General features: G+C 38.8%; 3 protein-coding genes across 3 annotated transcripts in view; 1 reads left to right on the top strand and 2 right to left on the bottom strand.

Moving 5' to 3' along the window:
• The window catches only part of ttc3 (tetratricopeptide repeat domain 3), a 41,635-nt gene extending 26,780 nt beyond the window's left edge, over positions 1-14,855 (bottom strand). Inside the window, exons 1-10 of the mRNA XM_037687829.1 lie at positions 14,735-14,855; positions 11,554-11,627; positions 11,428-11,455; positions 7,402-7,558; positions 5,802-5,883; positions 3,585-3,635; positions 3,282-3,414; positions 3,075-3,160; positions 2,232-2,326; positions 1,727-1,789 (exon numbers count right to left, since the gene is read on the bottom strand). Of these exons, the coding sequence (XP_037543757.1) occupies positions 1,727-1,789; positions 2,232-2,326; positions 3,075-3,160; positions 3,282-3,414; positions 3,585-3,635; positions 5,802-5,883; positions 7,402-7,558; positions 11,428-11,455; positions 11,554-11,616 (758 nt within the window). The 5' untranslated portion in view covers positions 11,617-11,627; positions 14,735-14,855. The remainder of the gene's footprint in view (positions 1-1,726; positions 1,790-2,231; positions 2,327-3,074; positions 3,161-3,281; positions 3,415-3,584; positions 3,636-5,801; positions 5,884-7,401; positions 7,559-11,427; positions 11,456-11,553; positions 11,628-14,734) is intronic.
• Positions 14,856-23,065: 8,210 nt separating this feature from the next.
• On the top strand, positions 23,066-32,692 carry rabgef1 (RAB guanine nucleotide exchange factor (GEF) 1). Its single transcript, XM_037687865.1, has 9 exons — positions 23,066-23,141; positions 26,306-26,497; positions 26,610-26,803; positions 28,699-28,865; positions 28,956-29,037; positions 29,154-29,286; positions 29,608-29,699; positions 31,814-32,070; positions 32,266-32,692. The coding sequence occupies exons 2-9, from the start codon at positions 26,319-26,321 to the stop codon at positions 32,683-32,685; spliced, it is 1,524 nt and encodes a 507-aa protein (XP_037543793.1). The 5' UTR covers positions 23,066-23,141; positions 26,306-26,318; the 3' UTR covers positions 32,686-32,692.
• A 6,306-nt stretch (positions 32,693-38,998) lies between these two features.
• kcnj6 (potassium inwardly rectifying channel subfamily J member 6) lies at positions 38,999-62,948 on the bottom strand. Its single transcript, XM_037687842.1, has 3 exons — positions 62,811-62,948; positions 48,682-49,602; positions 38,999-39,527 (listed from the first exon to the last, which is right to left on the bottom strand). Exons 2-3 carry the CDS (start codon positions 49,577-49,579, stop codon positions 39,175-39,177), a joined length of 1,251 nt encoding a protein of 416 aa, XP_037543770.1. The 5' UTR covers positions 49,580-49,602; positions 62,811-62,948; the 3' UTR covers positions 38,999-39,174.
• Between the last annotated feature and the right edge of the window lie 9,141 nt (positions 62,949-72,089).

Genomic DNA, 72,089 nt, shown 5'->3' with positions numbered 1-72,089 from the left:
AGATTTGAACAGTGAATGTTTGTAGTTTTTAAGACCAGTGTATTTCTGGACTCGATTTGAACTGGGAATGTGAATAAAACTCGAGTTAGAAGTGCGTAGAAGTAGTGAGGTTTCTTTTCTTCTTATTATTATTATTATTTACTCGAGGTGGCGCAGAGTGATGGAGCCTGACGAGTGGAAGAAGCAATTTCCTCTTCTACCAGGTGCAATGGCGGAGCCAGGGGGTGGACAATGGTGGCCTCAAGCCACCATAAATTAATTTTCAGCCACCCCAATCATTTGAAAATTGAACTGCCACATCAAAATCCAAAATGGCTAATGCAATCAATTTTCAAAAGAAACCTCGCTTCCATCTAGACCAGGGGTCTGCAACCTGTGGCTCTGGGGCCACAAGCGGCTCTTTGGTCCCTCTGCAGCGGCTCCTTGAAGCTTTGACCAAAACTTCACATGAAACTGAATTTATTGGTTTTTATACCCACAACAGAAGAAACTAGTTTTACCAATTTTCCTGCAAACTTTCTACAAATGTGTGAATAAAGCTACCAATACAAGAAAACGTGGATTAGATTTAGTCACTTCATTTATCCAACGTCCAGCTTTATGGTGGGATCTTTGGAATACCTTTAAGACCGATTGCTTCGAACAAATACGGTACATTTGATAACTGTCAAAATATTTTAAAAAGTCAAACTAAATAAAAGCATTTATCAATTAAAAGGTTCAATAAATCACAATTATACGGAAGCGGATTAGGGCCACAGTTTACTATTTTAATTGAAATGTTCAGAATTATGACTAACTTTAAATTCTGAGAAAAGTAAAGTCAGAATTCAGGAGATTTTTTTTTATTGAACTGTGGACATAATCCTCTTCCAAACTCATGTTAACGTTATGCTTTATTACTCCTAGTGAGATAATTATTTTCCCACAAATAAAAGGTGGGCTCATCACGGCCCGCAGAGTTCAACGTTTCAATTTGCTATCAAAATTTGGTTAAACTATTATTTTATTTTCCTTCTTTGCATAAATACTGTATTTTCTTTTGTCCTAAAATGTAAAAATATAAAATAAAACTCCTCATATACTTTTAATTTTATAATGTCACCCCCACAAGCTGGAACCCCTACTCCAACAATCTCGAAGTGGCCCATGGGCCATCAGTTGATAATCCCAGATGTAGTCGGTTTCACGGCTTCACATTTTATTTCCTGAGTCAAGGAGCAGAAATGGCTCTTTTGATTGAACAGGTTGCAGACCCCAATCTAGATGCACACAAACCCAAACCCACAAACCAAAAAGGAAGTCTGGACTTCACTTTTTTTTTTGCGCTCACAACATTCACGGATGTACGGAGAGCATCTCATATTCCCCCTTTCTGCTCCGAGGAGGCGGACAATAAGACCCTGCAGTTTCCATGACCTCTATAAAATACTGTTTACATGCAGAAGTGTTTTGAGGGGAATTTTCTGTTTTCTTGTAAAAATGGTACATCATGTTGAAACATGCCCGTGCAAACTGTCCTTTAAAAATGTAAATATAAAATATACATCGTTGGTATAATGTGATGAGAACAACAATAAAGAAACCTTGACCTCGACTTTCTACACATTGGTAAGAAAGAAAATAAAAATGTTAAATTAAAGGATTTTAGTCATGTGACAAGTTGATCGGCTTCTTTGATTCTTCAAACTTTCATATTTAGAAGTGAGAAACAGAAAATACTTACAGATACTCCTTAATCTTGATGTAGCACAGGGCTCTGTTTCCATAAAGAATGTGGTTGTCAGGACTAGGAAAGAAAAATGAGTTGTGTAAATTATATAAACAACTTTACCATAGCACGCCCTTTTGGGGAGCATGTCAAACATGTTTGCGTTGCCTTTCTAATTTTTCTTCTCCTCAAATGAACTGATTTAAAATACAGTCAACAAACAATAATAATACAACTTCAATAAAAGGTATGTAAATGACTTGTTAACAAAACCATAAGTTTACGTAAAGATATTTTTGGACAGTAGTCGTCAAAGTTCGGGCAAATAAGTTCTTAAGATACCTAGACATCAACTAGTGGGTAAAACAAGATTACTTAAAGCCCATTTTATTGTTTCAAAGAATAAAAACAGTAGTCATGAAATAAATATAAACAGGTACTGTGGATGTTAAATAGTTAGTCTCGTCATGTCAAATCTAAAAAACTTTAGTTACACAAGTAATATTAAAAGAGTACTTACTAAAACTGGATGGCTTTGGAATAATATTTTACAGCTTGTTCATAAAGTTGTTTCTTAAAATATTCATTTCCTATCTTCTTCATGCTTTCACTTTGCTGAAAGAAGAATAAACACATTAAAATGGGCATCCAAATCTTTTGCACGTCACAAATATACTAAAAAGCATTAAATATCAACAGTCTGTTTATTGTGCAAATTCAACCTCGTAATAAAAATATTTCATGCAACAACCAACACATTCCCTCTCAAACTTTTCTTTATAGAAAAAACAACTGTAATTGCCGGTATACAAGCAGCTTTTTTCACATACTTTGGACACCGTGGCTCATACAATATAATGTTTTCTTTATTTTTATGTTTACTGCATTTTATTTTTCCTCCACAGGCTAACGAGCTTACTGCTGCCAAAAACGTTTACGGGTAGGTTCGTCGCACCTGGGCGCTTCCGTAGCTGCTCAACACGCGCCTCTCTTGGAAGAAACGTTTCTACATTTTTGTTGTTGTTTTGCTTTTTGAATGTCTAGAGGACCAGATTTAACTTTTTTAGATAATTCAATTAGGTTTTAAACTCATAAGGTGTTTAAACAAAACTTAAACATGTAATCTTTTTTTTTTTTTAAGCCACATAAAAAAGTGCACCTATAAAGGATTTTAGGCTAACGTACAAATGCTGAGCTAGAAAATCAATTTTAAGTAAATTAATATTTTCTCCACAAAGAATAAATGCTTTAAAAAAAGTCATATTTGCATTTCTATTTAAACTTATGAAACGTTACCATTAACCAAAGAAAAATGAAATATTTACGGGCCCAAAGCTCTGAGGATCGTGTTGTCGAGTCTTACCCCTAAAGAAAGTTCATCGGGTTCAACCATCAGATCCGCCAGCGTTTTCTTCACGTTGTGGCTCATTTCCTGAATAAACCTGGCAACTGAAAAATAAATTAAATGGTTACATTAATTACTTGAAGAAACATTTGTGCTTTTAACAACCAGAAAACTGCACAAATCCTGTTGTGCAGTGAAAGGAACCAGAGCTCCATGGTGTCTTACACTCAGAGAAGATGAAGTTGAGGGTCAAGAGGGAGTTGGGAATGCCGAGGATCGCCAGGTGATGGCGTATAAAAGGATCCTTCGATTTCTCCAAAACTTTCAACGCTTTCTTTAAAGTATTCGAACAAAACTGCTGTGGGAGAGAATCACCGTAGAGTTTACACTCGACCGACGACAAATTTAATCCTCCGTTAAGTGTTCGTTCAAATGTTTCTACTTTATTTTTTCATCGGTTATTTTAACACAAAATTAATCTGTAAAGCAGCGTGTGATCGGTTTTCTTTCATTTCCTCCAAGACTTACCATATTCATCTGGTCACAGTAGAAAAGCACTTTGGGAACGTCCTTCTCCAGCTGAAACAGAACAAGACTAATCAAAATCAATGTTTTAAAAAAGGTTAAACATTAAAATTGCAAATGTTAAGCCTATATTTTTGATTTATTGTATTGTTTCATGAATGTTTACCGATAGGGCTGGGCGATATGGACCAAAATTAGTAGATATTTTTAAGATGAATATCGCCATTCATCTTAAAAATGTCTACTAATTTTGGTACGATAATTTAATTAGAGATAAATTAAATTTGGTACAATACGATATAAATGTTTTTTTTTCTTTCCATAAATTAATAACAAACAAACAAAAATATATTTGATTCAAAGATTAGTCCCAACTGTCACGCAGGCACCTTTATTAACAAAGAGCTGTAACTGTACAAAAATGTAAAAAAAAAAAAAAAAAAAAAAAACAGTTTTTTAATGCATAAAACAAAAAACAGCTTAAAATTTAAACAGAAAAAACACACAGAGCAAAAGGAATGAAAGGGTGAATCGCTCTTTAAAAAGTCTGATTCTAAGGAGGTAAATTAATTTTATTTAACAACAATAAATAATAATAATAAATAAATTTATTAACACATCTGTTAGAAAGCCCACATTGTTGTGTAGGTGGCTTGTTTACTGAGCTTGGTTCTGTTTGGTTATGGCTGCTTTCTGAATTTCATGGTTCCTATGCTCTTGAATGCACCGTGGCTGCTCCGACGCTACTGAATGCAGCACCGCTCTGTGTAAAGTGCTGCGCATTAGATATTTTTCTCTTTTGACACAGACGGAGCTTTGCTGTTTGAGCATCTGTTTGTGTTAAGACCAGAAGAAACAAGAAAGAAGGTATTTGTGTGTAAATACCAGAACAAACAGAAAATAAATCACCCCAACTAAGCTGGATATATGTCCGTGTTTGGTGCTCTAACAGTTAATTTCCTGGAGAACACCCAGTCATGTTCACACCAATCAGGAATTTACATCCATGTCACCAGTCTTGACTGTGAGTCAACAAACACCTATTGTGATGACTGATAATCTGCATACGCATCTAATCTAGCTTGGAGCTGCAGCAGTTTTACACAGCAGGTGGCGGCCGGGGGGGGGCTGGGTGTGTATTAAGTGAGGGAGAGGAGGAGGGGTCACGTGAAGACAGACTGGGAGAATGACAAGATTTTCAAAGTTAATTACAGCTACGTAGAGTAGGACAGTTTTTAATCGAGTCTTAGACCCTGTACACACGTAGCCGGATATCAGGAAAACCGAATAGTTTATCATGCGGTGTGGCCTTTCATCCACACGTGAACTCCGGTTGATGCAACTATAAACGAATAATAACAAAAACTCCGACCAAAGTGGAGATTTGAGAAATCTCCTCTTTCGGGTTTGCGTGTGGACTTTCGGAACCGGAGATATGCGCATTATGTCTGCGACAGATGGTGCAGCGCGGCGCTGACGTCACATGTGCGACAATTGTTTTTGTTTGCCCATTCATTCAAAAAGCGCTAAAATATCAACATACTTGTTCTGACAGGATTCCCAGCCTGAGTTTTATTAACTTTGTACTCCAACACGGTATTTAATAGTAGTTCAACCTCGCGGTCTGTCCACACAAACGAACCTCCAGGCGCCATGATTCAATACTAACAGGAAGTTGTGGTTGCTTTGAAGGGTTGTGATTGGCTGATATACGTTTCACCTTTGCACTACACTGCCTCCTATGGGTTGGGCATATTCTTTACAACGCTCTGTGGTGAACATCACCGGGTTCATGTAGACGATCATTTTCTCTATCCGAACATGTATGTACGGCGATATTTTTTTGCGCAGATATTCGTTTTTTCAAACACCAGGCTACGTGTGTACAGGGTCTCATTTTATATCGCATATGAAATTATATCGATATTTTAAAAATATTGAGATATCGCCAAGCCCAATTAAACTAAACATGGATATTTTTGCTGCAGAGGTCTTGCTTCAATTTCTTAAGAAGCTCAAAATTAATTTTTAAACTCTCAGTACTGAACAGGAGAGCCAAAATAAAATCATCACAGTAACTTATTACTCCTTAACTTGTTAAAAAAAAAAAATAATAATAATAATAATGTTAATCTAATAAAGATGCTCATGAACCAGTGATGTTGCACTTTCACACACACGGGAACAAAAAATCGTGAGGTTAAAACTAGACAAACTTACCGTTACTTTCTCCACGTCACACAAGAGTGATTCCACAATCTGTATCTTGATTATGTTCAACAGGGTCAGCTCGTCCCTGTCCCTGAGAGATCAGAAACGATGAAACAATCTAAACCCAACGGTCAGATAGAAAGTGTTTTAAAGCAAACATGAAATGGGAAGAGCGTCAAAAAAATTGAGCTTGTTCTTAGATGAGATTAAAAAGAACTACGGTAATCTGGTCTCTGGTTTTCTGTGGCCACCATGAGCGTGTAAGGTCATCGGTGCTAAACAAAGATCTGAACGTCAGGATCTACAGCGTGAAGACATGATTCAATCTGCAGCCTCTGGAAACGTTAAGTGGTTTTTCCCAATGTTTATTTGGGGGCAATAAACAACAAGAAACAAGAGGGTAAGACGTATTTAATTTATCTGGCAACCCTCATCGTGTATGCAGCGTCTGCATAGTTACGTCCAAACTGATGAATATATCAACCTCTCTTTGTAACAAAAAAAAAGGGGGTCAAGATGGTGTAGGGGCGGGGCAGGAGACTTGGGACCCGAAAGTCCCGGGTTCGATCCCCGGTCATTGCACATCTTGTGGTGTCTCTGAGCAGGACACCACATCCCCAGTTGATCCCCGGGCGCCCTCTACAACTGCCCACTGCTCCACCTGGTGGTGGATGGGTTAAATGCAGAAAGCCAATTTTGTATGTATGGAAACATACGATGACAACACATAACACATTATTATTATTATTATTATTAACACTCTGCCATTTACTAAAACTGTTAGTGCAGACAAACTTTGGGACTGCAACTGCCCTTAGTGCGCATGTGCGACTTCACGCTTGCAGAGCATTTCACACCTCCGTGGGGGGTTCCCCCCCCAAAAAAATCTCCACTCTGGAGCTTTCAGAGAGAATGAGTGCCGTTATGTAAATGAAGAGCCGAACTGCAGCAGAAAGGCCGTTTGTCGACGGGGCCAGACTGGCTACCTTGTAGAAAAAGCAAGTAACAAATTTCATAGTCTATTTTTTTAATGCCATGTGATCTACCCGAGCTACCTTTGTGACCGACTGGCAGATCGCGATTGACGTTATTGGGCACCCCTGTTATAGTCTTCACTCACTTCAGGTTTGTTCTGGCATAGTTGAATAACCTAATTACGGTAACTGACGTTATATACATGTGAATGTCTCTGTGCAGTGCCCTGAAACGACTTCTGTTGTGACTTGGAGCTATAAAAAACAAACTGAACTGAAAATAATTCAATTGTAACCTCGCTCTTTGAGCTACAGTGTTCGATCATAGCTGGCCGTGGCGCTGATGTCATCAACCAAGGACGGTAACTCATCACACAGTCGTATCGTTTGTTTAAATACAACACTAAAAACAAGTCTTTTTTAAAAATAATTTAACCTTCATTTATACAGGTTAGTCTCGTTGAGCCTCGAGGACTCGTTTACAAGAGACACCTGTAAAATATTAAATCAGAGAAATGGACCCCTGGAATGTTTCACCAAAGTGTTTTAAAGAGAAAAACATGAAAACTCGTTTTTATTTCGACCTTTAAAATGAAGCGTCAACAACAAGTGTTGGCCATCGTAGCTGTTCTTACTTTGAGTTGATTAAACCTATATCCAGAGCCCAATCATAAGTCCTGGAGTTGTCCGGCTGCAGCACGATGGGGAGCCAAAAAACACAAACTTTCATTCGCTGCGAAGCTTCCCTTCTAGTTTTAACAGGGATGGTGTTCCATCGAGCTAAAATGTGTTCTACAGAAATAAAAAAGAAGAAGTAGAAAATTAAAGCGGCAAGGACACAATTCAAAAACAAAATTTACTTCATAAACTAAAACCGCTCCCGCAGACCTGCTGCAGATTTTTGTTCCATGTCTAAAATATAGAATCAGCTGCTTGGTGGATTAACAATCTCATATTTGTGTCTTACTTCGAGTTTAAGTGCCACATTTTTATTTAAGATCCTTTTCAGAAGGTACATTTGCTCCAAATGAAAACATTTCTCATAGATTATAATAAAATAAAACGTGTTTTAGACATGTAAACATATTTCCTACATTTTAATGGTCTGTATAGATAAGCAGGGCAAGAAAAGTGTCTTGAAAACAACTACAGGATTTTTCAGCCTATATATCCTGTTTGATGTATTTTGTTGAGACTAAGCAGATAACTTCAGGTAAATTTCACCAGCTTCAGGTTAGAGATAAAAGTTTACTTCTAAAGAACTGATGAGCCAACAGCTAGTTGGAGCGCAACCCATCTCAAATGGACTGGTTTTTGTGCATGCTAAATTGAATTCTTGAGCCAATTAATTCAATTAATGTAAAGTATATTAATATTTTAAATTAAGGAAGTGAGGTTAAGGAATGAAAACCGTGTCATCGCTTGAAATATTTCAGGGACTTTCATTACGCAAAGCCTGCCATAGCACATCGACATAGGGCTGGACGATATGGACCTAAATTAATATCTCAATGTTTTTTTAGATGAATATATACAATACATATCTTGATAGGTTTTCTTTCCATAAAGTTATAACAAAAACACATTTCTGAGTTAAAAAAAAAGGTTAAATCATTTAATATGGACCAGTTTGTTTAAGGGAGAGGAGAAACGTTTCGTCTTCCATCCAGAAGACTGTGGCCTGCCAACCAGATCAGTCCCTTAGCCTTCATTGCTGTGTTTCAAGCCAACCTCCTGTTCGAAGCTTTTAACACATGCAACAAAAGGACCCATCTGTCCAAAACAATCAATCATCATGCATAACAATCAAATGTTTTACACCAGATGGTCGACTTGCTACTCACAGAAGCAGCCTGAGGACACCAAGACCAAAATGGTTCAGAAAAAAAGGTTTGTAGGCTCAATCAGAGGCAGATTAACAAAACACAGACTGATGAAGTCTTCTGGATGGAAGACGGAACATTTCTCCCTTAAAGAAACTGGTCCAGATGAAATGGTTTAACCTTTGTTTGTTATCCCTTCAAACCATATTTCTGAGTCAAAGCTTTGTCCCAGTTGTCACACACTCATCTATTAAACAGCTATAACTACAAAATTAATGTCTCAAAAATAAAATAAAGTTCTTTTCCTGCACATCAAAACCAAAAACACAGCTGTGCACTTAACATTTACAGTACACAGAGAACATACAGAACAAAATGAAAGGCTGACTTGCTCTTTAAAGTCAGATTCTGATTAAGTATACAATGCATCTTTAGGTCCGACACCCAGACATTTTCACACATTTCAGGAATTTCATCCATGTCACAGAAGTGGCTCCTATGTGGTTCAGACAACAAAGACCCTAACAAACCCCAACTGTGAGGTTTTGATAGGTCAACCTGCATATGTATATAGCTCATCTTGGCTATGAGCTATGCTAGGTACATACAAAGCTGAGCCTCAGCTTTATAATTCGACCCCCCACACTCTGTTGTATGAACTGAGAAAGCTCCTCTCGCATCAGAAGCGAAACGACTTCTGTTACAACTTTGTTTTAAATGGTGAAAAAGATTCACAGTGCTTGAACCTTTTGTCGGGACTTGTTTTCTGCATTGTTTAAATTTTCTGCTGCTCATCTGATGATTTGAATCCAAACCATCTCCATATAACTGAGTCATTGTCTTTCTGCTCACCAGCTTTCCCGTGTTTTCATCAACCCCCTTGTGCTGCTGTTCTGCGTATTGTTTTGATGCTACTAGTGCTTACTGTATTTTTAGTTGATGTTTTTCTTAGTTCATATTAGGAATGTGCGATATGGCATAAAATTCATATCACGATATGTATTGTGAAGGGTGGCGATAACGATGTGTCCTTTTGCCATCATATATTTTGAATTAAGAAAATTCCACTACTAGGTCCAGAGAGTTTTTAAATAATAAACAAATCAAGTATTAGGCTTCTTTCTTGTGGTGCAAAAGATACCAAATGTAGTTTTAGCCATATGTTTTAAACAAAAGAAAATGTTAACTCTCAACAGTTTCCAGTCTTCTCACTTAATGAACAGCAACAGAGCAGCATTTTACACTGAAACACTTCACCCTCCAAACCTCTAGTGGGCGACTCCTTCCGCTTTAATGAAGAGCTGACACAAAATGACTCTGTGGCTTTGACCAGAGGGTCTCGGAGTAAAATCACACAACACAGCGTTCTTTTCACAGATCAGAGAGCAGGTTTCTCTGAAGCTGACCAACAATTACTTTAACTTTCGACAGAAAAAAAAAAAAAACTTTCGACGGAACAGCGTTTTGCGCATGCGTCCGAATATGGCAAGCCGGCCTTAGTTAGCTTGTAGCTTCGCTACGTAGCTCTAAAAAAAAAAGACTAACGCCACTTGCGCACAGTTTTCAACAAAAAACAAAAGGAACGATTAAACTGACAGCTCTGATTTTACTTCAGACACAGCATTACTGCGGTTAGCCGGTAGAAGACAGACTTCTGTCGTAGGCTAAATTTCTATCGTTTCTACCGTGTACCATATACATCGCACATTCCTAGTTCATATCTTCGATCTTATTACCGTTTTTCTTTTACATTTTACTGTTGGATGTAACTGGGACCCCGAGTACACAATCTCGTTCCACCACATGTACCACACGTGGTGGAACGACAAATAAAGAAACTCGGACTCCATTTTGTGACCAACTGTGTCTGATAACATTCCACCCCACCTGTGCTGGTTAATGCTTTCCATTTTCACCATTTATTCTTGTATTTCAGCCAATATAACAGCCTGAGATATTGCTTATATCAATATAATCTCATCGTATACCGTGTAGAAAATTATCTCAATATTTTTAAAATATTGAGATATCGTCCAGCCCTACATTGAACTGCACAAAGCTGTGTGCAACTAGACCAAAGCATTTGTCACGACATTCAGTTTTACACGACCGGCTCAGACGCTCAAATTATACAAGAAAAAGTCAAGTTTTCCACAAACTGGTGGCCACGATGAACAAAGTCCACCATCTTTGATTTTCAGATAAACACCACAATTTATGAAAGTGTAGGAATTATTCATGCCATGTTTGGTGCTTGTATGACAAAATATTTGTGTGATATTGACAATCTGCAGTGCTAAAACTCCAGTGTTTATAACTTTATAAAAAGGTTTGTAGAAACAATAACCATTTAAATCTTAAGAACCCCATTAAAAAAAAACTGAAAGACTGTTTTAAAGTTTCTCAGTTCTAAGATCAGCTGACTCGAATGTCAGATGTTTCTGCAAACGTCTTTCTTTTAAATTGGTAAACTACTAGCTGCCAAAATATTTTCTTAATTGATTCAGTTTAAAGATAAATCAGCTGTTGTTTTGAGCTTTCAATGGTTTTCTCTCACTGCAGGAGGATACTGTACGTTCCATTTGATAAAATGTCTTAACGGTGTGTTCAGGAGCAGTTTCTAACAGATATAGGTGCCCTGTAGTCGTTTCATCATCACTAACCTTTATTGTTGGATTTAGTGTTACAAAGATCTCAGGTAAATCAGTCCGCTTTTAGCAGAAATATTTTTTGTATTATCTACCCACAGACTTCTAGAGTTTATCAAGTTGAAATTAGAACATAATTTTAATAAATCTTGTAGCCCTGAATGTTGGAAATGACCTTAATATTTCTTACCTCCTGAAAAAGTACCAAACTCTTCTCCCTGAGTGACCAAAATAATAATAATACATATTTAGTGTGAGATAAAAGAAGAAAAGGAATCATTTAATGTTGATTTACCGGCTCACACACAGAACTCACCTTAAATTTCACATAGCTGCACTGCTCCCACTCGCTATCAGAGTCCGAATCTGAATCTGACATTTTGGCAAACTCTGCAAACACATTTGGTCAAACTGTCAGTACATTCTGAAGTAAAACAAGTTTTAAAAGAGAAAATATTTCACATCTAAAAGCTCTAGCAGCTACAATCAGTCCGTTTATCTCAGCTACTAGACAGTTTTTAGATATTTAGTTAGCTTTAGGTCGTTTTCACACTAACAGACTCGCTTCGATCAGGGTCCAAAACTGGGAACATCCGTTTACATTTTCAGCTGCTGTAGTTCACATTCACACTGCACTGTCAGTCGAGTCAACCTGTTCCCCCCCTCGCCTGTGGTGTCGCTGCACCAAAAACTACTGAAGGAAACAACACAAAAACCTCTGAAGAGGCTTCTGCTGGAAATAAAAACAAAAATGGAGTGGCGTCAAATTTCAGCGGTTTTAAGATTTCTGTTTAGTCATAGAAGTTTAGAGGCAGAAGACCACGGAGAGTGTTGTTTTTCCACACAAGATGGTTGAGACGGTCCTGAAAATTAGTGTTGGCGACAACCTCCTGATCTTGACTGGTGGTTTTTGATGAGAAAACAGCTCTCTGTTGTAACTGTCAAGTCATCGAGGAAATCTACAAAACACACTAATAAACAGAAAAAGGAGAACAGCAGACGTAAAAACATTGTCATCCCTTATGTTGCTGGAGTATCAGAGAAATTCAGAAGGATTTTCAACAAACATCCCAGTACATTTCAAACCCAACAGGACTCTCAGACAGAGGTTGGTCCACCCTAAAGACAAAACACCCATACACAAACAGAGTGGTGTAGTGTATGCGGTCCAGTGCAGCGAGGACTGTCCAGACCTCTACATTGGAGAAACTAAACAGCCTCTTCACAGGCGCATGGCTCAACACAGGAGAGCCACCTCTTCAGGACTAGATTCAGCAGTTCACCTCCACCTCACAGATAAGGGACACTCTCTTGAGGACCAAAATGTGCACATTTTGGACCGAGAACCAGATGGTTTGAGAGGAGGGTGAAGGAAGCAATTTATGTAAAAAGAGAAAAGCCGTCTCTTAACAGAGGAGGTGGTCTCAGATTTCAACTTTCAAAAACATATAATGCAACTTTAAAACAGATTCCCAGCCGGTTTTCACACCTGATGGGAACAGAGGGGCCTCGTCTGTGAATTAGAGGAACAAAGACCTACTGTTAAGGTGTGAATTGCCAATCTACATATGCATGTGTGTCTTATCTCACTCAGCCTTATAACCTCTTTGAATTGAGAAAGCTCCTCGGATGAGGAGCGAAACGTCTTCTGTTACAAATAAAGTCCAGTTGTTTTTGTATTGAACATTTTTGAATTCCTAGATATGTCACTTCAGTATTCAAAAAGCGTTCAAAACAAAAACAACTGGACTTTATTTGTAACAGAAGACGTTTCGCTCCTCATCCAAGGAGCTTTCTCAATTCAAAGAGCAGAGACTGAGTTGTTCAGGTTATAAGTCTGAGTGAGATAAGACACACACATATGTAGATTGGCAATTCACACCTAAACACCTTAACAGTAGGGGTTTCTTAAGGTCTTTGTTACTCTAATTCACAAATGAGGCCCCTCTGTTCCCCATCAGGTGTGAAAATGGGCTGGTAATGTCTTAAAGTTGCATTATATGTGAGCGAAACGTCTTCTGTTACAAATAAAGTCCAGTTGTTTTTGTATTGAACGTTTTTTTAAATTCATCATGTCCTGGATGACTGAGAATCTTCACCAGCATGTCATTTCAGTATATTAAAAAAAACTATACTGAATTAAAAGGAACCAATTTTAGGTCAACCAAATGCTATAATCAAAATCATTTTCTCCTGAAACCATTTTTTCCTATGGTTGTTTGAGCGGTACAGAAATATGAGAGCGGTGGTTGAAGAAGAGAGATGAACAAGACTCTGAATATTTCAGCGCATGCACATTTTCTGATTTTGTCCCTATGCCAACTTTTAGTAGCCCGTACAATCTCTGACGAAGTTGCGAGACCAAAATGACAATTTTATCTTCCTTGCAGCTCCGAGAGCCCGTTCACGATAAGATCTAGGCTGAACCTTTTTTCCCCCTCGTGGGGTTTGAGTGATTGGCCATAAATGTGAAGAGTTTGATTAACGCAACCATGCACTGGCTGCAGTCAGTGGGAGCTGACATTAACATTTGAGGTCCAGGATTCACAGTATGACCACAAATCTCTCTTGAACAGATGATATGATGTGTGTGGGTGTTGCTGAACAGCAGCAGGACAAGACTTGCCAAAATAGCCACTGACATCCTGAAAAAAAAAAAGAGGTCATCCTCCAGCTGCGGAAAAGCATTCATCTCTTTGATTGACATTGTCCAACAACACGAATCAATGCATTTCAGAACTATATTTTGGAAAACTACTGGAGTAAACTACTTCAAACTGCACTACTTTTTAACAGTTCAGGATAACCCTTTGCAATGAGTAGCCCTAAGCAACACACACACGTGGGTGTCTCTTAAACTCCAGCCAACTCTTGCAACACTTTTTTAAAATAATAATTAATAATATAAACATGAAGACTAAAACTGTTCTGAAATATCATCCTCCTGAAACGGTCTGACACCACATTGTTAGGACGTGTGGGTGTGGTTCGGAAAAAACTAGTTCTGCTTCGTGATTCACGCTGGAAGCTGAGAACTCAGAAAAACAACTGGAAATGTACTGGAAGCCATTGTGCAAATAAGAAAAAAAAAATACTGCCACAGAAATCAACTACTGTACACCGAACAATTATTTGGAAAATAAAAAAATGTGGATTCTGAATGTGTTATTTGGCTGAATTCAGGGTAAAATGAAATACAAGTATTTTTCAGATCAAAGCAAAAAAACCGAAGCACTGTTAGCATCTTAGCTAACAGGACCGAGTTAATCAAACGGGAACAAAAAAGGCTTATTGCATCATAACGCAAGTGATAACGTTAGCCTTAGAACATAATATTTTCTAATATTTTGGTAATATTTATTAGCTGTACATCGTGTGTCGATACTTTTTCTTGCTTTTTTTAGTCGCGACCTACGAACCATGTTTACAGATAAATTGCATTTAATAAAAAACGAGTTTCATAAAATACCGACAAGTAAAAGTGAAAAATCACCAACCTTCAGATATCAGCTTTCAACTTAATATAGAAGCTCTCACGTCCTTTTTACAGCACAACGTGCAGAAGTTTCAGACGTCGTGAACACACACAAGCACGTAGACGTTAACTCTTCTTCTACTGTCTGTTTTTGAATTTGTTTTTCTTCTTCTTCTTTGGTGGATCGCTGGAGTCAATGAGTCTCAACAGCGCCCCCCGCTGTCGGATACTGACACTACAGAAACAAATCCAGACCCCACACATTCAATTTCAGGATAAATGCATAAACTGAAATCTTTTTTGTGCTGAGGAGGAATATACATGTGCTAGAGCTCAGAGAATGTGTTGAGGATGACTCTCAGCTACAACCACACACAGTTTAGTTCATTATTTGTAAAAATGCTGAGTTACAGCCATTTTTGTGCCAGTTAATGTTGATTACCGGTACCTGTTGTTGTCATCTTGAATTGGGGTGGCTCCAAAACTCACGTGTAGATGTACATCCAGCGATCATGTTTTTATAGTTTCATTAAAATCCATCCAGTGATTTGTGAGATATTTCACTAACAGACAAAGTTTTAATCAAAAATAACTACAGTGTGTACAACGTGGGTATTTGGGATAATGCTCAGCCACTACCACACCAAAATTGTTGCTTGATATCCTTAAAACCAGCTGAGTTACAAACATTTTTTTTTGCCTTTTCTAAAATCGCTTAGCTGTGGCCACCATCTTGAATGTGCTTGACTTCAAAAAATAATCAGGTGTAGATACAACCAATTTCCTGCGGCTTTCATTTATACCAGTTCACTGGTTCATGAGATATTTTTCTAAAAGACACAGGCAAACATATTATTGTTCATCATTGCCAATAATAACTGGTGAGCTGGTACTTATGAAGAGATAACATCGTTGTTTGAGTGGTTTTAATGGGGGGAAAAAGCCAAAGCTTGTTTTCAGTCTAGCTTGTCTTCAGCTCAAAGTCATCTCTCTGCCTGATTAGGCTTTGAAGAACCGTCTGGGGAAAAAGGAAAAAGTTTCTGTTGTGCTCCAGGTCCTGAGCTTTCATAATGCGGGTCACCAGAGCTTGTTGGATGGCTGCCGACTCACAGGGGTGATGCTGGATGTTGTGACTCACTTTTCTTCGAGGCTCGATGACTAACAGGCCAAGCTCGATGTCTTCCACCTCCCTGCTATACCCAGCAGAGGTGTTTCTGTTTGTATCGCCCTCAACGGTGTTATTGCTTCCTTTCAGCTCACTGAGTCCAAAGTCTTCACTGGACCCATCTGCTTTACAGCTTCTGTCAGATACAGTTACATTGGGTGTGGTGGAACCATTCACTTTATCAGCTGGGCTAACCAGGCTGCCGTTCAGAAGGTGACTACTGGAGCAGGTCACGTTCCTGACCGCAGAGTTCAGAAACCCAATGGCTGGTCCAGGTTTGGGTTTTGATGGTTCCGGAGCTCCGGTCTCCAAGATGTTTCTGCGTAAATACGCTGCGTAGCCTTTCACCAGGTGCTTCAGTCCAGTTTTATAGGACAATCGCAGCGACTCAGCTGATCCTAAAGGAATGGAGTGCAGGCGAACCTGATGGAAGAAGAATAAAACGCTCTAAGTGCAGAACACAATCTGATTACAAGACGCATGTATTATTCATGGTGCCAATACATAAGCTCCGAAACATCCTACTGTTTTGTTAGAAAATATAAAGTAAAATGTGCAAATTACACATCAAATGCACAGCTTGTTCAGGAATATTGTGACCTCTGATAAGAGGCACAGCATTTATAAAGTTTGCATAATAAATGCACAAAACAATGGCATTTATGCCAGCGTTTATCTGTGCCAAAATCCCATTTATCAATGGGATTTTATTAATGGGATTTTGGCATAGATGAGAAAACTCGGCCCTTTTTTTAAGCTCTTTATCTCAGACTTCATGGGAGAAACATTCAAAGTTAAACAGGCTGGACTTTATATGTCTGAACTGATATTTTGATATCGTTTATGGTTTTTACACAGTCGTCCACTTTTTATGATTTTAACTGATTGTTCCACTAACAGCTGATGACATCACTCACTTTTAATGTTTGACTTTGCAAACAAGCTCTTCTTCCTCCACAACTTTTTGTGGTGAAGAAACAAGTCATACGTCAAAATGTCAACAATTTAGTTTCCTTTTCCCGTTTTGTTTCTCACTTCTATTTATTGTTTGCTCTTAAATCACCTTCCAGGAAACAGAGACGTGTTATAATTTATCTCAAAATATTCTCCTTAAAACTAGAAGGGTCTTTTAATTTGTCACGCCATGAAACTCTATATAAAAATTATATATCAGAGTCTTTTGCTGCTGTTTGAGAATACTTTTGATGAGCGACTGGATTTATTTAGGTGATTTGCGAATATGAGACGTTCGTGTTTACTTTTGGTTTTATGGGTTTTTAATCACGTAGTTCGATGTGTCAAAGCGTGACGTCACACATTTGACAGATAAAACATTTTGCGCAGGCAATGAGGAGTTTTTACATCGAGTTATTATTTTAAAGTTCTTCTTCTGACAAGCTTCAACAGGATACGTTGTGTGGTTTTGTTTACAAGAGCGCACTTGATTTTATTTGTCTCGTGATCTGTTCTTTTTTTTTTTGTTCAATAGAAATTAGAAGGGTTGTGATGCAATGGATGAATTTTGAAGAAATACCTGTTAGAAATTTTGATTTAACAGGAGATTAGGAAGATTATGTGTTGTTTTAGTTACCTACATCTCTAGATTTTGTCTTTATGGACTAAGTTTGATGTAAAAATTAAAACTTTATTTTATTTTGCACTGCTGCCGGTCCTCATTTTGCCACCACGGTTCACGTATAGTCCAACTTCTCCTCCTCTCTGCCACCTTGACGTCTATCTAAATAAATTTGAACAAATTTAAGAAAGAGTTTTTAGATCTCTTTGGCTTCATTGCGTTTTACCTTTACGATCTAAATTCAGGTAATTTTAGGAAAAAATTTTAGCCAAGAGGATGAAAACACGAGTCCCTGGAATGAAATTCCACCAAATATCCTCTTCTCAGAGCTGCTCGTTGCAGGATATACTTAAGACGTTTTATTTCTAGAACTTCAGTGGGACGGAGAGCTTGTAGCGTGTCGGTCCTGACCTGATGGATCCTCATGTGCAGATGGAACGCAGCTCCTGCCAGCCACTGTTGCATGGCCTCTGTACTCATCCTCTTCTTCGTGGTCATCCTCTCGAAATGGTCGAGCAGCTCCAGCGTCAGCCAGTTGTCGTAGACCTCGGTGGTCTCAGCCATCGCCTCCTCGTCGTTGGCAACGCCGGGGACGAGGCTCAGGTAGGTGTGGATGATCCGGCCTATTCTTGACGATGCACTGATACCAAAAACCCTCTTGGCTTTGGATCTCTGAGCTCCTGGGTCCTGGGTTGAACCTTGTCCTCGGACCTGATGGGACACAGAATGTAAAACGTTACAGTTGTGGTTTTGAGTCATATTTTGTGTCTGGACACAAAGACACTGGTGTAACTTACTTGTTGGGCAACGTGGTCAAAAAGCATAGACAGTGCCAGAGCAACGACCCCCACCCCTCCATGTGTGACCCTGCAGCAGCCCAGCTCTGCAGTGAGGTTCTGGTTGAACGCTGTCTGCTGCTCCTGGTTCATGCTCCGCTGCAGGAAGTCGTACCGGTGCTGCAAGGCCGCAGGGGAGTCCAGAGAGAGGAAAGAGGTGAGGACGGGGTCCAAGGAGATATCTGGGATGATGTTGGCATCTCGGGCCACAGAGAACAGCTCCTGGACCGTGGCTGGAGAGGGAAGACACGGAGTTGGACCTGTCAGGATCATGGCTGCACCTGTCTGATCAGCACGAGCCACAGGTTGTTTACCTCAGTCAGAACAAGCCCAGTTCACCCAGTTCAACAGAGCTCAGAGAGGAACATGCACAACTCCTGGCAGTCAGATTGGCATTCAGACAAATTCTTTGAACATTAACCAGAATGTAAATAAACCCACAGTAGACTCGTTCTGGTTTGAATCTAAACTCCGTTATCCACGACTTTGCTGGAAACTTGAATAAAACGTTTGAACCCAAAATATAAAAAGAAAGACTTTAAAATCCTCCCCTGATCGATGAGCACCCAGCATCTATTCTCTAAGATTATTTTTAACTTCTTTTTGTCCATCAGCACACCCTGCCTCCAAAACTTCTGCATCTGTCGAGACGTTCACCCTTCACTGCATTTTATTTACAGCACAAGAACTCCTGTAGGAATTTGTAAGTGTACGGGCTTATAACTGCTCCACGCGGACTTATTTTTAATTAAAAAATCAGTCAAATTAAAAAAAAAGGTTGCACAGTGACTACTGGATACCAGTGATCACTGCGACATGAAAAGGAAGAAGCAGGTCCAGATGATGATGGAGGTTCTAACACGTACTATAAGGTTAATTCAGCAAAGTTCATGCTCAATAATCCAGCTAAAGAAATCCAACAAAGTTCAGTCAGGTCATCTGGACAATTTCTTTTTTTGTTTGTTGTTGAGAAGTTTCGTCCTTCATCCAGAGGACTTCATCAGTCCGAGGAGCTACAACAAACTCAGTCCCACAAACAGCACACTGGGGCCCACCCTCTCCCCTGTCGACTCCTCCGAGGCAGCCATAGCTGAAGTGGTTCAAAGTGTCAAAGTTCATGTTCAATAATTCAGGTAAACTGATCCAGGGACTGAATTTGTTCTGGCTCTTCAGACTGATGAAGTCCTTTGGATGAAGGATGAAACGTCTCAACAAAAAAGTAAAAGAAAAAAGAAACCGTCCAGATGACCTGACTTAACTTTGTTGGGTTTAATTCAGCTAGTTTTAGGACCTCTTAAAAGACAGTTTATGCTTGAATGTGTTCACTGCAGCAGCAAATTATAATCTCTGTATTATGTGAAAACTGAGTCAGCATTTTTTTATTTTTCTGTTCATTTTTTTTTTATTCTTACTTTTTTTTTGATCGTGTTACTTTTTATACCGTATAACAAAATGTTCAGCTCATTCTAAAAATAGATGAAATAAGTTGTGGTTTTATTTATTAGTTTATTAGTTGTTATTGTTGTTGTTTTGCAACATCCTTATTTACAAAAACAAAAAAATTTCTCCATATATATATATATGTAGGTAATTTATGTTCCACTGACTTTATCTTGCTTGTTCTTAAATTTAGATACATTTTTTATTAATATTATTATAATTACAGCATTCACAATTAGTTCAAACCTTTTCGTACCAATTCGATGGATTCCATCCATCACATGATTCTCGCCTGCCTTTAAATCACATAATTACCAAATCTTTTTAAAGATTTGTGTGGATCTTTACAGAATGAGCATGTGTTTTATTAAACATACACAAATATACTTACGGAGTTAAGGCTGAATATAAGTGTAGAACACCCACAGACATACGCATTGTTTGTACATACGTATATGAGAACGCACCGTTGATAAAAATCAACTCAGATAAAATATCAAACTCGACAATAATTTCTAATAATTTTTTGTCGGATAAGGAAGCTATAGTGACTAACAAATATACATAAACAACAAATTAAATTTGCTTTCGAATAAATGCAAGTAAATATGAATATATATGGAATATCTTTCAAAAAGATCGGAAGCTCTTGACCTCTCTAAGTGGCTTCTGTTAAGTTCCTGGAAAAAAAAAAAACCCCAATGCAGGCATGTTCCTGTTTTTAGTTTTCTACATCGCATTACAGCTTAGCTGTTTTCTTTTTCTGTTAAATTTTTTTAAATACCAATTTATTTTCACGTGTTATTCTCAATTTGTATGCATAATCAGGTCTCTCGTAACTGAGTCCCCGAGTCTCAATGGGATTAACTGTATAAATAAAGGTTGAATGAATTTATGAATATATCTTTACCACAATCCATTGCAAAGTACAAACTTTGATAAATCACATCTACCCAACAAATTACTTTATCAGATCTAGATTTAAGTTTGATACTGCTGGTTGAACATTTTGTGATAATGAAGAGGAGGATTTAGATCAGGGGTGCCCAAAGTTGGCCCGCCAAGCTGTCCTCATTACTATATTAAAAGTTCCTTTAAAGAATCAACGTGTTTACACTCATTGACTTTATTGTTAGTCGGCCTGACTACCATAATTTAACTACATGGATTACACAGTAGAGTAGATAATTCATCTATTTTTATACAATTTTAATAATTTATATTTTTATATTTTAATTTGACAGACTTTCTACCATCCCTCGGCAGCTTCCTACCACTGAATAACATTTGCCTTAGACAGAAAACGCTTATAAATCACAAAGTGTTTAAAAGTAAATTATAAATATGAACTGGTTTCAGTGGTGATTTTAGCCTCTTTACATTTAAACTCAGCACCCCTGAAGAAAACAAACCATCATTAGGATTGTGTAAGGAAACAATTCTCAAACCTTAGAATCACCAAAATATTGAATAAATATGGAATAAATCCCACCACCTGTCAATCAATCCAGTAGGCGCATCAGCTACTGACCAATCAGAACCTCTTTTTGTCCTGAAGTGAACACCTCTTACCTGCAGAGCTGCAGCCGTGTTGCATGAACACTTGCAGTCAGATTTCAATAATAACAGAGTTTACATCTTTTGTTTCTTGTTAATCTACTGTAATAAACATTTGTAAAATACACCAATACATTTGAAATAAATATGGAATAAATTATGAGTCAGTTATTGCTGGATGTAACTGGGACCCTATAATTTAATTCCACCCCACGTACCACATGGGGTGCAAATGATAAATAAAGAATATTGAATCCTTAAATCCTTGAAATCGCATCTACTTTAATCAAAATTCTCTGGGGGAGGACCCCCGCCCCCACCACCAACACAGTCTATTCTGTAATGTTCTTTATACATAATGGAAGGTTAAATAACTGTAAAATAAATAAATGGACTTTACTTAAAGATTGTATTGTTGCATTTTGGCCCACAGCCCTTTGATAGATTTTAAATTTGGCCCTTTCAGGGAAAAAGTTTGTGCACCCCTGATTTAGATCATCTTTTTTTCAACTGTAGTGTCACTCAGGACTTTTGGAGCAGGATGTGGCTTCAGGCCCACGGAACTGAATTGCCAGATCTGACCTCAACAATAATAAAAGTTGGTGTTTATTTTCAAAATTCTAAAATAGATTTTTTTAATTAATAACCTAATATTACTAGGAACGTTTTTTTGTTCATAAATGTAGATTTTTTTTAAAGGTGAATCCAAATTTATGCCATTGGGAAAATGACCTGAAATCGTTTTGTGAGTCTCTTAAGTTGGTTGAAAGTAAATCTGCTCAATAGCTTTATACTTTGATTAATAACTTTAATTTGATATAAACCTCCACATTTGTTCCTTGTTTATCAGAGTCAGAGGTTCTTTATTGTCATTCGCACCTCATGTGGTACATGTGGTGGAGCGAAATTATGTACACAAGGTCCCAGTTACATCCAACAATAAAATGTCTAAGAAAAACAGTAATAACATCTAAGATATGAACTAAGAAAAGCATCAACTAAATATACACTAAGCACTCATAACATAAAAACATTGAACATCAGCACAAACATGAACATGAGTCTGTGAGCAGATGTTCACGCATGAACACATCAACATTGAAAGAGATCAGCAGCAACATGAAACAGATCAGCAGCAACATGATGTGGTTTTTCACAGTGATTATTCTGGTTAGAGATTCGTGAGTCTAACAGCCTCAGGGTAGAAGCTGTTCCTCAGTCTAGTGGTTCTACACTTAATGCTCCTCAACCTCCTTCCTGAGGGGAGTGGGGCAAAAAGTGTGTGTGCTGGGTGAGTGAGGTCCTTCATGATGCAGGTAGCCCTCTTCCTGCATCTAGAGGTGTAGATGTCTGTGATGGTGGGGAGACTGACTCCAACAGTCTTCTGTGTAGCCTTCACCACTCTCTGCAAAGCTTTTCTTTCTGAATATGTAATTATGTAATTATTATTGGGTTTTTGTGTGTGTATATTTTTTAATGTATATAACTCAACCTGTGAAAGTTAACTGATGCTTTGTATTATTATTTTTTTTGCCTTGGTTTGTTTGTAAATTGTTCATAATGTATAAATACAGACTTTGCGCATGCGCATTAGTGCCCGTAAAAAGTGCCACGCTGAAGCAAGCGCGCAGATTTTATTTTATTTTTTAACCGGCAGAATAAACATGAGTAAAATATTTTGAAGCGGCTTTGACACGTAAACAAACTAAAAAAACTATTTTTCGGCGCAGACGCGGAATGCTGCCATATTTCCCCTTGCGTGATGACGTCACCGACTCTCCCTGGACGTACGTCGGCAGAGAGAGACGCAGAGGAGGTGGAGGTTCGTTCCTGCTAATCGGTGAAAACAGAGCAGGTGAGTACCGAAGCGGCGCTGTGTCTTCATATCAATGTTACAAATATAAAACAGAAAGGATCAGGTTCGAGGGAAAGTAATCCCGGCTACGTTATTTCTCCGCGAAAAGCTCTTGAAAGCAAAGCTACGTTCCGTTAGCTGCTTGACCTCCAGCGTGAATGAAGACTATAAAATAACCTAACAGTAAATTATTGTAGACATACTCATCATTTTAAAGACTATAGTGTCTCCACAAAGAACAGGAGAGCAGCCGTTTGGACTCAGTGTGTATAAAAACGGAATAAATCTCACAAAGTGGCCTTTACAGCCTCCAGATCGCATTTAAACTCCACCTGTGGGAGTTTATTCTAACGGTCTCCAAAAGTCATTTGTCCAGGAATGTGGTCACCTCTCTGTATGAAGTGCCAGCTGACACTTCTGGAGCTGTGTGACCAACCTGGAGGTAATCACATTTTTATAAAACCATCCTTTACCGTCTACATAAAGCAGGTTTTAAATGTGACGCTCTCTGTAAGGACTTTAGAGTTAATTTGACCAAATCAGTAAACTCAGACTGATTATTTGAAAAGTACATTAAATATGGAGATTCAGCTTGTTTGGTTTGAGCGGAAACCGTTGCTTAAATGCATTATAATACAATTTAATCAATTCAGTTTATTTGTACAGCACCAATTCACAATAGTCATTTCAGGGCGCTACAGAAACATTCACATACGTTTTTAAAATACCAATTAGTAACAACGATCTTTCTATAGAAGCCAGCCGATAACGCTGAATCTTCACTCCGTAGTCATCTCCCATTATGAGAAGCTCATGGCGACAGTGGAAAGAAACATCTCCGTTTTAGCAGGAAGAAACCTCCAGCAGAACCAGGCTCAGGATGGGATTAGAGAGGACAGGAAAGAGACAGAATGACAGGTCCACGAGTGGTTTCTATGGAGACAAAGAAAAAGGAAAACATGCTGGTGATAGTCATGATTGGAAATACAAACATGAACAGTAGAGCAAGTAAACACAGCTGCAGAGTGAGCAAATGTGGCCAAATTGTGTCCAGCAGTATAAGGGACAGCTCAGGAAACCCATGCCAACCCTAACTATAGGATTTATCAAAAAGTAAAGTCTTAATCCCAGTCTTAAAACTGGACAATGTGTCAGCCTCACGGACAGAAACTGGAAGTTGGTTCCACAAGAGATGAGCCTGATAACTGGAAGATCGTCCTCCCATTCCGCTTTTGGAAACTCTAGGAACAACAAGTAAACCTGCAGTCTTAGGATGAAGTGCTCTGTTAGGAAAATATGGAACAATAAGATCTGTAATATAAGATGGAGCTAGGTTGTTGATGGCTTTGTATGTTAGAATTAAGATTTTGAATTCTGAATTTGAGAGGGAGCCAGTGGAGAGAAGCTAAAACTGGAGAGATATGATCTTCACTTCTGACACATCAGAACTCTGGCAGCAGCATTTTGGATCAACCGTTGTATAATGTTACTGTTATTCAGCCTAACAGGTTTAAACCAGTCCAAATAGTCTTTTCCACGTTTGAATGTTTAAAACTACCGTAGGTTCATGTTTGAGCCCGCTCTTCACACGAGCCGTTAGTTAGGAATGTTCCAGAGGTTAACCTGGAATCTCTTAAAGACAAAGTGATGATTTTACTGCTCACACAATCTAAGCTCAGGACAGAGTGTGTCCAAACACCTGTTACATACAGGTACCTATGACACATGTTTAACTTGTGAAATAGAAACTAAAAGGTCAGGATTTAAAAGGATTTAACAGATTAGTAGAGTCACATTGAAAACAGATTGAAAAGGTGAGCTGATGGATTTAATTAATTCAGATTACACAACAGAGAGCTGTCGTTTACAAGCTGTAATCTGGTTTATGGTGAAATTAGGCAACAAACATTCAAAAAATGCATGTGTAAGTTAGTATGCATATAATCTTTGGAGGGATGTTTGTGCTCACCTGCTGATTACAAGTTAAATATTCTGTTTCAGGCAAATGCGGGTGATACTGTTTTTGCTTATATCTGCGTGTGTGTTACCAAAAACAGCTCAGAACAACTGGTCAGATTTTACTAAAACTTGCAGGAAGTAAACATCTACAACTGATTGGGTCGGCAGATTCAAGATGGCCGCCTCAGTCAATTAAAATCACCTAAAACTTGGTGTGGTAGTAGCTGACAGTCATCACCAACACATGTTGTAAGTGCTAACAAACCACGCAAGATCTTTGTTTCACGTTTTGCCACTAACTATTAGTTGTGGCTCGTCTGTTAGCAAAATATTTCATGAACCACTGGATGTGTTTATTCAAACATTCAGGAAATAATCACTTTACAACAGATTATATTTTGACGCCAGTCATGAACATGTTGTTGGTCTTACCGGCTCAGTTTTAGCATGGTTCAAGTTATTTAGCTGACAGGCCCTGTTCTGTTTCCATGGAGGAATACTCATCTTCCTCAGCACCTATTCATTGTGGTGTACCTCAAGGGTCTATTTTGGGCCCTATGTTATTCTGTTTATACTTGCTGCCTTGATCAGTATTTAGAAAGCACAACATTTATTTTAATTGCTACGCAGATGACATCCAAATATTTTTCCTTTTAAAATCATAAGTCTCTGCCCCACTGCGGCCTCTGTTTAAAAGATGTTAAAGACTTTACTGGTTAAATCAGAACTGTCTGACCCTGAACGAAAACAAGACTGAAGTTGTTTTATTTGGAAATCAGTCTCCAGTGTGTGCTGACATTCATTGTTCCTCCGTAGTCAAGAATCTCGGAGTGTTTTTAGACAGTTCTTTTAAACTTTATAAGCAAATATACTTCTCAGTTGTCAAACCAGTTTTTATCAGTTGCATCAAATAGCTAAAGCAAAATCTTACATTCCTTTTAAGACCTCAAAACTCTCATCCATGCCTTCATCACCACCAGACTGGATTTCTGCAACTCGTTATACGTCAGTTTGGAACAATCATCTCTCCATCGCCTGTAGTTAGTCCAGAACGCTGTGCGTCTTTTACCAGGAACCAGAAGGCTTGATGACATCACTCGTGTTTAAGCTGGTTTGCACTGACAGCCTTTTCATTTGTGTGTTGATTTTAGAGTTCTTAAATGGCTTGACACGCACTTATTGAATGGATGAATCTTTCCTTCCAGGTCGTCCAGCATCATGAGTCAGCGGACGGAGCGGCGGGGTATACATGTGGACCAGTCGGACCTGCTGTGCAAAAAGGGATGCGGTTACTATGGAAACGCAGCATGGCAGGGCCTGTGCTCCAAGTGCTGGAGGGAGGAGTACCAGCGGGTGCGGCAGAAGCAGATCCAGGACGACTGGGCCTTGGCAGAGAAGTGAGACTTTAGAAAAAATAAATAAATAAATTAAACATCTTCAACATGTCCGACGTCTGTGCAGATATTAAAACGACCGAGTCATTTTGTGTCAACTTTCTCTTGGGTGCAGGCTGCAACGAGAGGAGGAGGCGGCGTACGCCAGCAGCCACGGAGCGCACCCATCCACGGCCCAGCAGCACCCTGGACACGCCTCTCTCGGACCCTTCTCCAAGTTTGAGGAGAAGAAAACCAACGAGAAGACGCGCAAAGTCACCACCGTCAAGAAGTTCTTCAGCCCTTCGTCACGAACCGCCTCCAAGAAAGGTGCCGCGAACAACTCTGAGCGCTCGCGATGATGTGAGATTTAATGTCCAGCTCAGATCAGGAGTCGGTGTTAGATTCTGTCTCACCATTAACAACGTGGCCCTCATCATGATAGGACTTAACTAACACGCTTAGTTTTTGATTGTTGTACAAATGTTTGAAATCACCCTGATGTCTTTACATTGTGTTTCCAGAGTTCAACGTCCTTGTAATCTTTCAAAGTGACCCTCATCAACATTTCTTCAGTTTCTTTAGACTTCGGCTACCTAGAAGCTAAAATTGGTTAAACCGCAAGTCAAAGCTAAAATAACAAAACCAAAGTTAAAAGCTCGAACTAACAAAACACTAACTGAAAACATAACTGTAGCTTAAAGCTAAAACTGGTTAAAAGCTATATTTTGCTAAGCCATAACTAAAAGCAAAAATAATAAAACTTGAGCTGAAAGTAAGAATTTGTAAAACAGTAGCTAAAAGCAAATTTAGAAAAATTTAACAACTCAAATAAAAGCCATAGCTGAAAACCAAAACTTTCAAAGCAGTAAATGGAAGCTCAAATAAAAAAATGTGGCTAAAAGCAAAAATTTGTAGAACTATAGTTAAATGCAACAATAGGAAAACTAGCTAAAACCAAAACATGTCAGAAACCGTTGATAAAAGTTAAATATAGAAAAACTGCAGCTGAAAACAAAAATTAACAAAACAATAGCTAAAAGCAACAAAAAAGCAGCAAATTTGAAAAACAATGGCTAAAAGCAAAACTAGGAAATCAGTAGCTAAAACCAAAGCTTTGCAAAACCATAGCTAAAAGGACATTTTTGAAAAACAGCAGCTAAAATGATCAAAATGTAGTCAAAACCAAAATTTAGCAAAATCATAACGAAAAAGCAAAAACTAGATAAAAAAAGCAGCTGAAATGATCAAAATGTAGCTACAACCAAAACCAAAGCTAAAATGAAAAATGAGGAAAAACAGCAGCTAAAATGATCAAATTGTAGCTAAAATCCTAACTTAGCTAAACCAAAGCTAAAAAGCAAAAACAGGCAAACAGTAACTGTAAGCAAAAATGACCAAAACTGCTCCTAAAGGTAAAATAAGCAAAACCATAGCTAAAAGCTAAAACTAACTAAGACCGCAGCTCAAAACTGAAATGACCCAAACCATAACTAAAAGCTAAATAATGAATTCGGAGATTAAAAAAGTTAAATTGTAAAGTTTCAGCGAACAATGTTTTCTCATTTCTGTGGGACAAATTTTTATAAAAAAATTTACCGGTAAATATTTTGAAAAGTCTAAAAGTTACAAACACAAATGTCACGGCTCACAATGCTGATCAAACTGAACATTTTGATATAAGAAGGGTTAAAATCGCACGACAAATGTAGTAGTTAGATTACCAAAAAATAAATTAAATTAAATCCCTGAAAAATAAAATCAGGAACACAGAAGTGAAAGTTGTGAATCTTCGTTCAGTTGAATCAGTTAAAAGCAGAACCAGAGCCTGACGATGACGAACTAAACAAGCTTTTACAAACACTAACATCACCCAGAGACGTTGTCTGAACTACGCTAAACGTTTTGGGCACCAGAATCCAAAAGTCCTCAGTTTCTCTGAGATCTGTAAAAATAATAATTTACAAATATGAAACATTACAAACATAAAATCTTCAAATCAGCAACGAATGATAAATGTTTTGTAGAGTTTCTGATGATGCAACACACAAAAGTAATACTCAGCTGTTCAGGCTTTTAAACAAACTCGCCTGTTCGAGAGCAAATTTACAGAATAATGCTAAAAAGTTTGCTCTAAAAGTTTCAAACGGGGAACATCCCCTAGTTCTTACGACTCGGATGAGGTTAGAAGTTAGAATTGTTTGATTTAATATGTCTGTTTTCAGAAGCCCAGGACGGAAAGACGACCAGTCCGTCCATTAGCTGCCATGCTAGCTTTGATACAGACCAGGCGTCAAAAGACTTTGTGGACTTCTTGAAGAACCTCCACAAGCCCGGCCGGGACATCCATAAGCAGTGCAGAGCCTTCCTTATGAACATGTCAAGTAAGAAGGTATTCGAGAGGTTTATTTTTACACTTTATTGTCAAAATAACAAATGTTTTGAGTCATCTGTGTAATCTTTCCACTGTTTGTTTTGGCAGGACCTGGGCGCCGATGAGCTGTCCGAGTGCGTTCAGGATTTTTACCAGAGCATGGCTGACCGCTTGATGAGTCACTTCAAAGGTTAGCTGTGAAAAGTTTTCCACATTCGTGCTCCAACAAAGTTTCAAAAGAGTCAGCAGCGTGTGCTGAGAACCACAAGATGGCAGCACCGACAGCTTCTCCTTTCTGTTTGTCAGGCTCTTCAGAGTCTGTGGAGCAGGTGATGGACCAAGTGGAAAAGTACATCATGACTCGTTTGTATAAGAGCGTTTTCTGTCCGGAAACAACCGACGACGAGAAGAAGGACTTAGCTACACAAGACAGGATAAGGTGGGCCCTCTCCCCCCGTCAGGATTCAGCCCAGCCCTGATGGTAACACGTGCTCTGCAGCTCTCAGAAAGCCTCGCTGTGCTCCTCTTTAATCTGCTCCCTCCTGTGAAAACCTCCAAGTTGCAGCTGATTACACAACAGCCATTTTTAGCCGAGTTCTCCGTGTTTTTTCCTACATGTGAACGCACAGCGGCAGCTGCAGAACGCACGTGTCCCACGAGGGAAACGACTGTCACAAATTTCAGACGTCATACGCAGACACAAAACGAACCCCTCGGGCTGCCGTCGTCATGAACCCAGTGTTGATCACTTGTGTTGCAGGGCTTTGCACTGGGTGACCATCCAGATGCTCTGCGTGTCCATGGAGGAAGAAATCCCTGAAGTGTCTGAGAACGTGGTCAAAGCAATAACAGGTGGGAAAACGACCAAACCTACCTCCTAATCAGATTAAATTCCACTGCTGTTAATATTTTACACCATAAATTCAATGATGATGCAATAACTGTCTGTGTAGGGACATAGCTAAACAAAATCTGTAGTTGCGGCGCGGTGATCGGCTCACTGCTCCACTGCTGGAGTACAAGTCCACGGTTTTTGACCACTCACAAGAACAATGTGTCACACCTTTGTGCATTCAACTCTTTTCTGCTGCTCCATATTAATTAAATTAACACATTTTTGAAGGATTAAAGCCTAGATTAAAATACTACCTGCCTGCTCTGTATCTTTAAAACATGTTAGCGTACTTCTTGTGCAAAGAGGCTTGTTTTTTGCAGTCTTCTCAGAGAGAATGGGATGGGAGTGATCATAATGAATATTTTAACCCTTGGAAAGTCTAATGAGGAAAAATCCACCAGGCATGATTTTATATCATGGTTTTATTTATTTATGTATTTATTTTTGATGCTGTCAATCAACACACCTGTTGCTGACAAAGCCTAAAAATCCTTCTACTTTTCTTATACTTTGTCAGAATTGTTTCATGTACTTCAATAACATTTCTGCCCTCTAATGTTCTTTATGGGAAGAGAACAACTCTATTGAAATCCATTATAAATGCATGATTTGATCCCACATTTATCACATCATATAATAATGCATTTCTTTCTTTACCTCTATTTGTATACTTTGGATTTTTACATTAGTTCAATAGGAGATGAACCTCGTTGACATTTGAGGGACACAGTGAAAATTGCAGACAGGCCAATAGCTTATCGCAGCTGGACGTTGCTGTGGCGTTCCATCTCGTCTTGCGTGACAAAATGGTTTTAGTTTGCATCTAAAGAGCAAAAACACTCTTGCATGGTGCACAAGTAAAGTATTTAGTCCAAAAAGCTGTTCCACATGCACGCAGACTGAAGAATCAGCCATTATGGGCGATACTCAAAGCCAGCATGTTGCTAAGCATTGTGGTCTAGAAAGGTTTTGTCATGAATGGAGGTTTTAGAGCAGAACCCAATGGTGCAGGCAGGACTCTGAGACAAGGTGGTGAAATAAAAAAGCACTTTAATAATACAAAATAAATGAGCTGACGTGGCAGCTGTACTCATGTAAATACTAGGAACACAGGAGGATAAACCAGACGATGCCCAGACAATAATAACTCAAAGACACAGACATAAATACAAACACTGACGACGAGGACTAAACATAAAACACCTGTCAGGCTCACAGGTGTGGGAAAGGGGAAATCATACAAAAGGAAACAGGACAGAGACACACCACTAGAGGCACAATCACCACAGGTTTAAGGCTACATCTGGTTCTTAACGTCTACTCAAATTCTATTTTTTTAGTGATTGCATATAATCATTACTATCACTGCCTATGGCATATATATATACATATATATATACACACACACACACCATATTTTCTACCGTACACGTCGCATCGCCGTATAAGTCGTAAACCGTAAACATTTTGCCAGATTTTATACTGGATTGTGGACTTGTTTAAAAACTGAAAATCTCTTAAGGAGTTAAAATATAAAAATCTCTTAAATTTAATATTTTTATTATTTTGGGCTGAGATTGTTTTGAAAGATTGATTAGTTTTGTGAACCAAAATATTTAAAAAAGTAGTATTTTTAGTAAGATAAAAAATTTCCACCTAAGGAACACCCAGAAAGTCATAAAGTTAAAAGACCTGAGGGTTAACATAAGCTAATTATGTTTAAAAATGTCTAAAATTGTTTATCTTTTGTTTGAAATCATCATGGAAAGTGAACTTAAGGTATCCATTAGCTGACGACTGAAGTCTCCAGTCATATTTTATAAAACACTGCAGAAAATATCCTGATGTATGCTCGATATAAACTGCAAAATATTTGTTTTGTGTCTCGACACGACAGTTTTTCTGTAGTACCATGCAGTACATACGACTTCCTGGTAACTTGCTGCCATGGCTGAAAACAGCAATGTTTCCATCTTTGCATCATGGAGAAGATAAAAAAACAGTGTTAAAAACCCCTTTTAGCTCGTGTTACATGGCTTCTACATGACCTTTGTGTCTTTGCCTTGTCCAGATGTCATTGAGATGGACTCAAAGAGGGTTCCTCGGGACAAACTCGCCTGCGTCACACGCTGCAGTAAACACATATTCAGTGCCATCCGTATCACCAAGAAGGAGCCGGCCTCCGCTGACGACTTTCTTCCTGCGCTCATTTACATCGTGCTCAAGGCTAACCCTCCGCGACTTCAGTCCAACATCCAGTACATCACCAGATTCTGTAATCCCAGCAGGCTGATGACCGGAGAGGACGGATACTACTTCACCAACCTGGTCTGTGTTTTTATTTCTTGTCCTGATGCGGTTCTCAACCAAGTCTAGGGCTTTAATGACTTGTGGAAAGTTGTGAAAAAAAAAAAGAAAGTTTGGTAAAACGAGGGACAAATCCAACTCTATAGCTCACACATATTTCCTAGAATCATCATTCAAAGTTAATTTTGTCTTAACACAGTATTGTTTTTCTTTCAGTGCTGTGCTGTGGCCTTCATCGAAAAATTAGATGCTCAGTCTCTCAACCTTTCCCCGGAGGAATTCGAGCGCTACATGTCAGGTCAAGCTTCGCCACGATTCAGCAGCTCAGACGGCGAGTGGCCCCACGCCGGTCCGGGAGTCGGCAGTTCTGCCACCAACCCCGTCCTGGCCCAGCTCAACCACAACCTGGAACTGCTGTCAGGCCTCTGCAGCCGGCAGGAGGCCCTGATGGAGGCTGCTCAGAGTCTCCAGGCTGACCTCCTCTCCTGGTCTGAAAGTGTGCAGCAGGAAGTGCATGACATCTTGGAGAAATATCCCCTGGAGATTATGTCCTCCAAAGTTTCTGCCATCGATGCCAACAATACAGACAACGAGAACCTGCCGTCGCCCATCAAACCTCAGGTGTTCGCTGGGTAAAGGAGTTGACCAAAGCAAGAATAGCATTTCTTTATGGTACACTTTCTTAGCTCATACCAGCTCATAATAGGAAAACAAATGTGTTGAATTAATATTTCCTCTCGTCTGCACCTTAGATGCCTGCTAACACCAACAACTAACTTGTAACGTTTCACTTTAAACTTGTAGGTTTAGTCAGTTGGTTAGAATAGTAGCATAATAAATTTAAATATTTTATAATCACTATAATATATCAGTTTTTAGTGAAATCGTGTTTAATATTAGCAATGTTGAAAGTCAGGATCTTTATATCCGAAAGTTAGCGAGTACGAAAAGAAAGAAGCTTTAATAATGAGCTATGGAACATCATGTTTTTGACATTTTATTTTATTTTTTTAATCGCACACACTCACACATTGACGCACATAATATATATCATTTTTCATTTTTAGAAGTTTAAGGAAAAACACTGTACAAATTCATATAAACATTGACTAAATTTTAGGGTTGTGTAGCAATCAAGCTAAAAATATTTCAATATAATACATTGTAATACTTGTGAATTTGCAAGATAAAAGCTTATAGATGGGTAAAACTAAAACTAACACTGAAAGGTATTTTTTGTTCTTACATCAGTCCTATTCAACAAAAGGTTGATTGATGTATTTGTCTTCAATTGTTTATTAGCTATCCTTAACTGTTGTCTAGCTTGATTAATACACAGAAACAAACTGACAGGCTAGTATTGCTTTTTTCAATATAGCTAACATACAATTTTAAAAACAAAAAACTGAAGCTAAAACTTTATGCCCACTTTACGTCATTACATTTCACTTTTGGCAATATTTAAAGCACTGAACTGTACATTAGCATTGGTGGCTAATGACTTTTTTTCCTATAATTTACTGATATTTAGAATAGTTGTTCAGATTTAAAGTAATATTTGCAAAATGTCTTTGTTCTTTAGTAATCAAGCTAAAAAGTCTAATTAGTGTAATATTTAGTGAATTTGCTATTTAGCCATCAAGATAAGAAGCTGAACTGATGGCTAACATTAACCGTTAGCATCATTTGCAGACAAAAAACAACAGCTTTTTTTTTGTCTAAATAAGACTGAAGCTAAAACTATCTGCCCACGTCCATTACATTTCACATTTTATACCATTTTCAAATTTCATTTAATTTGAATGAAAAACAGCCATTTTTAGAAGGAGTTGAAACAGTTCATTTCTTAAAAATATACGTTAGCATCTTTGGCCAAAAGTGAGAAACACTTTACCTCAGCAGCTACTGGTACTTCAAAACTTTTAGCTAAAATAAAAGTTTTACATATTGTAAATAATATTTACAGAATCCTGACATTTCTTTAGTGACCCTGCTGAAAAACACAATTGGATATATTAGGGTTAAATTAAGTGAATTTGCCTTTTATCGAACAAGATAAAAGTTGAACTGATAACATTAACCGTTAGCATCATTAGCAGACAAAAACCAACAGACTTCTATTTCTTATGATTTTTTTTTTTAATTTTACAAAATGCAGAAGCTAAAACTATCTGCCCACTTTATAGGCCATTACATTTTATATTTAAGCTTCTTTTTTTAATTTTTTTTTTTTACTTTAAGTCATGTTTTTAATCTTATCCTAATGTATGGGGTTGAAGCACTGATCCAGTCCTAAGACTGTAAGTTAGCATTTGCAGCTAATACCCGCTGTTTTTATTTCATTTAAATTTTTATCTTAGTATTAAAGTGTTATCCCCTCAACAGAAACACAGCTGCAACAAATTAAAGAGGTGTTGTACTGTATTGTTTTCAGAATATGCTGTATTTTTGAGACCTGCTGCAAACTGACCTCGACAATGAATCAACAAATGCATGTGGTTAAAAAAACATAATGATTGCTAAATGTTGAATTTTTTTATGTTAAAAGAGGCTAGTTCGTCCTGTCTGATTTATTTTAACCTATTGCTAGGTATTGTTTGTTTATTGTTGTGTTGCGTTTAAACAAGATTATTTGTATTTTTATGACGGTAATTTATTATTTTAACTCAACTGCAGAAATCAGTAGTTAGAAACCATAGTTACACAAAAAGTATAGATTACCAATAATAATAATATCAAAACTATCAATTCATTGTAAAATTAAATATAAAAATGGTTGTTTTCTCACTTGCTTTATTTATTTGCTATAAAAACTGCTGCTCTTTCACTCATCGTCCTAATCATTCTCATCATTTAAAAGTAAATGTTTGTGAAAACAAAAACTGTTTTAGAGGATTGCTGTTTAACCATAATACATTGATTTTTTAAAATCTTTTGAGCTTTTTTATTTCTTAAGATTTTGCTCTAGAGATGGATGTTTTGAATATCTGATGAATGTGAAAAATGCTTAAACTTTTTTTATATTGACTGTAATGGGCTTTTTTTCCCCTTAGTCCTAAACTAAAAATGTGTCCTCTAAATGTAATGCAAGCAATTATGATTTTTTATTTAAAAAAATTAAATAAAGTTAAACATGAGCTAAATCGAAATTGTATTGCACTAAAAACAGAAATAGTACTAGTATTTAGATTGGTTTTGGAGGTTGACTGTTTTAAGTTTAAGCATGACTGAAAAAAAAAAATCTTTCGACGTACCGAAACAAAATTAATTTGAGGTCATCATTTTCGCCTCTTTTCTCTCCATTGTGTGCTCCTTGTGAACGTCACGGTCGAGTAAAACCCAATATCTGCTTATGTCTTGTGAATTTTAAATCACGTGTTTTTAATAAAATCAAAAATCGTTTTGACTCGAGTTTCTGGAGTTTTGCAGCCCATCAAAGCCTCGTGTCTTCCACTGTTGTGCTGCAGTCAAGTCCTCAGTGAACAAGCCCAGGTGTGACAGCTTGTTATTTTTTCATTTTACTTCACAGGAGAAAAAACCTTTTAGTTGTCCGATGCACCTGTGGATGTTTAAAAGTCCATCAGTGGTGTCTATTGTTCTCCGAATGCTCCCGTCGCACTGAGTCACGGTAAAACAAAAACAAGGACCTTTTTTATGGGTTGTGGTGACTCAACCCTCCTTAAAAAAACCCAAATAAGTCCATGCTTAATAATCCAGGTATACACTCCAACAATTTTTAGTCAGGTCATCTGGACAGTTTCTTTTTTTTTTTTGCTGAAATGTTTCACCTTCTATCCGGAAGGCTTCATCAGTCAAAGAAACACACAACACAAAACTGATTCTTCCCCCAAACAGCTTACTCCAAAGTGGAACAAACCAGTTATGTTGGTGCTAAGATGGTGTCTTTGGCACACCCCCTCCTCTCGTGCCAGCCCTCTTCCTCGTCGACAGTCATGTCAAACTGGTTCAAAAAACCCTCAACCCTCCTTAGCAACAATAACCCAAATAAATGTTTCTAGTATTATTTATCCATTTACCTACAGAGGCTGGTCCACCCTAAGGACAAAACACCCATACACAAACAGAGTGGTGTAGTGTATGCGGTCCAGTGCAGCGAAGACTGTCCAGACCCCTACATTGGAGAAACTAAACAGCCTCTTCACAGACGCATGGCTCAACACAGGAGAGCCACCTCCTCAGGACTAGACTCAGCTGTTCACCTCCACCTCACAGATAAGTGACACTCTCTTGAGGACCAAAATGTGCACATTTTGGATCGAGAACACAGATGGTTTGAGAGGAGGGTGAAGGAAGCAATTTATGTAAAAAGAGAAAAACCATCTCTTAACAGAGGAGGCCTCCGATTTCCACTTTCAAAAACATATAACGCAACGTTAAGACTGATTCCCAGCCAGTTTTCACACGTGATGGGAACAGAGGGGCCTTATCTGTGAATTAGAGTAACAAAGACCTTAAGAAACCCTTATTGTTAAGGTGTTGAAGTGTGAATTGTCAATCTACATATGTATGTATATCTTATCTCACTCAGCCTTATAACCTGAACCACTCACTCACTGCTCTTTGAATTGAAAAAGCTCCTTGGACGAGGAGCGAAACAAAACAAAACAAAAAAAACTTTATTAATCCCAGAGGGAAATTATTTGTTGTTGTAACTTGTTATCCTAATTTCATTAAGAGATGTTATAGATGATGGCTGTAGGCAGGAAGGATCTCTTGTAAGGGTCCATCCCACAGTGGATCCTAAGAAACTGGCTGCAGATGCCATCCAATTCGCCCACCCAGACTCTGCTGACCTCTCAGTTCCCCCGGGCTGTAGAACCGCCCGAATGCAGGGCAGAACTCCTCCCAGAGCGATGGCCACTCCTCCCAGCAGTCTGCCGAGCTCCTCGTCGCTGCGGACAGCCAACTGTAGGTGCCGAGGGACGATCCTGTCCTTCCGCTGTTATGAGCCGTGTTTCCTGCTAGTTCCAGGATATCAGTGGTCAGGCGCTCGAGCACAGCTGGCAGGTAGATGAGAATGCATCCACAGAACATTCTTTCAACTCATTTGAGATTTGGGGCTGTAGTTGAGATATTATTTGAGCTTTTCAGATTTTAATCAGCTGCTGTTTGTTGTAGAAAACTGCCTTGTTGCCATGGTTATGCATCATAACAAATGTCCAAAACTAAAAAAGTTTCAGTAAAAATCCTTCCAGCTGCACAGCATCCGATACCAGAGGAAACAATCATCCAAAAAATGTGACTTACATCCAGAAAAAGAGGAATTAAAGTTTCCAAAAGCAAAATCTCAGAATGAAAGTAACAGAGCTGCTCCAACATGCAGCCACCTTGAGCGGCACAATTCTAGAACTGCTATACGTTCTATGTATAGAAACATCTTCTGTTACAAATAAACTCCTTATATGGAACCGTTTACTGCTTGTTTGCATATTTTAGACACCACGGTATCATCAGTTTAAACCATTTATGACCTGTATAGGTCTACATATTGCCCACTATTGAGTCAATCAGGTTGCACTCCGCCCCACGCTAAGGGTGGAGTCTAGAGTCGGAGAAAGCCGAGTTTCTTCGGGAGCTCAAGACTTTGTTTCCGGTTCCTGTTCACAGCGGGTTGAAGTCTCAGTGCTATAAACTTGTACATTTACCTGCCTTAAAATAAATTAAATGGTAAAACTTTATTCTTCTCAGCCATCATTCATGTCGGCGCGAGTCTTCTCTCCACCTGGGAAATCAAAGAGCCGGCTTTGAACGCTGTGGTCGAAGGGTCACAGAATCACTACATTTATAACAATATTTTGTTGCCCACTTCTGCCATTGTTGTACCCAATTTGGCAGCAGCACCAATATTCATTTTGGATTAGTTTTTGAAATAATTGTTTATCATACGTGAGGGTTTTAAGAGCTGGACATTTGGGGCTGTAGCCTTAAGTTTCAGTCAGAGGAGAGCTGTAGTCAATTGCAGGCGTCAAAATACACATTTAGCTCTCGAGACAAGTTAGATGTGATTATCCTTGGATATATTTTTTAATACAATCAAAACTCAAACAAGACTAGTAGCCTCTGCAACTAGTGAAGAAACGATGAACCCCGTCAAATTTGTTGAGACACGTTGGAGACTCTTGTGAATGTAGTTCACGACTTTGTCGGCATACCAGCGAAATCCTACCTGTAGCTCGTCAGTCTGGTCAAAATAAACTCTCCAAAGTTAAGTTGTTCAGAGCCGTCTACAACAGGTAAGACACTAATTGTTCCGAAACACAAAACTTCAATATAGCTGAACGATCCCTTCAAGCGGTTACATAGAAAATTAAAGAAAAAAGAAACGTCTCATCAGGTGCATAATAAGCAACTTACTGTTTATTTATTGTTGTTGATTTTAGGTGATGTGAGGGGTTTCTGGAGACTGAAATATCTAACATTCTCCATCAAACGAGAAGTCTCCCATGTGCAAAAAAGTGACAAAATGCAGTTTTAAAGGGCCGTTGGTCTGAAGTCGGTCAGCTGTAAACAGCAAGTCATGGCTTCGTGTACCGTATAAACAAACACTTATCGTTCAGGGAAGAATTTTTCATTGGTTTAAACTAGAGCTTGCATCCATTGAAACGTACATTTTTCCTTATAATGTTATCGTCATACAGCATATACAGACTACAAGATAAATTAACTGCAGATAAAAGTTTATACATGCGTAGATATAGTAGTTCTGAAAAACAAATATTGAAAGCTTTATACATACAGTAAGGCATGGACTATGTACAGAACTAACCTAAAGGTTATTAGTATCAAACATCATTTTAAATATTCACACAGCAACAAAACATATAATCCAAAACTGTTTATAGTATGTACAAAAATACTTATCCAAATGCCCCTAGGAATATCTGAATAGAAAAAATAATAATAATCTTGTCAGGAGGACATCACATTATGTCTGAAACATGCACTTTCTGCAGGGGGTTTCCAGTCCAGGGGTGGGTCGCATGTCTATATGTTTACTTAGCAGTTCTAGGTGAAGGATTACTTGGTCTACTGTGCTCCTTGGTCCCAGCAGGTGGTCTACAGTACATAAAACCAGCGAGTTCGCTGTTTACCAGACAGCACTCGCTACACTTTGGACTCGCTCTCTAAGTTGGCAATTTCCCCGTTCCTCTCAGCCGTCTGGCTCTTGTCCTCATTGTCCGGGTTGGTTTTTGTCTCCTGCCCCTCCTGCTCGGACTCCGGCAGGCCCTGCTGGCTCAGCTTGCTGGCCAGCGACCAGGTGAGGGGTAAACGGGCACGGCTGGCCATGTCAGCGAGCTCTTTGGCACTGCAGGTGGGTGTGTTCGTCTCGTAGATTTCATGGAAACTGTTGTAGTCCACCTCGTAGAAGCCGTCCTCCAGCGTCAGGACGGGCATGAAGCGGTAGCCCCATTTGATTTCACTGCTGACGTAGGAGCTCCTGGCCTGGCAGGTCATCCCTGGAGACACAACAGGAAGGATCATTTTATTAAGACTTCATGGAGCCAGATTTAAGGAAACGACGGTATATCAATCAACAGTATTGGTGGATTATATTGAATTGACATTGAACGTGCCTTAATCGCTCAGATGTAATTGGATCGATAATTGACTCACTTTTTACTCAACACCATCATCTGGTCAAAGTTATTCTGTGCTGTTTATATTAAGACATTTACTGTTTGATGATTAAATACTATTACTTATCTGTAATGGCTGAAATGTCAAAGGATAACTGGAAGTTAATGTAATGAAATCTCAGTCAACTGCAGCTGAATTTAAACACGTTTATGATGTAACTGTGCAACAATTAAGAGAATTTTACCAGGAAACGTCTGCTGGATGAGTACAAATTAACAGGTCTGTATTTAGACATTTAAAAAATATGCACAAATACAAAGTGCCACAATTGCATGGTGTTAAAAAACCCATCTATTTATTCTTAATGCTTAAGTTTCACCTGAAATGATCTTGTTTCATCTTTTTCCCTTTTTTTAACAAAAAGTTAGACCCTTTCTGCCTCTTCCAACTTGTATTTTTGATTTGACTTATTTGCCAGAAAAGCAAAATAAAACTTAAAAGCCATATCACTTTACCTACACCAATATCAAGGACTTCATACATACACTATGTACATTCACTTCATATGCTGCTTTGCCACTCACTACAAATATCAATCCATTTCATTTTGTTTTTATAGATATACTTTTTAAAATATTTTTTATACCGCTATAGTACAATTTAAGACAGTATCATGCTTTTATTATTTCATTTTATGCTTATGTTTATTAAATGTTGTAATGTTAAATGGTTTTGTTGCACCGGGGTCTGAGAGGAATGTAATTTCAATCCTGTGTATGTCCTGTACATATTGCAGTTTTTGACAATAAAGTGACTTTGACTTTTTTTTAAATGTATATATCTTGTATAATTTGTAAGCACTTGGAGTATGTGCTGAGGATGCCTCTCAGCTACTATCACACTGAAGATTAGCTCAATAGCTGTAAAACTGATTGGGTTATGCTCAGTTATTGTGATTAGTTGTGACGGCCATCTTGAGACAGAAATTAAATAAACTTTAAAAATGATTGCCAATAGCATTTGTAGACCTTAACTGTTACAAAGGGGGTGATCATAAATAGATTAAAAAAATAATATATTGACTGACTAAGCTCTGTTAAATGGATCATTGTTTATATCCTTCATCCTGCGTTAGTTTGGATTAGGAGCCTTGGCAGCTTTTATTTGCACATCAAAAGCTTCTGTGAGTTAATGAGCAGCAGGGCAAAAGGTGTTACACTTTATACAATAAAAAGTCATACTAACAGAACTATAGTGTTAATTAGCCCCTAAGTTTGTATTAAAAATGAAGGGTTTGTAAAGCAGGTGGATCTGGTGGTGAACTTTCACAATGCGTCCCATCTAGGACATAGTGTGAGATATGATTTTTTATACCTCCTCTTCCCTCGTGTTTCTCTTTTCCTTCTAAACAAAAAGGGCAGCGCCTCCCAAGAGGCCGCAGCCTCAGACACCTCCGTCTCCCCATGTCTGTTTGTTAGTGTTTTACTTGGACGGGCTGTACTGAAATGTAATTTTGTTCTGCTTCAGTGCATTGGCAATAAAGCTTATACTGAAACGCAGCCACTGCCAGTATACATCGTCGTATGAACAACCAGCAAACCAAAGCAGCACAGATTCAACATCTCCACTTGTGTAGGAAAAAGATTAATCAGTTTTGCGAAGCTCGTTGCTGCACAAACGATGTGAAATTTAAAATGAATTAACTGTCCAGGAGAAAACAAAGTGGTTTACGTAAAAGAAAAATAAATAAATAAAAAGATGGGACCACAAAATCGAAATCTCACAGTGTTGCTGGGAACCAACGGAGGAATGACCAAGTGAAATTCCACTCCAGAGTCACTGTGAGCATGCCGTCACGCTGATGTTAGCATTTAGGTCAAAGCATCACTGTGTGCAAGTCGGCTTTAAAGAGCAGGTGCACAGTTTTAAAGTCCGTCTTACAACAACAGTCAGGAGCCGCCGTGAACCACGAACTGCACGTGACAGTGGACGGCAAGTTCTCTTCTCCTGAATGAAGACTGCATCTATTGTCTAAACACTTTTCTTTAGGAAAGTTATTTAAAATCAAATAATTTACAATGTGGCTTCATAGGGGGTGGGAAATGGCTAATGTTCTATTTTTCAAAGTAAAATAAGTCTTATAAAAATGTCTACTATCTAGTAGGTGTTGAACGACTACATATTTTTTAAAGTCGACGTTAACATAATAGTTGAGTCTATGTAGACTAGTCGATGACGTCATAGGAACTCAAGACGCTAAAAATAAAACGCAAAAACCCGTAATTTATTATTTACAAAAAAAAAACATGGAGAGCATATATTTATGCTACTACCATTTATCGTACTGCAAATGAGTAACAGGAAAACCAAAACTATTACCAAGCTGCAAAAGTTAATTTTATTTAATCCACTAAATAAAATAAACCACCGTGGTGGTGGTGGTGGATTCTCCAGTGGTGCACACCTGTTTTTATTTTTTTTAGTGGATTAAATAAAATAAAACTAAAAACAGGAGGCAGGTCATGGTGGGATCCCACCATGGATTAAATAAAATGAAACTAAAAACAACATCTTTAGTGAAATACATCCACACTTTTGATGAATTTTTACATGTTCGAGAAGACTTGGCCTGCTCCTCGCCTTCCATCTGCTTGGAAGGATCCGTGTTGTAGCCAGCGGCCCGGCGCTGGTCACATGACGCAATCACAGACTGTGACTAGTCGACTTGAAATTCAAAAACTCGCGAGATGTCCTAAAATCGACTAGTCTATTCAGTCCATACTATCTAGTACTTTTGTAGTTTTCCCCGGATACTCCGGTTTCCGTCCACAGTTTAAAAACTTGCATGTTAGGCTGCCTTCAGGCCCAAGCCTCCCTTGCAAAAGAGATCTTTGATCTCAGTGGGATTTGACTGGTGAAATAAAGGTAATTAATTTAATGAAATAAAAATAAATAAATTTAAGACATTAGATGAGTTTACAAATCCGGTAAAAACAGGGAATTCAGGGTAACGGCTAACCAGAGTATCAAGCAGTTATAGCAGTTTTTTTTACTCCCCATCATTTTTGCATGAGTCAGTTGTTCATGGTGTCACTAATTTCTCTATCGAACAACACCCCTGTTGCTGCATGTACTTGTAGCAGCCCAACATTTCCTCCCAGTTAGCGATGACTCACAGTTCCTCTGGTTTAATCCCAAAACAGCAACTACGAAACGGTAAAAATGAGTGGTTATGAAAGCAAAGATCATCTCCTTTCGTTCTGGGGAGATACGATGATGTTTCTCTGCACCAAATCAAATAAAAGACAGAAATACACTGCTACTAGCAGTCTCAGATGTGAGATTTGTAAGTAGCGCAAATTAGTTAGCACCCTCCCATACTTTTTTCTTTTTCTCTTTCTACTGCTCCCTTGGTCAAGGTCACCACAGCGAACCAACTCAGACTGAGATCGGCAGTAGTTTTTACGCCAGATGCCCTTACTGCAGACCACCGAGCTACCACAGCACTCCGTGTGGAGCAGAGAGCTGCCACCTGGGGCGCTGGGAGCAGATGGGTGGTGGGGGAGGGCGTTAAGGGCCTTGCTAAAGGGTGTTGGAGTGGGACAAAGGAGGTAGGTGTGGGTGCATTACCTTTCACACCCACATTTATGTTGTCGGTCCAGAGATTTAAGCCGGTGACCTTCCAGTCACAGGATCGCCATCTGTAACCTCTGCACCATCATTTCCCTGGTTCACAAAACCCTCCCAAACGAGATGTTTAAAAAATACCTAATAGTAGATCTTTAAATTTGAGTTATTATAGATTATTTAAATTGACTGCTAAACAGATCCAGTTCCAGTTAGCCATTGTTTTTTGTTTTTTTCATTCAACCTTTATTTAGACAGGTAAATCCCATTGAGCCTCGAGGACTCATTTACAAGAGAGACCTGATTTCAACAAAGAATGATGACATCAATGGACAACAGCGACAACAATAGACAATTATAAAAAGTCGTACAGACTTTTTTTTTTTAACAAATAGGATGGCTAAAAAAAAAAAAAGTAACAAAAAACAGCTAGAATCTAAGGCGAATGTAGAAAACTAAACTTGTCTCCTTCATTTGGTGGGTTAGAGGTCAGGTGCCAAACTGAGACTGTTTTAAGAGTGAGAAGTCAAATCTGTTTGAATCAGATATTTGTCCTAGTGCAGTTACCATAGTTTGCTTTAGTAAAAGCATCATTAGTAATGGTTCTGAAATGTTTGAATTGCCTTTAAATTTCCAGTGATAAACAAGATGCTAATTGCGTTAGCTTTTCTGTGGCTTTTCAATGGTAATTTAGCATATACTGTAAGCTAATTTTTGGTCATCAACCTTTGATTAATAGTGTCTTTTGACATGTGTTCATGTGTGCTCTTGATTTGGCATTAAATATATAAATCAGGGATTCTGTAAAAATAAGTTATGTAATTTAGATTGGAGATAATTAAAAGGCATTGATAGTTATTTTATAATAGCATTGCAGCCTTCTGAATCATAGTCGCAACGAAGCACAAGGTGCCTAAAATTTCCCACCTCTAAATTGTTTCTACTGCTGGCAAGATACTGAATCTTTATGGTCAGTATAGAGTATTTATTAATCCAATTTCAGCATTGCTGAACATAAATCAGACATGAAGAGTCTCTTTACCATTTTAATTAGACTGCAGCTAAAGTTCAGTAATCGTCAGTTTGAAACGTTTATCAAGGATTCCATTTTGTTTTGAGGCAAAAAAAAAAGTAAAAAGTAACAGGCTTACCACGATTACTTACGTTAACACAGCTAGAAGATCTTCAGCACAGTAAATGTAACTTTCCATCCATCCATCCATCCATCCATCCATCCATTATCTTTACCCGCTTATTCCATTTTGGGTCACGGGGGTCGCTGGTGCCCATGTCCAGCAATCACTGTGCGAGGGGCGGGGTACACCCTGGATGGGTCGCAAGTCCATCACAGGGTCACATAGAGACAAACAACCATTCACTCTCTCACTCACACCTAGGGACAATTTCGAGTTACCGATCAGCCTAACATGCATGTTTTTGGTCTGTGGGAGGAAACCGGAGTACCCGGAGAAAACCCACGCATGCACGGAGAGAACATGCAAACTCCACCCAGAAAGGCCCCCGGACCGGGGTTTGAACCAAGGACCTGCTCGCTGAGAGGCAGCAGCTCTACCAGTTGCGCCACTGTGCTGTCCGGTTGTAACTTTCCTAATGTTTTTTTTTTCTTCACGGTTTTTAATCTAAAAACAACAGTTCACCACAGTTGGTAAACGGTTTATCAGCTTTCAGGCTTGTTAATGTGATCATTTGATGTTAAAGTCACAGTTTAGATTTTTTAAAGGTTATTAATATGATTTGAAAAGGTTACGAAAACTATTGTATTTGTTATTACCTTTTATAGTTTGTGTTTTAACGTATAAACCTCTACATCATTGTTGATTTTGCAATAGAAATTTATTCCGTCAGAACTGTTGTGAAATGCCCCATGCGGTGTTGCAATGCTACAGCTACTATTTAAAAAAAAAAAACATATAAGTTCACACTTGACAGTAAAGTTTACAGTTAAGACTGTACAGGTTGACAATTTACAGTGAAGTTTATATTTTAGTCTGTACAGGTTTGTACTTTACAGTAAAGTTACAGCTTAGACTGTACAGGTTTACAATTTACAGTGAAGTTTACAGTGTAGACTGTATAGTTTTACAATCTACAGTAAAGTTTATATTTTAGTCTGTACGGGTTTGCACTTTACAGTAAATTTGACTGCTTAGACTGTATAGGTTTACAATTTACAGTAAAATTTACAATTTAGACTTTACTGGTTTGCACTTTACAATAAAGTTTAAAATTTAGACTGTACATGTTTACACTTTACAGTAAAGTTTATAGTTTAGACTATAGGTTTACACTATAATGTAAAGTTCACAGCTAAGACTATATAGATTTACAATTTACAGTAAAGTTTACAATTTGGACTTTACGTGGTTGCAGTTTATAATAAAGTTTAAAATTTAGACTGTACATGTTTACATTTACAGTCAAGTTTATAGTTTAGATTGTATAGGTTTACACTATACAGTAAATATTCCATTTAATTGGATATGTTTATGTTAAAAAATTTGTCTTACAGTTTACACTTTACAGGAAAGTTTACCATTTAGACTGTACAGGTGTACACTTTATACAGTTAAGCTCACAGTTTAGACTGTACAGGTTTACACTTTACAGTAAATTTTACTATTTTGACTTTATAGGTTTACACTTTACATGACATTTGACAGTTTAGATTGTACAGGTTTACATTTTACAGTAAAGCTTACTGTTTACACTGTTTAAGTTTACACTTTACAGTAAATTTGACAGTTTAGATTTTCATAGGTTTACACTTTACAGTAAAAATTGCACTCTAAAATAAATGCCACACTTTAGAGTAAAGTTTGCATTTTACTTTAAATTTTATATTTTAAATTTTATAAGTTTACTATGCCAGTTTTCATTTAACTCCACATAAACTCCATTTAAAAATATCTGACCTATCACTTTAAGTGTGAAGACACACTGTGGGTATATATAAATTCATCATTCTCCATTACTTTGTCCTGACATTAGAAGATTGTTGTAAATCACACCAAACTACCATATGTCTCGTATATTTTGGGTTTTGTTCTGGAAGATAAACTATAAACCTCACATCGAACACAGAAAGAAATTGTGAATTAAATGATTTTAGAGAGTAACAGGAAACTGTGAGGGCAGATGTGTTTCAGACATGATGAAACCGTCTCTCCTATCACAGTTTTCATGCCGTCTAGGACCTAAAAACATTTCTTTCACAGTTAGTAAACTGTTCATCACTCTCCAGCAGCATTTTCACGATATCTTGACGTTAATTAGTGGCTCATGGGCTCAGCTGTCTGCAGGAAACAGAATCCTCTGTGAAACTCCAGCAGCTGCTTCAAAACGCGCCGCTCAGTCGTTATGTAACACTTTATTTTATTGTACTGAAGCAGACAGTTGGACAAATGCCTGCAAATCAATTTATAGCGCACAACAGATACTGTAGGGACTGTTTTATAAGAAACGTGTTTGTTTTTCATGTGTTCATGGCTGCTGTTGGTCATCCAGATGTTGAGGTCATCCTGCTCCTGGCTGTGCAGCTGTGCCCTGCAGATACTCTGTTAATTTAGTTATTTAAAAAAAAAACATTTCTTTGTCTCTCATTCTGTTTGAGAGGATGAAAGTGTGTATTGTTAGAGTCTGAATTTAAATTTAGATTTGTCTGAGCTGCCTATAGCTCTGAGTTCACGCAGAAGAAAAAAAACAAAAGATCACGTTTTGTCTGTTATTACATGACAAAAATAAGGATTAGCACGTTTCTTATTATTAATTTGTTTTGAAAGGTGTTTGTCATAGATCAGTTTTTTCTTCAAATTGTCTTAAAATGATCTAAGATGTGAGATTAACTGGAAATCTTTTTTACAGATGGGGTCCGAATTTTGCATACGCATCGTGGGCAGGATTATCGTTCATTTTGGGCTTTTCATGAATTATTTAAGCGATTCTTTTCTCAGGGTGAAATTATAAAGGGTGCAACTTTAAGAATAAAAAAATCCCCATAGTCAGTAGAGGATCAAATATTTACCTAAATCTTTTCATAAGTGCTGAAAGTCTGAAGGGGGTTGATGAAGATGTAAGAAGAAGAATCTGTGTCTTCACACGAGTTTGTAAAGTTTTGGGGAGCCATTTCCAAACAACTTCATATTCCAAGATCATCAGCTTGAACAAGTGTATTGTAGTGCAAGTTATTTGGAAATGTGCACCAAGGTCTGGAAGAAACCCCGAAACCGTCACCCTCAGATGAAAGGCAACGAGCGAGGATGGTCATGAAAAACACAGGATCCATTGAGGTTCAAACATGCCATGAAGTGAAAATTGCTGGTTTTCAGTGTCACTGTCCAACCAGTTTGACACCAACATGAGCTGAGAGAGAAGCTTCTGCTTCAAAACACGACACTTTCATGCTCCATGGCTGCCCACAGGGAGCAGCCAAATATATTCTGCAGAAAGCGTTCATAGTCGGACAAGATAAGGACTAAACATTTGGCCTTGATGACAAGAAATGTGTTTGGAGAGATTTTTAGAACTAAGAACACCATAACCAATGTCAAACATGGTGGTGGTAGCATTATGCTGTGGTGCTGGTGCATTCCACAAAGGGGATTGAATAAAGGAAGAGGACTACCTTCAAATCCTTTGACTTTGTCTTAAATCAACAGCTCGACCAGGGCTATTAAACTGGCGGCCCGGGGGCCAAATCAGGCCCATGAATGAACTCAGTTTGGTCCACCAATGGGTTCATTTTTATCTAAAACCCTTATTTTAAACCATAAAACAAACTTACTTAATGGTAATAACTGTTGGATGTCGGGTCCTTGAGCTCTTGGCTTTCAGTACCTGTGGCCACCTGGGCTATTTAGTTGAATAGTCCTGAGCTAGACGGTTGAAACTTGATGTTCCAACAGAATAGTAACCACATCAGAACTGGCTTCTGATTGGATAAAGCTGCTAACGTTAAGCTTCTGAAATGGTCTTCCTAAACCCAGGTGAGAAAACGAGACTATTCTCTGCCAAGAATGGTCAAATATCCAGCCAGAATCACGAGAACCTTACAAAACGCCTTTGGTTGAGGTGCAACTTGCTCAGGGACAGTGTGGGGTGTATATATACCGTTTGAGACTGTATAAATAATGTTGTCTGTATGGATCAGAAAGAATCCAGAATAAATTCAAACTTGTGCACCCACTTATTATTTTTAAAATTTCATCTTGTATAATAATTCCACCATAGAAAACAAATGGTTCAAATCAATCATTAAAAGCTCTAAATAATGGCACCCCCTTGATGAGTTGATGCAAGCCATGGCACTGTTGCTGTAATCAGTTCACAATTAAATAAATAAAAAATGCATCAACTTTTGACCGGAAAGTCTCGGGTGTACGAGCTCACCTGTGGCCTCTACCATCCCCTCCAGGATCACAACTATTTCCAGTTCTTCTTTGGACAGATGGGCCTGTGAAATCTCCCAGAAGGGGCTGTGCTGGTTGATCTCGTGGCAGATGATGAGCGGCGACACGAGGAAGAGCCTGTCATCTCCCGTGCTGTAACCCACGTTTATGTCCGTCTGGTTCAGGGGGATGAACTCCCCCTCCTTGGTCTGCTTGGACTTGATCAGCTTGGCTCTGATCGAAGCCTCGACGATGTGCGAGTTTCGGAGGTCTCCGACTCTGAACATCAGGCACAGCCGCCCGTCTCTCATGGAGATGACGGCGCTGGTGGAAAACACTAGTGTCTCAGCTCGTTTCTTGGGCTGCGAGATCTTCACAAACATGCAACCCACCATGAAGGCATTTACGATGGATCCCAGCACCGACTGAACTAAAAGCAGAACTATCCCCTCGGGGCATTTGTCCGTGATGACTCTATATCCATAACCAATAGTGGTCTCTGTCTCAATGGAGAACAGAAAAGCTGATACAAACCCGTTGAGGTTATTGACACATGGAGTCCACTGGTTGTCTGCTAGATGCTCCAGGTCGCCTCGGAGGTAAGCGATGAGCCACCACATTAAGCCGAAGAACAGCCACGTCACCGTGTACACCAGCACGAAGATGAAGAGGTTAAACCTCCATTTGAGATCTACCAGGGTGGTGAAAATGTCCGTCAAGTAACGATACGTCTCTCGAACATTCCCGTGGTGGACGTTGCACTTCCCGTCTTTCTGGACGTACCGCTGGATCTTCTTGGCTCTGTCTATTTCTGCCAGCTGCTTGGGCAGGTACTCTCGGGCCTGCTTGGGCAGCTTGGGCTTCCTGATGACAGCCGGGCTCTCCACATCCTGCTCCATGGAGGTTCTGGGTGGATTCAAGCCTGTAAGAAGGGAAATACTGATGTGATTATGAGCTCTGATTATTCTCTGATTTAAGGTCATACGGTGGAGACTTCACACAACTACAGGACTGGTTCATCTAAATACCGTTTTTTCCTACGTATAAGTCTCAATTTTTTGCATAGACTTGTCAGTCCTGCAACTTATATATATATATATCCCCCCCCCCCCCCCCCCATATTCATAATGCAAATTTTGATTAACGTTTAAAATTTCTAAGAACTGCAACAGCGAGTCCTCCCGTGCACGCTCGCTTCACTCAGCTGGTGCAGGCAGAAAAACGCTGGAGAGCTCGTGGCTCCGGATGCAAGGGATAGATGACGCCGCTCCGCCCAGGCGAAATGAAGCTGTTTTGACCATTACATAAACGCGATGACGCATAATAAATGTGACTTATACGCCGAAGCGACTTATATATGTTTTTTTCCTCTATGTGATGTTTTTGGACTGATGCGACTTATACTCCGGAAAATATGGTAAACACTTAAAACTGAATTGAGGTCATATTTTGGTTTGTGTGTGCATGTGTCTGTCTGTTAGCAAACTCTCTCATGAATCACTGGATAGTTTTTAATAAAACTTGCCAAGTAAGCACTGGATGCAACTTACCTTTTAAAGGCAATACAATTCAAGATGGCTGACACACATAAAACTTAAACACAAAAAACGTCGATAGTCGATTTTACAAACACTCTGCTAAAATTTGATGTAGTAGCAGTTTATATTCATCCCTAAATTATACTTTGAGAGTCAACTGATGAGGCGAAAATCTGTTTTCAAAACTCTGCCATTAACTACTGGAGTTGACAACGTTTGTCTGTTAGCAAAATATCCCATGAACCACTGGGAAGACTTCAATGAAGCACTCAGAAGGTATTTCTTGTACGTTTACCTGCAACTGATAACCTTTAGGGTCCACTCAATTCAAGATGGCCACCACAGCAACCTTAGCAAACACAAAACTGACTATAACTATTTCAGTTTTGCAGATATTGAGATAAATTTTGATGTGGTAGTATTTCCTGATTATCAATAGGAGAGTCTAAAACAAAGAACCACAACGAGCGTGTGTGATTTGCATTTTTTTTAGACTAAAAACACCTACAAGAGTTCACACAGGTGTGCTGATGCTGGCAGAGACTGACGTTTGTGAATGCGATAAATTTAGAACCGCGTCTCTGTTTTTGCAGATGATGTGGTGCTGTCAGGGAGTGCACACCTCCAGGAGGCACCGGAGTGATTGACAGCCGAGTGTAAACAGCTGAGATTAGCACTCCTAAACTCCTGTCCACCCTAACAGCTAAACTTTTCCTGCAGCTTTTGTGTCACGGATTCAGGAGATTTTCAGACACAGAATGCAGACAAGACTCAAAAAATTTTTAACTATTTATATTTAAGAAACAAAACTGCAGCAACACCACAAAAATACAACTTACAGCAACTTACAGGACTTAAAGAAACGTAGAAACAGAGGAGGAAAATATATATAGCCTGATCAGAAAAGTGGTAATGCCAGACTGCAGGTGGAATGAAGACAGCATGAATGTGAAAGCTGAAGGAAATGAGGAAAGTGGGAACGCCTGGGCTGAACGCTGACTGGAACAGGTGAGAGTGGGCGTGGCAGGCTGGTGGAAAAGTACTGCGAGAACAAACAACTATGTGAAAAGAGAACGGTGGTGCACAGAGAAAACCAAAAGAATGAAAACACAAGTGAGTCAGTCAGACACGATAATCACAACCAAGCAGGTCCTTAAAGGAACAACTAAAGTTTTGTAGTGAATCCATGTCAAGATGGCTACCACAGCTTCTCAAACCTAGCAAACACAAAAATGACTAAAGTTGTCCCTCGCTATATCGCGGTTCACTTCTTGCAGCTTCACTGTATCGCAGGTTTTTTATATTGTGTGTGCTGTACATAAATTTAAAGCCATCCAGTCCCTGATGTCAGCAGGCAGTCAAGAAGAAGAGGTTGGATAGAACGTGCACCAGTGTGCTTCAGAGGAATGTACATTTGACAGTCATCGGAATAAAAATGAAAAGGTATGCCGTGTTTACAAAAAATAGAACCTAGTGACAGCAGGTATAAAATAAAAAGAGAAGAGGACCAAGAATGGAACCCTGCGGTACCCCACACCAAAGCGCTGTCGATTTTTTATGTTTGAGTTCATACTCTGGAATGAGTGGCTTTCATGGAAGAACACAAGCGCCTCATCATCAAACAGCAGTGGTGTAAATTGCTGTTACTGTCAAATGTTTGAGCTTTTTGAAGTTATTCAGCTTTATGTAATGCTTCAAAAGTGACAAGCCTCGTATTTGATAACGAAGAGTGCTGAAGCCCATATGTTGCTGCTCCGTCTGTGTTTACTGAGTGTGTGGAGCTGATCTGGAGGTGGCAGAAGGGACAATAAACAAATAAATACTTGGAGTGAAAGTCCCCGTTCACCTCGTGCTGTGCTGCAAGCTGAGCTGGGATCAGATCAGCACATCCCAGCCCGAGCCACCATCAGCGCTTTCCAGCCGCACCGAAGCCGTTCCGTTCTACCTTCACCGGGAGGAATACTGTGAGTGTGAGCAGCGCTGGTTTCCGTGGTAACGCCAACAGCTCAGTCTACAAAAGCAATACAGCAGGAATGTGCTGGACGGGGCCACGGCGTTGGGTAACGTTCGTCTGTTTCATCTCGTTTCAGAGCGGCCTCGAGGACGAACAATGCACCGAATCTGCTTTTGTGCAACGAAGCTGCCATTCATCTAACATCTGGTTGTATTTTTTGTTTTGTTTTGTTTGTCACACGGAATATCTGTGAATAAAAACACAACAATACTGTTCAAACGGCGCTAAAGACACACGATACGAGCACATCGACACACGACAATAAGACTAGATGTGGAGGAAAGATGTGTTTGAAGCAACAAACCCTAAAATAATGAACTCATGTTGAGTTCTCCCTAAATCTATAAACTCTTTGGCGTCTTACAGCTCAATATTAGTGACTCAACCACAGAGTATCAGTAAAAAATTGACCGTTTCCTTCACATATTAAAACCTTATGGAAGTGTGATCAGACTTCTCTCTTGCAACACTAAATCAGATCATTTCCTCCACCAGTCATTGTGTTATTTTCTCTACGAAAACAGTTTTTGGTTCTTAATGATTCATTTTGTGAGATTCACTTTCAGTTTTGTGTAAACATGAACTCACTGCAGTTTTTAGAGCCAAGTCTATTTTCAGATTGCAAAATACCGATATTTAGCTGTGAGACGCTGTCTCTATGTCATCGAGGAAAATACAACTGAACTAAATTTGACCACACAAACATGTTGAAAAAATAAGATCAGAATCTTTTTTTGTGCTACTTTTAGCTTTTAGTTAGTGTTAGCTTAGATAGTCTTTGTCTACTTTAAGTTCACATTTGCTACTTGCAGCTAGCATTTTGCTTCTTTTATCTTTAGCTATATTTTGCTCCTTATTTAGCTAGTGTTCTGCTTTTTTACTTTTAGCTAGTGTATGCTACTTTTATCTAGTCTTTTGCTACATGTAGCTAGCATTTTTCTTCTTTTATCTTTTAGCTAATGATTTGCTCCTCTTAAAAAATAAGAATCAATATCAGTTTTGCTAATTTTAGCTAGTGTTTGTTACCTTAGCTAGTCTTTTGTAACTTTTAGCTACCATTTTCTACCATAAGCTCACATTTACTGTGTGCATCTAGCATTTAGCTTGTATCTTTATTAATATTTTGTTCCTTTGAACTTTTAGCTAACATATACTATTTTAGTTAGCCGTTGCTACTTTTGACTAGTCTCTTGCTACTTATAGCTAGCGTTTTGCTACCTTTAGCTAGTCTCTTGTTGCTTTTGACTAGTCTTTTGCTACTTTTAGCTAGAAATTTAATACTTGCAGCTAGCATTGTACTTGATCTTTAACAAATGGTTTGCTTCTCATCTTTTTAAAGGAAATAAGATTTAGTATTAATTTTGCTACTTGTAGTTTTTAGCTAGGGTTTTTCAATCTTTAGCTATAGCTTTGCTCCCTTTAGCTTCTAACTAGTTTTAGCTTTTCTTTTAGCTTTTAAGTAGAGTTCTGCTTATGTTAGCTTTGCTAACCCAGTTCAGTCCAGTTTGGATGGACGGACGGATGAATCAAACCTAAATACTGTAATTTTTGCTGTATAAGTCACACCTTTTTGCATAAATTAGCATGCCAGCGACTTATACAGCAAAGCGACTTATTAGTTTTATTTCCCCATATTTTTGGCCCAATTTTTGGCTGAGAGCTAACATTTTCATTCATTCTAACATGAAAAATATTGAACACTTCCATTTTCAGCCACTAGAGGGCCCTGGACTAATATGGCAAGCCAAGAGTCTCACTAATAGGTACAAGTGGCTATTAATGAGACATTTGGCTTGCCATACAAAGCCACCTTCGTCTCGCTCCGGAACTCTTGGAGCAAACATCAAATCAGCTGCATTTCACCTGGGCGACACGGTGAAATGCAGCTGATTTGACCATTAAAGTGCATTTATTAAGAAAAAAGTTCAACTGAGACACACCTTTACTATAATTTTGAGCAAACCAATAATTGTTTTGAAGTGTTAATCTCGTTAAATTCTTGTTAAAGTCCTCCCGTGCACGCTCCCGTGGTCGCCATTTGGCAGCCAATAGATTTTTGGCACAACACTGGCCCACGTTTCCGGGTGTTCAGCGGCGACGCATAACAAACGCAACGCGTCAGCGGTGACGCATAATAGATGCTCTTTATACAACAAAGCCACGTATTTATGATCCCCCCCCCCCCACTTTATTAGACATAATTGGACAGATGCGAGGCGGTGTGTCATTTACGGCGGCACGTACCGTATGTATTTTAACAGAAAATTAACAATGATGAAAAAACGGTGTTTCTCATGTGAGCTACAAATGAAAGAACGATGGTTCAGACCCTTCTGGACTCCCTTCGATTACACAACGTTGCTTACATTCGTTAAACCCATTCCATTCCACATATTCATGGTATCATAATGTTTTTTTTACTATGATTGAGAGTTTTAAAGCTTATTAAACATTGTAACTATGTGCAATATGTCCATAAAAATCTGTTTACTGCAGATGTGCTGTTACAGGAATGTTCATTCAGAATTTTTAAAATATAGAAAATATACGGCTGATCGTTCCTTTACAAGATTTTGGTTCTTAGGTAGAAATGGTCCTAAAAACCTGTTTTATGCATGACAAGCAGTGCTTTCTCTGCCTTTTTTGTTCTAATAGTGTCTTTTTTCAGATCCAAACTTCCAGTTTTATAGCAACGTACAACGAACAATAGCACATCTTTGCTGCAGAGACTGGACTCCAAATCCCCTCAACAGGAATAAGAAGTCATGTAAAAAGGTTTGTACGGGTGAGCTCTCGCTAGAACAAAAAAAGAACAACCTTCTGCGGAAAGAAGAGCTTCTGTCTTGCAGCTTTTGTGATCACGCCACAACAGGATGCAAGTAGCAAAGGTCACGTTTAAAACAGGCTTTTTACTGAAGTGTCGGCTGCTTCCGAACAACTGGGGTTCGTGTTGCGTTTAGGTGCCTTTTTCTGCTCAGATGGTTCAAGATGTGAGTGGGAAAGAAGCTAAACAAACAAAGCACATTCCTCTACAGATCGGGTGCATTAACTACACTGGAAATTAGGAGAGAGAGAGAGAGAGCAGCTAATGTCCAGGACAAAAACTTTAAAAGACCTGAAGGATTACAAACAAGTGTTGGACGCAAAATGTAAAGGGGGAAGGCTTCTGCAAGGCACAGTTTGTAGTCTGGAAGTTACAAGTAGATAAGTCAAAATAATAATAATTAAAAAATGAATTCTGTTCTCAAATAAAAGTGAAGGAATCTAAATCGTCCACCACGTTCTGCTCAAAATGCTAAACTACGATAGTTTTATGAAAAGGAACGGAGTTCAAGCGGTTTTAGTCAAATCTTGTAGATTGAATTCTGTGTGAGAACCATAAAAATAAATTAACGCTCACAGTGCGTGTGTGTGTTGAGGAGGATGATAGTCAGCTACTGCCACACCAAACTTTAGCTCAGCATCTGTGAAACTGACTGAGTTGTGTCTATTTTTGTGTTTACTAAGGTCTCAGGCAGCCATCTTGAATCATCAAAGTAATGTTTAATAATCAAGGTTAAAAAAAAATCAACAAAGTTCTGTCAGGTCATCTGGATGGTTTTTATTTTTGTTGTTGCGATGTTTCATCCTTCATTCCGAGGGACTTCATCAGTCGGAGGAGCCACATAAGCAAACTCAGTCCACAGTCTGTTTGTGGACCGAGTATGTTGCGGCTCCTCGGACTGATGAAGTCCTTTGGATGAAAGACGAAATGTCTCAAAAAAAAAAAAAAAAACGTCCAGATGACCCGACTGAACTTTGTTGCATCTTGAATGGTATCAACTCCGGAAGTTGACTACTTATAGACGTGTATCCGATCATTACATTCTGAAAGTTTCATTAGAAGTTTTTGAGATATTTTGCTAACATGCAACAACAGTTGACTCCAACTGTTAATGGCAACATTTTGAAAACAAACGTCTCATATTCAGCTAGCGCTTAGGATGCTGTATACTCCACAAGAAGTAAGACGTGTGTTGTCGCTCACGTAGTTGTGAGGCGTTCTTTTTCGCGTGGATATTTCAAACTGTAGCAGCGAGAACTCCATCCCACTGCAGCGCACGGCACATACGATTAGAAACAACACATCGACAGCACATCTGGCTGAGTGGATAATTATTTTCAGTTGATGATGGAGGAGTTGAGGAGAAAAATCTGGTATTTTTGTGAACGGGAGAAGCAATAATTGGCAAATTTGTTAGAAAGAGACCACCACAGACAGTGCAGAAACGTGTGACGAGGTGTACTCCATCCTGGACGACACAGCCACAAACAAAAATTGGCCAGTCTCCTTCTTTGACTATCTTTGTAAAGATTACTTGACTTACTAACAGCCTCGGCCAGCTGCTCTTCAGCTACACTACCACGCCCACAATGTGCTGACCAATCGCACAGTACGAGGCAAACACCCCAGCAAAATAAATAAATAAATAAAAACAGTTCTGCCAGGAGGCTATGCAGAGATGAGGCGGTGCAAAAGACTAATGCACTTAATTTTCGTCACACATCTGTGATAATAAAAACACATTTCGACATGACTTGCAGCAGCCTTAAGCGTTGGGGATGAGTCTCAGCTACTACCACACCACATTTCAGCTCAATGTCTACAAAAAAAATGACCAAGTTGTGGCCATTTTTGTGTTTGTTGAGGCTGCTTAGAAGTGGCAGCCATCTTGCATGGTGTCGACTCCAAACGTTAATCAGATGTAGATTCCCATAGAATAATTTTCCATCCAGTGTTTTGTGAGATATTTTACTAACACTACAGACAAAGAAACACAGGCAGAGACAGGGGAAAAACAATATTAACTTTTGCATCTTTCCACCATAATGTCTGATTTTAACTCCTCTTTTTTAAAGTCTTTTCAGTTCACCAACAGTTCACACAACGCTGAGTACAGTACGGGTAAAAACAAACGGGACCTTTACCTCAGAAAGTGTAAAAGCTGCTCATTAAGTCGCTGTCAGAATCACCGGAGGTTATCGCAGACAGCAGATGGTGGTAAGTGCAACTAGGCTGAAAAATGCATTCGGCCTGCAGCAGAATGTAGTACAAGCAGCCCTAATATGTGGGCTGAGCCATGGTTCACAGGAAAGGCTGAAGAAATGCCACCGAAACCTTTGTCTTTTCGTCGCTCATTATCCCTGCAGCCAGGTTGCACAATCCAGATGTGGACAAAATCAAGTGGCGGCCGCATGGGAGCGCGCGCTATTTTAAGGCTTCTAAACAGCTGAGCTCAGACCCCAAAGACGCCAAATATCATTTTCAGCTCTTCAAAGTGTTTCTCTTGAGCTTATAAACGGACGCTTTTACAAGACAATAAAGAGAAAGCGTACACGTAACTCTTCAAAGGACTGTCAGAAAGTAAACTGTTGGTGTTTATTATGTGTGGACCATACGGTGTGACCGGTTGAACTGAAGGTCTTCACGCTGATTTAACGAGCTGGGCATCGGTTGGAAAACCAGCCCGGAGCTGTGAAAGTGAGGACAAAAATAGCCCTTTTAAAAAGGGCGGGGGGCATGTTGCTTGAGTCCCTGTGGAAAATACACCCCTGCAGCCATCATACACAATTCTCCCCTGAAACAAATGCACTCTGTTGCTACGAAGAAGCTTCAATTAGACTACCCACCCGCCATTACTTTGTGATCGGGGCTGACTCAGGTGAACGGATGCGCAATCGTGTTACCGACCTGTTTCCTCCAGGAGAACCCCTTCTGAGAAATGTGCAGAGCAAGAAGTGTCATAAAACACAGCGTCATCGCAACACGACAAATCAGACAACCGTGTTTGGTCTTTTTAGGGGACACCTATGTTCAGCCCGTCGTGTCTGAATAAAGATGACGTGGCGTTGATAATGAGCGTTCGTGATCCTATCTGGTTTTATTAGGGATTAAACGCATCTACATGAAATTATAGTCCGCAGATCTACCGAGCTGATTAAATCAACAATCTGAAATCCCACAGAGATTTGTTGGTTATTACATTCTTTTCGTGTTTGTCTGCACAGAACAAAAACTAATTATTAGTTATTGTGAGTTTTACGTTTAAAGCTTCCAGCACACTTTGCTAGTCTTCTCGTAATTACATCTCCCACATCAGATATACCGATCAGTCATTTATCCTTCATGTTGTTGTTTTAGTCAACAAACACTGTTTAAATCTGTTTACTGTAAACTGGCCTGCAGCTACAACACAATTTGGTACAATCTGACACAGTACATGATAAAATGTGATACAACAGAATGAAATGATATGCTATGATACATTACAGTGATACACTGAAATATAAAACCATATATGATTTATCAGACCCCCACAAAGTCACGGTTCAGATTTCACGGTGTGTCTTTTTCCTCAGAACGTAACTTATCAGTGTTTGTGGAAACACCCGTAATTTTGCCCAAACCATATCTTCAAGGTGTCTTGACTACACACCTTCATCTTCATCACCTTCAATCAGCATTATCCGTTACTGCTGAGTACTTGTACATTTCACTGTATATTAAATAAATTAATTTATTATAGTATAATATATTCAAGTGGGAGACAGCCCAGTTTAATAGAACTGGCTTGGTGCTACATCAGTTGTCGATCGGAGTTGGAGAGCTTGTATAATAGTAGGGGAGACACTGCAATATAATAAACTTGAACAATTCGATACTATAGAAAACAGTGATACTTTAAGATAAATATGATATAATGCAATGACTAAATACAATATGGAGTGATATAATACACTGTGATACAATAAAATGCAATCTCAGAACCAGGTGCTTTATTAACCACTGTAAAAATACAGTGAAATAACAGAAGCATTTGGGTCCTGTCCACACTATACAGGATGTTTAAAAAACGATTTTTCAAGGATTTGCACCTCCAGTCCACTCAAAAAAAAAAAAAAAAAAAGCCAACAACTTTACTTTCACTTTTATCTTCTGCACACGGTAAAAATCATTATTTCTCTTTTAAATTCAACTCGTTCATCACGTTCACACAATCGTGTATTATACCTGTAAATTTTACAACCTTTTATCACCTAAAAAAAAACAGCGAACATCACATCGATATTGAATCAGTCAATAGATTCTATAATGACACGCAGAAGATTGTTGAAGGTTCTTCTGCTGACCTCTCAGAAACTGAAGCCGCTCGGCTGAACGGATCGGTCCGTAGTCGCGAAAAACATGGTAACAACGGCGACTCTCTCCTCTTTGGGCCTGAGAACCGGGCGGAAATATCAATTCGTCACTGTTCGACCATGGCGTTTAAAACCGGCTCTTTTATTTCCCAGGTGGAGAGAAGACTCGCGCTGACAAGAATAACGGCTGAAAAGAATAAAGTTTTACCATTTAATATCTTCTCAGGCAGGTAAATGTACAGGTTTTCATAACTGTGACATCATCCGACCCGCCTCGAACAGGAACCGGAAATGAAGTCCTGAGCTCCCGAATAAACTCGTCTTTCTTCAACTCTAGACTCCACCCGTAGCCTGGAGCGGAGTGTGACCTGATTGAATCAATAGTGGGCTACATGTGGACCTGTATAGGTCATAACTGGTTTAAACTGATGATACATTTTGTGTCTAAAATATGCAAGCAAGCAGCAAACGATTCCATATAAGTGGATATTTCCGGGACTGCTCGTCTTTGAGCAGATGAAACAAATCTTTGTCCTCAAAACCAAAACAAGGAAGCTGCTTTGTATTTTCTATCGTTATTTAAGTGATCATGTGATGAAATGGGTAATCGCTTAATAGGAAACTGTAAACAGTATCAAAAACAAACAGAAGCAAGTGCTCGGGGAAAATGTTTAGTCGAGCTAAACGTTTTTTCTTCTGATCTTTGAGACGTCGGTGAGTCCACGCCTCCCGGTGGTGTGGAACGGATATTACAACATTTTGTTAAAATGGGCAGATTAAAAAAACTACCGGTATAAATAGGGAAAAAATGCTATCAGTTTAAAAATATATCCAGAGTAGTGTGGACAAGCATTAGGTGACTTACAATAATAAAAGCACACGAAACACAAAATACAAACATTAAATTTTTTTTAAAAATGTAGTCTAAAGCGAACGCACGTGTGCAGGTACTCAAAATTGGATACGGTTCAATATAATTTGTACATTTGTTACAAGATAATTCAAAAATTCAGTTTATTATTTTTGTGCTATTTTCATTTGAATATAATCCTAAGTGTGTTTTGGATCATTATAAAACAAAGCCTAAATATTTGATCAAACAAATAAATTTGCAAAGAATTGCTTAAAAAATTTTTTTTGTTGTTGTAATTTTGCATTTCTTTACTTGTAAGACCATTTATAATCGTTCCCACAAACTGTCCCATGTGTTCCAAAGAAATGCCTTACTTGATGTTAAATAATTTAAGAAAAAAATAAATCACAAGTTTAAATGTTATGATGAATTATTTCGTTGACATAGGCTATCTATGCAAACTTAAGTGCAAGAGGAAAAAGAAAACTTCCATCTGACTGAGCCAAAGCAAAGTAAAAAATTTCTTTAGAACAATACTTGTGACCTGTTGGCAAAATAAGTACTGGCTGCAGTGCAAATAAATGTGTCAATTAAGACACCATGTAGCACTCTCAATAACTAAAATGAAACATAATATTCCTAATCTACCTTTAAATTGGCAATACGATGGATCAGTGGTTAGTACTGTTGCCTCACAGCAAGAAGATTTTGGGTTCAGTCCCTGTGGTCTTCCTAGTGGAGTTTGCATGGTCTCCTCGTGTTTCCATGGGTTTTCTCCGGTAAAAATCTGCATGTTAGGCTGCCTTTACCAGGCCTGCCTCGCAAAAGAGAGCTCAGTGGATTTGCTTAAAAAAGGTATGTCTTCAGAAAAAGAAAAAATATATATAACATTTACAATTTCCAAAAAAATAAAAATAAATTCTGCCAGGAATTCCCTTCGTATAACGTTGGGCGTCATGGTGAAGTTTGAAGATTTCCCCTTTTAAATACGGGGCTAGAATTCCTGATGAAATCACTCCGGATAAATAAAAACTGGGGTTTCAAACAGGCACCCAACAAAACTAATCAGTTTGAAGCTTTTGAGATAAAGAATGTAAAAACAAACATAACAACAATAAATCCATTTTGAAGAATGTCCCTTTTTGTGTCTCGTTTGGATATCACGGGTCACAAATGTGTGCTACAAATCGTCTTAAAACAGCTGCAGAGTTGTCTCGAACTCTTCCGGTCTCCAGCTCCCCTCAAGAGCAGGGCTGGGAAATACCAAGGATTTTCAAAACTGGACACTTTTCATGGGAATTTATGACAATAAGCTGGAATAAATCGGGATATTAGACGACTAAAGGTTGACTCTTACTGGGGATTTTAAAGTTAGTTGGGGAAAAACTAGGGGTGCACCGATTGCAGTGTTCAGGCCAATCACTAATCACCGATTTCTAAAAAGTCTGACTGCTGATTCCGATTTTGTTTTATAAGCAACACTGTCAGGTGTTATAAGGTCGCAACGCACCTTCAATTTTCCAATATTATTTTATTGAAAAACACCCTTGAACAATAAACTAGAAACAATACAAACTTGATTGGCCATGAGCTCTGAAATATAAATCAAGTTCAGATAATTGTTGTTAAAACAAAACAAACAAAAAAAATCGGTCAAATCAGTTTTTCATCTAAGTATCGTCCGATTTCCCAAAATTATAAATAAATTGGGGTCGTCCGATATATCGGTGCACCCCTAGGAAAATAAATATTAGCATAATCTAACCAACTAGCTTGTTGTTAGCCTGTTGATAAATAACCAACTTCCAACAAACTACGGATCATTTTGAAGCTTTTGTGATGGAGAATTTGAAATATAACAACTTAATATATAAATACTCCTCATTTTATATATATATATATTTAACCAGCATGGCCATGTGACAACATTTTAGTTTTACATTTAGTTCTGCTTCGAAGGTTTTTAAGGGATTCACGCGGAATGAGTCGATTTAAAAGTAATAAATTATTTACTTTTTTTTAAGAGGTTCAACTGAACCCGTTTTAGGCGAAATAAACGCGGGGTTTTATTGCTGTGGCTCGTTTATATTGTCGGGATCAGGTGCAGGACAGGAGAGCTGCCTGGAGATTTCCCGGTTGTCATGGAGATGGAGGAGATTCAGAAGAAGAAGAAGAAGAAGAAGAGTCTCCTGTGATGTCGGGGTGTCTTAAGCAGGAGGCTGGTTTATTGGTCCTTTAGCTGTGAGGCCTGCAGGCTCATCCAGCCTTTAACATTTTGTCCAACAGTTTCTTCCATCGTTTCTCCATCATGTCACCGCACAGAAAAAAAAACAACAACTGCCAAATAATCCTCACATCCGCACTAAATGCGTTTTTTTTGCGGGCTTATTTGCTTCTTAATTAGACTCTCATCGCACTGTTATGTAACACCCCCCCCCCCCCCCCCCCCCAATCTAACAGATGATTACATGTTAACAGGCGATCATAGCCACCGGGAGCGCGCGCGCGCCCGTGTGTGTGTGTGCGCGTGGGGGAAAGGTGCTTACCTCGTGCAGCTGATCAATAATCACTCGTCGGCTCATTTTAAGTCCCCGCTGATGCTGCGTTGGTCTCCGGTAACCAAACCGCTCCGATTGAAGGAGGAGCGCCACCAAATACAGCTTCTTCCCTTCATCCATCCACAGAAAAAAAGAATATCAAAAAAAAAGGAGAGAGAGAGAGAGAAGAAAAGACAGCAGCAGCCTCCACCCCTCCACTGGCAGAGAGACATTAGGTGAGCAGGGAGGAGAGGGAGAGGAGGAGTGAGGAAGAGGCGGAGAAATGTTTGCTGAAAAGAGTGGATGATGCTCAGACCGTCTGCACAAAATCATCTGAGGAGTTTTAATATTTATCCTTAAAGGTACTCAAAGATATAAAAAGGTTAGCCTGAACTTTATCAGAAGGTGCCGTTTAGATGAGTTTACTCCACTAGTTTTCCAGATATACTGAAATGCAGGTACGCACTCAAAGTAAACAAACACTTGGATGATCCCCCTGAAAACCAGGCTTCAGTCGACCCGCATTAAGTTGGCCATGCTCTGCGCAGGTAAACAAATATAACCACTGGATCAGGGGATGTTCAACTGATGGCCCATGGGCCACTTCCAGCCCACAGTCCGGCCCACCATTGAGGTCATGGGGTGTCTGGGTTTTGTTTATTGCATTTATAATTCAATGCAACAAAATAAACACATTTAAAAGGTAACAGATCATTGTAATACTTAGTTTATTTACTTTAAAAAAAAATGTACATAATGACTTTAATAGCTGGATATCCAGTCCCTGAGCTGCTGGCTTTCATAAAGTGCAGCCCCCTGAGCAGTTTTATTGAATAGCCCTGCACTGGATGCTAGAAATGCAGTAGCTAAAAAAAACAATACCAATATTCTAGCAAAAGCAGCAAAACACTAGCTAAAATGATCAAAATGCTAGCTGGATGCAAGAAGTATCAAAGACAAGCTAATGTTATAGGTAAATAAAGTTAACTAAAAGCAGTAAATCAAGTTAAAAGTAGCAATTAGCTAATCAAACAGGTGGCTAGAAGCTAGCTTAAAGATAAAAGTAAAAAAGGGGTAGCAAACAATGACAAAAAGCTAGCTAGATGCTAGCAGTAGCAAATACTAGTTGAAGGTTAAACATAGCAAAATCTAGCTAAAGCTAAACTTATCAAAAGCTAACAAATTGCTAAAGATAGTCAAAGTATTAAAGTGCTTGTTACAGAAAATAACAAAAGGCAAGCAAATACTGTAAGCAGCAAATGTTTAGTGGCAAAAGTTTAGCTCAATAGCTAAAGTAGCAAAACACTCGCTGAAAGTAGCAAACTGAGATTTTAAAGCTAACAAAAAGTTAAAAGAAGCAAAGGAAATGGCAAATGTCTAGCTAAAGCTAAAAGTATCAAAAGGCAAGTAACAAAATAAAGGCCAGCTAAAAGCTAAAACATACCAAAAAGTTAACTAAAACCTAAAGATAGCAAAACGGCAACTAAAAGCTAAAAGTAGCAACAGAGGACAGAAATAATGCAGGTACGCTGAAGCAGATTCCAAAGAGAATTGTAGCTGACAAACAAACACAATATTATTGCTCAGTCTTCGCCTTTTCGTGGTTGGAATGAAAAAGCTAAAATACTTGCAGTCATACCAAAAGATAACATCAAAATGACTAACAACCCAAAAAACAAAAATGATCTTCAGCATTATGGTCGCAATTAATAATCACAGCGTTTTTGTTTTAATCTGTTCTTCTCAATGTCACAATTGATCAGAGTTTTTATTTTAAATTAAGCACACATTGTTTAACGGTAACTGATTAAGGACTAATCTTAACGGACATGAATAAATTGGTAAAAACAGCTTTTTTCATTACTCCAGAGTGTTGGAAGGTTGTTGAACCTCATATTCAGAGGAACAGAATGGTTTTCTGCCTGGTTGTGGAACAGTGGACTAGATCGTTGTTAAGAGGGTTGTGGAAGTTTAGCTGCTTTGCTTCTTAGGTGCAGCTGATTGGCACAGTGACTTGCTTCCTTGCTCTGTGGACGTGGTCATAATTGGTCATTGTGTTCAAGCCACTCCACCCATTGTGGTCCTTAATATAATCAGACTTCACTTTCTTTAGCTTATGTGCGTACAGCTTATTTCTTAGCACTGCCAAAAAGTCCGGGTGTGGCCATGCTGCACGATCATCTGTGACATCTGTAAACGTGCTCGTCTCTTGTGGTGCTGTCCGTCAACACGATCAGAGAGGAAGTGGAGGTTCAGATGTAGTTTGCAGTGCTGCTGAGCAGGTCATTCAGTGGCGTAGCTCTGCTGGCCATTCAACGTCTGCTTACGTGAAAATAGTCACCTCAGAGCAGTTCACTTGGAACCGCAAATAAGGTGGTCCCATATACCAAGCTGAGTGGGGGGTGGGCAGGCCCTTAACTGGTCTTGTGTGGTGGGGAATCAGTGAGAGTGGAGACAGTGGCAAAGCGCCATTTGAGTCCCCAGTCTACGTGTGTTTTGGGGGTCTGGAGCTTTGAAGAGCTATCTGGACCCTGTAGCTGTGTCCGCATTGTTGGCACAAAGTTGAGCTTGTTCTTTGATGCCGTCATGGCGGCTCTTTGTCTACAATCCTGCTTGAATGGACAGGATGTTAAGGTGCGGTCGTGGAGAAGAGGGCGTCTAGTTCAAGAACCTCGGGGTCTGGTTTCTGCTTTATGCAGACGATGTGGTTCTGTTGGCTTCTTCAGGCCATGACCTTCAACACGCACTGGGGTGATTCACAGCCGGGTGTGAAGCGGCTGGGATGAGAGTCCGCTCCTCTTAAGTCTGAGACCATACGTTTAGATCATGACTGAAAAAAAACAGATTGTGCATACAAATATCTGAAATGAGCTTCCTTCATAGGGTGGATGGGCTCAGCCTTAGAGACGGAGTGAGGATCTCCATCATCCGGGCGGAGCTCAGAGTAAAGCTGCTGCTTCTTTGCATCAAGATTCAGTTGAGGTGATTTGGGCATCTGATTTAGATATCTCCTGGATGGAGGTTCTCCAGGAAGACCTTGAACTTGCTGGAGGGATTCTGTACGTTCTCTGGCCTGAGGACACCTTGAGGTCCCACAGGAGGAGCTGGAGAGAGTTACTGTGGAGTGGGAAGTCTGGTTTTCTCTCCTGGACCTGTTGCCTCCAAGACCCGATTACAGATTACAGGTAGAACAGGAAGATGGAGCTTCATTGTTGTTACAGATTTCACAGCCTGAAAAATACTCGAGCTCAAACTGAAACCTCTCCCAAAATCTATTTTTCAACTAAAACTGTGTTTTAATATTTTATTAAATGTTCCGTTTGTTTTGTTTACTAAGAACTCTGAGTGTGGTCGAGAGGTGCAAATGAATCAAAAACAAGATCATTTTGTGAAATATTCAGGTGGAAGGAACTTTCTTTTTGCCGTTTGTTTTGCCCCTGGCACCTGGTTCTAGCTTGCTGAACGAGTCACCTAGATTGTCCATAATTTTTCTCCCTTGGTATACTCTCACTCCCTGGTTTCCTTTGTTTGTTTGTTTTTAATCAGGTCTTTGTGTTAATTTATGCTTCTTATCCTGTTGGTTCAGTATTTATTTCTGATTTTCTGTTACAGCAGCACATTTGATATTTTTCTTTCTAGTTCATCAAAGCTCTAGGGTTTATTTTTATTTTATTTTGCTAACCTTTTAGGCTAAATTTGTCTCCTATTTGTACCAGATTTGACAAATAATGAATTCATTGGCAACCCGATTGTACCAACAGTGGCTCTCCAGATGGCAAACCGGAGGCAGGACCTGCTCTGAAACACGAGGAACATTTCACCTTCAGACTGAAAGGCTTCTCCATCACAGCACAAACTCTTTCCAGGCGTTTAAATTTGATGAAAAGGCAAGTGAGTCGGCGAATGAGTAAAGCTCAAGAGGACGTTGGAAACACCTCTGCATTAAGCAAAACAAACATTTTGACAGATTTTTGAGCACCGCGTACCACATAAAATCTGTTCGAGGTCAGTAAGCACAACCAGAATTAATACATAAGGCACTCCGTTGATTTTAGAGACAATTAAAGGATTTTAAGTGCGCCTTATAGTCCAAAAAATATAGATTATGCATAATTTATATACATGTATATAGATTTTGTTTTAGATTTGAAGCTGTATTTAGTATCTGTAGATTTCGTCAGTGTGCATTTGTTACAGATGTTGAAACACAGTTTGCAGTTTTCCTAGTGTTTCTTGTCATGACTGTGTTGGTTGGAGTAAGTTCACACAGCTCAAACAGCTTCTTAATGTGTTTTTTTTATTTATTTATTATTATGAGATTTGTTGAACTTCCAGCTGCTTGAACCAATCAAATAAATATCATGCAACACATATGCTTCAACAGTCGGGCTGCAAACACTTTTTAAACACATTTGACAAGCAGCACGTGCAGGGTATGGTCCAACACGGCTATTATTGTGTTGGCATGACAACAATAGCTAAGTAGCGAGCCGATTCATTCAACATTCAAATGGACTGCCTGCATGTGCAAAGAGGAGATGGCTCTTGAGTCCGGCTGTGGGTTGCCAGGTTGTAATTAGTTTTGTAGCGAGTGGTTTACTGACCTGAAACCTTCTGATCCAACGTTGACTGAGATGGCCCCCGCCTCATGTAAGGAACAAAGTCTGCTCTAGAACAAAAAGTGATTGTGTAAATGTATAACTATTCAGATAAAGTTTATTAAAAATTCCAGACTTCACATTGTTAAAATGCACAAAAGTCACCATATAATATATAACAGAGGGCTGTTTGCTTCTGCATACCGACACATTTCTTTAAAAAACAGCTCATGCGAGGCTGAGCCCTGATTGGTCAGATTTTGTCGTTTGTCAGGTCAGATATTGAAGTTTAAGGGATGCATTCTGCACAAGAGTTCACTCAAAACCACCTTTTTTTAGACCTAGTGTCTGGCCTGTCATCCAGGCCCAATCTGCCTTGGAAGACCCTACCAGGTGACAGCACAGCTCCTAGGATCTTTCAGGTGCACAAACTCCACCATGATAATGCGGCGATTTGAGCAGGAGAAGCATCTTTGTTTCAAAATTTGTTGCTAAAACTTTTTTTTTTTTTAAACATCCAGTATTGCAACTTTCCACAGAAGATCTTTAAAGTACTGAACCTGGAGCTAAAATAATTAAGACAGATTGTTGTTGTTTTTTTTAGGTCAATAATGACCTTTGACCTTTTCCTTTTAACTTGTGTTGTTTTCCAATTACTGTTACCCACAATGCAACTTGAAGGCCAATAATCAATCAGAGATTTGTGTTTGTTGCACAAGTACCTGCTTTTGACACTAATCTCAGATATGAGGAGTTTCTAGGCCTCCAGTTTTGTCTTCCTCTTATTTATGATCTTGTAGTTTTCCCCTCAGAATCATTTAAGGGCTTGTTTAACTCAAAAACATAAAAACTCTTGGTCTCATTCATAAACCAGACTTGTGGGTGGAAAGTGTTGTTTTAAGGGTATTTGACAATTTGTTCTTTTGTACTTTAAGCTCAAACCATCCATCCATTATATTATCCCGCTTCTTCCTTTCTGGGTCGCGGGGGTCACCTGGTGTCCATATCCAGCAGTCACTGTGCGAGAGGCGGGGGACACCCTGGACAGGTCTCCAGTCCATCACAGGGACACATAGAGACCAACAAGACAACCATTCATGCTCTCACTCACACCTAGGGACAATTCACTGTAGAGTTACCAATAGCGGACAGCACGGTGGTGCCGTTGGTAGAGCTGCCGCCTCTCAGCGAGCAGGTTGCCCCGGTTCAAATCCCATTCGGGGGGCCTTTCTGGGTGGAGTTTGTATGTTCTCTTCGTGCATGCATGGGTTTTCTCCGGGTACTCCGGTTTTCACCCACAGACCAAAAACATGCATGTTAGGCTCATAAATTGTTGATGTGAGTGAGTTTCCAGAGATAACTCCATTTCCTCTTCCAACACTTGTCATTTCTCCAGCTTGGTCCTCCTTCTTCCTGATGTTAGTCACTTGGGATTGCTACATATACCACTGGATTTCTCGACCACAACATCCGGTTGGTTAGACACCATTTAGCCATAACTGTTTGTCAGTCTGGATCTGGAAGTCCCACAGTATCTTCAATATATTCTCCACCTCCCATGATGGAGTCTCCCACTTTGACTGTGGGACCTCCAGTCCATACTCGGCACAGATGTTCCTGTCGATTACTCCAGCCACTTGGTTGTGGTGTTCCATGTATGGTTTGATACCTGGATCTTATCCTTCTATTATGTTTTGGACTGTTTCGGAGGCATCTTTGCACAGCCCTGCATCTTGGGTCTTGTCTGGTAAGGTAGACCCCAGCTTCTGTTGCTCTAGTGTTGAGGGCCTGTTCGTGTGCTGCCAAGATTATTGCCCCTGCACGGTTCTTCAGTCCAATCCTCTCTAGCCACTATGATACTGTATCAGCCACTTCCTCAATCTGTCAGTGGTGCACGCTGTGCAGGGGCTTATCTTTCCATGACGGCTCCTCTTCCATGTTGGGTTTCTGCTGCTGCCTGAGACATTCACCCATCAATTCATCATCGGGGGCTTTCCTCCTAATGTACTCCATGATCTTAGTCGTTTTGTCTAGTGGCTCAAATGCCCACTATACAGTATATATACTGTGTAGGAGTGTTTCTTTCATTTCCGTTATTTATATTTTGGTCCAAAACATTTTGTGAACAAAACACTAATTCTTGCATTGAAATTTTGTTTCTTATTGTACAGTCGTCTCTTTCAAATAACATAGAAAAGAAAAATACATTTTTAATCTCCATTCTTAAAAAATAATAATCGTTTCACTATAAATACAATTTTCATTTTTTTTATCCTTTTATTTCTAACAAATTAAATACAACTAAAGACTTGGAGCTTCCTAGAAGCTAAAACAGATTAACAACCATATGAACCATTACAAACGATGCCAACGTTGCAGGTAATCAAGAGAAGTGGATTTCAGAGGAAGAATGTTGCTTTGCTCCTGCATCGTGTGGCAAAAGGTAACAAAACCGAAAAACAGTTTGACTACATCAATGAAAACAAACATGATGCAAATCTGTTACTTTTTATAATCCACAACAAAAGATGTTAATCTGACAAAATTACCAAAAATAAAATATTGAAGATACAATCACAAGGTGCTTTGTGGTCAAGTACAGCAGGACAAATAGTGACAAAATGTAGACATAAAAAGGAAAAATAGATCCGTTAGGTGTAAGGTTCTCCCTGAAAGTGACAAAAACAAACAGCTAAACATCTACTCCAACAGCTAAAATTCTGCCACAACACAGTCATCACTGAGCTGCAAACCTCTTTGACAATAAAGATACAAATTGATGTTCAGACTAGGACAAAATAAACACCCCCAAACCCCATTACTTCTTCCAACACACACAGGCACACTAAACAGAGCAGAATACGCAATTTGTCACATTTTTGTTTGGAATTATTTGTATCAGTTATGACAACACTAAAAATGCATAATTTGTAATAAATGAGAAAAATCCGCCGATTCATGATTTGTTGCCAACAATTATGCCGTTTGTTTACATTCAGAAATGGACAAGTACACTTCAGACGGTCTTGGCTCACGACAGATTTAAGTAATTAAATAATCCCCTGATACAAACAGAGTCAGAGATAATGGAATGAGAAACAACAGGTTGAAACAATAACATTTTTCTCCCTTCTTTTGAAAATAAACTGATTAAAAGTTGTGAGGATAAGAGTCAACAGAAGTGGAGTCATTTAGGGGGAGGAAATCGAGAGGTGGGGAGTGTTAAAAGGATCTCCAACTAGTTGGAACAATAGAACTTATTTGACAAACAATTACTTCAGCTATATAAAAAAATAATAATAATACTAAAAATACTGCATGCGGTTTAGCGTTTGTAATAATAATTTAAGAAAAAACTTGGCACACGGACGTCACCATTTTGTTTATGCTGCAATGCATTCTGGGTAAACGATATAGAGTGGTTGCTTTGGCGGGAGCTCCATTCAGCTTGAATGTTAATTTTGGACATTATCTGAAATTCAGCTTTTTAATATAAGCTGCAGCTTGTTGACAAAGAGAATGGAGAAATGATTCAGCTTTTGCGTTAGCCTCAAAACTAATAGCATTCCATCCAGAGCTAATTTATATGTCGTTAGCTCTGGAGCTAATATATGTCGTTAGCACTGGAGATAATACGACATATTATCTCCAGTGCTAACGACATAAATTTATTATCTCCATTGCTAACGACATATATTAGCACCAGAGCTAACGTAATAACTACACATTATATGTAGTTATTACGTTAGCTCTGGAACTAATGCCATTAGCTCCAGAGCTAATAGCATTAGTTCCAGAGCTAATAGCATTCCATCGAGAGTTAATATATTATGTGAAGTTAGCTCTGGAGATAATACGCATCAGAGCTAATACCATTCCAGTCAGAGCTAATACATATGACATTAGCCCTGAAGCTAATTGGGTTAGCTCCTGAACTAATAAATTAGTGTCAGGGCTAACGTCATATATTAGCTCTGGATGAAATAAGATTAGCTCAAGGCTAATTATGCATTTATTAGTTCTGGGGCTAATACTGTTAGCTCCAGAGCTAATAAATACATCATTAGCCTCAAGCTAATAGCAGTACATTCCGAGTTAATATGTATGTTAGCCCTGAAGCTAACTGAATTAGCTCCAGAGCTAATATATTACAGTATAGCCTCAGAGCTAATAGCATTCCATCCTGAGATAATATAGGCCCTATGATGTTAGCTCTGTAGCTAATAGCGTTAGCTACAGAGCTAATAAATTAAACATCACAAGGTGATCCTGCTTTATCATTTTAACTCATGTAAGGACTAATATAAAATAATAATACTAAAAATATATTATTATGATTATTATTATTGTTATAAGTGTACTGTCATGTTATAATTACCGGTATTAAACCCTGACTACTTGTATTTTAGTCTCCACTACAACCGAAGCCCCAGAATGCACTATGCTGGTAAAATAATGATGACGTTCACAAGTGAAAAATGTAAGAAACATACAATTTTTTTAAGTAATTGGGAGTTTTCACTAGTCAGAAACAACAACTTGTAGTAGAGCAGATAAACAACAACATATTAAGGCCAATATGTGCAAGTAGTCGGAGATCTTTTTAAAGCTAAAGTTGGATATCAGATGCAAATGAGCTCTACGGAGCTATTATGAACTGTAATGGGACAATTTCTGAATCTGATCGCAA

Source organism: Nematolebias whitei, chromosome 14, assembly GCF_014905685.2.
Source record: "Nematolebias whitei isolate Nwh7 chromosome 14, NemWhi1, whole genome shotgun sequence".
Lineage (NCBI taxonomy): Eukaryota > Metazoa > Chordata > Actinopteri > Cyprinodontiformes > Rivulidae > Nematolebias > Nematolebias whitei.
Note: the sequence above shows the minus strand (reverse complement) of the source record. Positions and strands in the feature narration are given on the sequence as shown.

Coding starts and splice junctions, on each gene's coding strand:
- rabgef1 (XM_037687865.1), top strand. CDS start 26,319: ATGAGTCAGCGGACGGAGCGGCGGGGTATACATGTGGACCAGTCGGAC. Junction 28,866..28,955: donor TGAACATGTCAAGTAAGAAG/GTATTCGAGAGG, acceptor TTGTTTTGGCAG/GACCTGGGCGCCGATGAGCT. Junction 29,038..29,153: donor CTTGATGAGTCACTTCAAAG/GTTAGCTGTGAA, acceptor TCTGTTTGTCAG/GCTCTTCAGAGTCTGTGGAG.
- kcnj6 (XM_037687842.1), bottom strand. CDS start 49,579: ATGGAGCAGGATGTGGAGAGCCCGGCTGTCATCAGGAAGCCCAAGCTG. Junction 39,528..48,681: donor GGGGATGGTAGAGGCCACAG/GTGAGCTCGTAC, acceptor TTGTGTCTCCAG/GGATGACCTGCCAGGCCAGG.